Raw genomic sequence first — 72,089 nt, forward strand, 5'->3', positions numbered from 1 at the left:
CCAGCATAATCCGATCTGCTAAAAGTATAAAGGACAGATTGGCTGAGGGTACAAACGTTTTATGATATTAGCATATAACTAATTGTTTCACTATATTTGATAAGAAGGCTTATTAACAAACTATTATTTTTATTGATTTATAACCTTGATAATGTGTTTACTGACTGATAACTTGTTGTCTGATTACATAAATGAAAACTAATTAGTCGAAAACAATGTGGTTTCAGATATATCTTACCAAAGTTTTATCATTTACATGTATCAAATGCCATGAATCATTATCAAAATATAAAACAAACACGTGGTATGCTCATGGGTAAAATACTTCAATTTAACAACCTGTAGTTAAAAAACTACACATACATCAACATCAAACTGTGCTTGAGACTCTACAGTTATCTGATACATGTATAAATGACTGGCTCCTCATATAAGGGAAATTCATGTTGATAAGAAATAAGAGGAAATTTTATTTTACTTTTTAAAGATTTTAATCGTAAGTATATTTCCTACCTTTGATTATGCAAAAAATTGTATTTGGAAATGACAATATAGTTAAGGACAAAATGATCCGATAATACAGCTTGTATTATAGCAAATAATAAAGTGCTCTTACAAGGAAACGAAAATATTTATCTCGCGAAATCATGTGACATTGAGTTATATCGGTCAAACATTACAATGATCAGTTAACTGTCGAATCCATGCATACATGCGGTAAATAAGCATTTAAAAACAATATACATGTATAATATTTGCCTTCCTTTTTCTTTTTGTTTTGAATATACAATTTTGCCTGTCAACCAGTCCTTTTTGTCCGCCAATACAGTTGAATTTCAAATCCGATAAGTCGCCAATTCGAATTTACTAAATTATTTACCACTGTTTATGAAGCCCACATAAACTACTTAGACTTATTCGAGGAGATAAGTCATCATTAAAAACAAAATAGGGCAAATATATTTTATACCGATCTGCTACTATCCGTTTGCTGAGAGCCACCTATCAAATATCGTATGGTAGCCACCCACGTGACACTGTTGTTGTTTTGATGGGGCCAATAAATGTATAATTTTCCCTTTCGAAACAAACTTGAAATTCTCGCGGTTTATGCTTTCATTTATATATATTGGTTTTATTAGTTAAATTTACCTAATGTCAGATTACCGACCAAATCCCGACGTCGAGTCGACGACGTCACAATGAAACGTCTTTTACAAGTCGGGGTTTCAACATCGGTTTGACGTTGAATGAAGGTCCCCGACGTCATGACCAATAATCAACGTTGATCAAACGTTGTATCGACGTCGGGTGTTTGCTTGGTACAGCTTCATCAACTTAATTTTGACACATAACAATACATAGGAAAATATAGAACAAGCCTATTTCAGAGTGAATTGTTACATACTTGTGATACTGCAGCTTTGTTTACTGATATTCACACACTGGATTTAAGATTTTATCATAGATATCAAAAAATTTCGAGAAGAACAGTTTCTAACAAAGTGAATTGTTCTATTAATGTGATAACACCTTTATTCAAAAATCTTAAATTAGATAAAAATTTAAATAAAAAAAAACATTGTTTCACAGAATTTGATTGAAAAAGATAAGATGTTTGAAAACATACTTTTGGACGAATATAGCTTAGACAGTTTGGGAGTTTGGGGATGATTTTTGTTTTATTTATGAGACATATATCAGTGTATTAAAACTATTTACGTTCTTCTATGAATCAACGTTCATGTGTATGGCCTTACATTATAATATGCATAATTTAATTTTGTTCCTCATAGCACTAATCCTAGTCATGTTCACACTCCTATATTATTGTTTAAAAAGTCATACTCTCTTTACTAACGATTTAAATACCACATATCATACCTTAAATCTATTTATTTAGTCTTGATTCTTATATTACAAATAATGCTTCTTCGTTTCTTAACATTTTAGAATTCAAAACATCATTCTCAGACTAGCATAATTTGTACTCATTAGTACACTCCTGAATTCTGTACTCCATACGCACATGCAATACCTTTTACAACCTCCAACCCTTGAAGTATTTATTGGATATGTCTGAGTTGTTGTTACCATTTTGAAGTCTAGCCTACATATCATATTTCTTACAATTTTAAAGTTTGTACTCCAAGCATACTAATACTTGTTAAGGCATTTAAACTGAATGTTTTATATATAAAATATCTTTGAGATATGATAACACACTTGTATTAAGTTCTTTATTGCAAAATATTGTCGTTGTTCATGAATTCGTGTAGTACGAGTATATCCTAAGTAGATTATATTCTCTTACACTAATTATATGTATCTACTCAACAAGTTAATAGAAAAAATGTTCCACAATATTTTATTATATTCTATTATATTTTGTCTAAACGTTTTTTAACATTTTTTTTCCTAAGTATAACATGTATTTTCTTACACTTTTAATATGTAACAACTCAACATTTATGTGTTATAATAGAAGTAATGTTCTATAATATTTTATTTTGTTCTATTAAATTTTGTGTAAACATTAATCTTCAAACATTCAACGGATTATTGATCTCCATTTGTAGATAAATATTGTGGTAACAGAATTATAACGCGCCTAATATTCGTAGTTCGTTCCTTTCATATTTTCTTTGTAATAAATTTCTCAACTGATGCAGGGATGTTTTGTTTATTTGCTTAAATTCTGATAAGATGCATGGAGACACTTAATTGGATTTTGGTAACTTTGTGTTCAAAACACATTTATAACATCTGTAATACATGTAAATATTGAAGAAACAATGCCTATTATTGTCATGTCACAATAATATAACCAATGACGGTACTAAGATTTTAAATATCGTAGATTTATTGATACTTCATGACATTTGAACAGATCTATACTTAAGAATATAGCAATATAAAAATGCTGTTATAGTAATGAAAAATACTTCAATATATAAATAATAAGATTCCAGCACTACTCAAATAAACAGCCTTTCTCGAACTTAAAGAGGTTACAAATGATTCTTACAATTAAAGTTCATGTTACCATCTTCTAATTAAATTGCAACGGATAATAAGTATAAATATATATATATAGATGGTGAAAAATTTAGGTTAAAAAATGTATGCTTTTGTTAGATGAATTGACACCCCTATTTGTCTATATTGGTGTAAACAGATAATGGAAAGAATAGCGAATTTTAGCTGTAAGAATTTTAGTTTCAACGACTTGTTTTTGTAACAGTGACGGTTGTTATATTACACTTGACACAGATACAGACACCCATTTCATCACACTCGTTTACATGTAGCGAGCTGGACTGCTTAATGTAGGTGCAACAAGGTATATAAATGTCACTTTCTAACCGGGTTAAGAGATATGTTCTACTTTTTTATTTTTTTATATAACTTTTTTGTGATATATACGTATTATGCAGCACTCGATCGCAGAGTAAACAAATACAAAACAATAGCGCACAACTGTTATCTGCAACTATCAGACCTGCATCGAAACAGTTAAAGTTTGTGTCAAAAATTTAAATCAATATTTACAAAATAAAAAGTTTCAACCCTTCAAATTAAATCAAGGTCGGTAGACTATCCCAAAAATATCCAAAAAGTATATTCTTCCATTTTATCATTCTATCATGTTACTTCCCTTTAAGAAATAAACATATGGTTTATTAGTGAAATTTAAAAGATTCTAATAATTGAATAAATAAAAGTAAAAGTCTTGTTTATTATAGTGTCACCCCTACTGAAAGGGTCAGCCATTTCTGACTTATGAGACACCTTTTGCTTGCATACCATGTACCTCCCAACTACTACAACTATGCCAGGCACCAGGCGGATAGAAATCGGTAACCTTTCATTTTAACTACCTCGCGGCTCACGAAGCGGCCATTTCGGAATGAGTCCCACGAGAAACATTCATCGCTCGAACCTTTGACCTCCCCATCCGAAGGCGGACGCCTTAACCACTAGGCGAACGGTACCGGTACTTAATATGTTTAAGTATTTTAGTTGATAAACAAACAAGCGACACATATTTTGTCACATTTACGCAAACTGGCAACCATTAACATATGAAATAGATATATTTAAAAATCAAGGTTTGAAATACAATCTGCTTGTTTATTAAGCGTAGGAAATTCCCTCTGATATCCATCACGCCATGCCTACATGTAAACATAAAATATATTGTCTTATGACCTCTGCAGATAGTTTTGCACAAATTGTAATTCTAAATCTCATTAAACGTATTTATGCAAACTATGATACGATACGGTGGTTTTCGCTTGCTATTAAGATACCTTTTCTTTGTTATAACTGCATAAACAACATTCCAATGACATTGATAAAAATATATTTCAGGAAAAGAAGTTGATATCAGAGCATTATCAGTAATGTTAATTTGACAATAGTTAAGAAGTACATGGCTCTCTCATGCCAAAATTTCATATGAAGCAGTTTCGGATATACGCCAATTAATACCTATTATTACATACATTTATGACCTAAAAATTTGACATGTGAATAGGTTTTTCAGTTCCATGTGATTATCATCTTATATGATATGTTTACAGTTGCATTTCTTACAACGAAACGATCGACAATTAAACATGCTTTTTAATGTGTCCAAGAATGTACAAATTGACAATTATATATTTCTTAAGAAATCACTTTATATGTTAGTTGTCCCGGTTTATTGTGGACTTATTATTTCACTTCATTTGAGTTCCGGTCGATATGATGCTCTAAAATACCAAACTCACAAAAAAATGTAAAAATTGTATAATGGAATTGTGAATTGTGCATAAATCGTTATAAATGTCAAAATATGCGTATCTGGTGTGACCCAAATAAAAACACTGAAATTATTATCTGCGTGTTCAATAAAGCGATGTTGGTGTTTTCGCCAAAATTACCGGCTGTGATACAGGACGTTACTTTATGTAATCAGTTTATATTTTTTTGTGGACTTATGTACGAAGAATTATCCAAACATTAATGGTCTTTTTAGATATCTCTTTTACGTCAACGTGTATTGTAGTGAAATATGAATAACATACATTGTAGAATATTATCAACAAATTTTAAAAGAAACAGTTAACTGCGTCAATAAATAATTTTATATTGCTTTTTAATATGCACATTTACGGCACCCGGCGCACTGTAGGAAAACGCAATTATTCATCGTATATTTTTTGCTAAAAACTAATAATTAACGAAAAAAAAACAGCTAAACATCGCATGTTTCTTCCATGACGTCGTTAAAGTAATTCTTTAAAATTATGGAGGTCATTTTTGTTTATTTTTGTTGATATCGCAAGACACCGATATTGTTTACAACGGGAAAATGACGGACATAATGAAATTTGAAAATCGCGCCATCATACAATTTTGTTAGGAATGACACCTGTAAAAATATTTGAAAAAATCAGCAGTTTAACAGAGAAACTAAATTTCACGATTATTATTGTTAAAGTGGCATAAAAGATTTAGTGTTATACAGAAAAACGGACATTTCTTTGAAAATAAGTAACGGTCAATCACTGTGCAACGCTGAAGCACAAGTTGTACGTTATCATGACATTGACGTAAATAACTGTTTTGGAGTGTGCCGCTGTCGCCGATATGTGTTTATGTAAAAATTTAATATTGCTGTAATATTAGAAGCTACTGACATGATTTTTTTGTGTTTAATTGCTATTTATTCTTCTAAGCAGTGTAAGAATTTGAAATCAATATCTCAAATATATTTTACGCAACAAAGAATGTCCACGAATTTTTGGATACATCCTCGAATATTGGCCGTTGAAATAACATCATATTAAAAATAATTATGTTATTATGTGAAAAGGCGCAAGGAACGGCAATTAAGTGCTGAATGTATCCCGGCTTAAACTTAAAAAGTTTAAAGTACAACAAACAGATAAAGTAGTGTCTTGTTTATATACGGAATAGTCGATGGATATATTGGTTGTTAGACAGCCATTGTTATAGTTGATCTGGACAGCCATGATATAACTACTTCCCGGAACAAATGGCATAATCAGCATCTCACAGAATGTGTGCTTAATAAATTTGAATGATAAAAAAGTGCAAAACAAAATGCGTTTGAACAAGAAAGATAAAACAACAAAACATTCAAGCACAGCAATAACAAAAAATAACATAAAATTAGATTTAGCAACAACTCACACACACCAAACAACTCAAAAGAGCCAAAATATTTTGATGTCTGCATGGAGAACCTATTTATCGTTCATGCCAATGTGTTGTTCTTCGCAGATTGCAGATGCAATTGCAAATTTCAGCTTACCTCGAGTACCAATCGTTTCTGGAGAAATTTGAAATTGAAATGTTAATATTATGCACCTATTATTCATTGTTATATCTTCTCACTTATGGTCACAGTTGAAATGTTTAAGACTCGGGGTCTGGGTCAACTCAAAATTTGGTAAATATTTTCGACAACTTTGCAACGCAATTGACGCCAATACAGGTAAATTGTATCGTAATTGATAAAACTAAAAACGATACCATTCAAAAATCTTATTTTTAACAAGTGAATCCATTATCAAAAAAGAAAGAAAAAACTGTTTGAATCCAAGTATTTATTGTTTTACTGCTTTATACTTAAGAATTACAGGTTTGTTTGGAAAATAGCAGACATAAAAGTAAAATATAGTCACTAAAATTTTCTCTTCAGTTGCAGGTTTGCACTGGTGTAGTAATGCCTTGTTTAAGTCAGAAACATTTTACTACCTTAGAGCTTGAGAAAGTATTTGTTTAAACCCGTGCACAACTTTTACACATTAATCCTAGAATGCCTTTTATACTTTACATTTTGTCACTAATAGTGTAACAAGTACGTACTTTCTTAAACATCACTAATTACTAGCCTCGTATAGTGACATAAGATATTGTGCTGCGTTAAATAACATTTTTGATTTTACATGTTTATGCAAGGAAACAAACATTTAGTGTATTACATGATCTGAAAGTGAATTTGCTAAAATGTGTGATCTTATAATTGACTTAAATTTGTTAAGGAAAACAATTGTGAATGTCTTATTGCATAAGACAAACAATTTCTATGTACAGATGCATGTATGAATGCGGCAATAAATGAAAAAAAAAGATTTGATACGCCCCCAACAAATAGGTTGTAATTTTTCTAATTTCATTTTAAATATTATTTGAATAAAGACAGCAGCATGTAATTTTGTTAATTTTGTCAAATATAGTCCTACCCGAATTGTGTCACTAGATCCATATCAAATTATTGAATCTAATCTCAATTGTGTTATGTTCCTATAATTCACCAGCTACCAAGGAAAAAATTGGTGTAATTCGGTGATGTTGTTATAAAACGTATTTTATTTGCTTGTCTCATTCTGTCTTATTTTCAATATGCACCCAAAGTGTTCTGCGTGTTCTGAACGTCAATATTTGTGTTAATCCTATGACAATATCAAAACACACAGGAGAGTTTTATTCGTATGTGAATTGAACCGATGTGGCACATTATATTCTTCCTTATTCTTCCTTATTTGTTCCAAAATTATTATAATTTACAATGTCTCCAACTTTGTTTGGTGACTGAACTATATTATCATACTAGGACAAAATAATAAGAAATATGTAGTACAAAATAAAAACATCAACAACGTGTGTTGTGTACACATTAATTATGAGCTAATTAAAGCTTAATTTATATGATAAAAGAATACTGCTCAACGATTATATTAAAATAACAGGGTATTGACGTTTTGCTGTTGTCAAATTTATTTGATGAAGTAAAATATTCAAACTGTCATCCATTGTTTATCAATTATACATCAATAAAATACATAGACCTTGAACAGATTGACCCGAAACTCACAAAGTAAGAGAAACCGCAAAAATATTAAATACAAAAGTTTGCACATATAGTCTTCATGAGCAACAGTGAAAATATCTATTTCATGTACCAGTTCATTTGACGTTTAGACACCCCTAAAACTTAGTCAAAACGGTAGAAGCTAATATTTTAGGCATTTGCATACATTATATACATTTTTCAAGAAATAGATTGAAGGCTGTATGGACAAATGGAAGCAATGTAATTTAAGCACAATTTATTTTAAGAGGGAGGGCTAATAGCCACAATGGTGGTCGTACAACATCTTTCTATCTTTATAAATGGAAATACACCTGAATGCATTATTACAGACATAATCGATCGGCTCCCGAGTAAGCTAATTTGACAGCTTTCTGACATGGAACACTTCACAATCGAGTCGAACACACAGCGCTGCAGTGAACGACTTTAACCACCCAGTCAAAGGCGGTTTAGAAAGCATCTTTGACCTTGAACCCAGTGGCCAAACAATCAAACAAAACTTCGAAAAAAATCCTACTCTTGTGTGAAAGATATAATTTAATACAGTATATCGGATGAATAAACGGTTCAATGCTTTATTTATTATTTATAACAAGGGACTAAAACGTCATGTCACTTCTCATTTCAAACGGGAAAACACAAACTCAATTCGCGAACACAGTTATAATAACGCGTATGTAAATAAATTTAAACCTTGAAGAACAACAAGAAAAAGGGTAAAATGAATTAGCAGCAACAGGGGCACCAAGGTCAAGAAGAACAAAATATTTTTATACGATTATTTCAAGACGATTATGAAAAGTTTCTTTGATTCCGGTGTTTCACGTTTCGCAATTTGTCTGTGTCTGTTCTCGTGTTTGGCGGTGGGGGGAGGGTAAAAGCACGAAACAGGAGTAACTACAAAAAGGACGAAACCATCTGATTTAATTTTTGGTCATTTGCTGCAAGTTATCTTACTAAAAGATAATTATAAAGGATGTGCAGAATGAAATTAAATATAAGAAAAAATGGAAAAAAACAAACCATCTACATTTAAATGTTCATATTATTAAGTTTGTGGTGTTAAACTTTATCAAAATTACGAAAATAATCTTCTGCAGATGTGTTCATTGTACATTCATACATTCCATTTTCAGTATCAAAAGCAATGTCGATAATCTTAACCAGTGCACTATCGTGAAAGATACTGTCAGCAGCTAGTTTATCCTCTGTAGGCAATTTCGGCTCATTTCCTTTTGTTATCACATGCAGCGCTATCAAAATTGTGTCGTTTACAACGGCTTCTGAAAGAGTCATAGAATATGTTTAACTTGTCTTAAAAGGTAAATTCACAAGTACCCACACGTTTGTACAGTGTACGTATGTCAAAACTGTAAATTAGTCTTTAAATGGAATAGTATATAAGCATATAATTACCGCAGAAATTATATTACGCGAAAAAAACTAGTAGAACTCTAAAATATCGATATATAAGATTGAATATTATTCATAGGAAATGAAACCACGATCTATAACTTTTACTTGTTTATCAATTTCATAATAAAAAAGGTTTTACATACGCAAGTCTTTATCATAGCAACTCTTGATGTCAGATTCAATGCGCGATGCAGCATTGCAAACTACTATCAACAACAGATCAGGGTCGAGGTTTCTAGCTTCACTTGGCTCCTTTTCATCAATATCAAATCCAAAACTCCTAATTTTGGTTTTAAATATCTTAATAAACTCTGTCAGGGCTTTGGTATTAGACGGAGTCATCAGATATATCTTTTTGCTCGAATATCCTAAAAATAGACAAGCTTTGGCAAAATGACTTAAGTATTTTGAAGCACAACTTTTATCTCCAATATAATTGACACATGAACAGAAATAAAGACAAAAAACAGTGTTTGTTGCATTACAAATAATAGATTATGAATAAGTGTATACCATTTATGCTCAAATTTCATCAGTGAAAATTTGACTGGAATAAGTTAAATAAAAATATTTTTAAATACTTTTAAAATACTTAAGTCAAAACTATCAAACATGTTAATGACAAAGCTCATTTGTTTCTTGAACAAAAAAAAAACACTTTTAAGATATATATAATCAATCTATCTAAAACAAGAGCGATTAGTCATCACATGTGTCGCCTTATAATGGCCAATTTCATGTTGGAACAAGTTTTGTGACAGACGGACAGACAGACGGACAGTGTACAAAAAGACTTGGTACTGATCATTCCTGTAAAGTTTGGATTAAATTGCAACAGTAGTTTATAAGGAGTAGTGGGGACAAGCTTTTGTGTATCTGGCAACACACAGAAAAAACACCTTTTTATCAAAGGGCCATAACTCGGCCAAAAATCATTCAACCGAAAACCCGTGCATTATGCGCAAGGACTTTAGCTACAGATCAATCCTGTAAAGTTTCATTGAAATTGCATTAGTGGTATAAGAGAAGTAGTCCGGAGGAACTTTAAAAATAAAAATTATTAAAGGGCCATAACTCTGACAAAAATCATTGAACCGAAACAATCTGACAATATGCACAACTAGACTTGGTACTGATCATTCATGTAAAGTTTGGATGAAATTGCACCAGTAGTTCATGAGGAGTAGTCCGGACAAGCTTTTGTGTATCTGGCAACACACAGAAAAAACACCTTTTTATCAAAGGGTCATAACTCGGCCAAAAATCATTCAACCGGAAAACCCGTGCAATATGCACAAGGACTTGAGCCAAAGATCAATCCTGTTAAGTTTCATTGAAATTGCATTAGTGGTATAAGAGAAGTAGTCCGGACAAACTTTAAAAATAAAAATTATTAAAGGGCCATAACTCTGACAAAAATCATTGAACCGGAAAATGCTGACAATATGCACAACTAGACTTGGTATTGAACATTCCTGTAAAGTTTGGATGAAATTGCACCAGTAGTTTATGAGGAGTAGTTCGGACAAGTTTTGTGACGGACAGACAGACAGACGACGGAGAAGTGATCCCTATATGTCGCCACTACTCCGTAGAGGCGACACAATAAATCTTATGAGCTACTTTTGCGATTAAGGTAAATCATGTTTTCTTGCACACTCTCAATTTGTTCGTGTCGGTGTTGATTTGTCTCCCGATCAGAGGAAGGATCCATTGAATCTTTCGGTTGATTAGAGGGAGAAATCATTGTATCCGTTGTTTGTTTTGTGAGAGAATTCATTGAATGATTTGTTGGCTTTGGGGGAGAAACTATTGAATCTGTCTGCTTATTAGAAGCAGATACTATTGTATTATCGTCTTGACTTTCCTTATTGTCTGAATAACGAAATGCTTTACAGAACTGCAAAATGTGTTCAATGGCTTTTGTATTCATATCCCACTGATATATTTTACCGTCATCGAAACCCATATCAACAATCTCTCCAATTTTCTTCAAACTTTCTTCGCCTCTTACTTCACCACTAGAGGGTAGCTTTGGAAGTGTTTCTTCTCTCATAACGTGTACCATTACCAGAATAACTCTTTTGTAGTGAATCTCTGAAACAAAATGTCATTGTTTCTTTGTTCTCATAGCATCAAATGAATTTTTGAACCGTTGCGGCACAATAATACAATTAATCACATTTTTACAAATATGTAATTAATATTTCAATACAGGCGGACGTTTTAAAATACCATTTTTATAATACCGGTGTAAATTGTTATTACATTAAATAGATATATAGCAAGTATAAGGAACGTTTTTCAGGAGTAGGCTTTATAAAAAATTTTGGCACGTCTTAACCGTAAAATATGGTTACAATTTAAGAGCATATATGTTACAATATCAAAAAAGGAATTATTAAAAACAAGATTTTATCTTAAGTCGTTACGAGTCATCGTTATCAATATGAAAATGTAACGATTGTTAAGATGTATTTTTTTATATATATTTTTCAAAAGTTAGTTACTTATAAGAAAATGATAATCACGTTCAACATCTTTCAGACATTTCTCAACTAAGGCTTTAGTGGATCCGCCTTGGCCTATGTTGCACACGAGAATCAAAACTGTTTCAGGAAGAACATCTGTAAATATTTCAATAACTGCAGGATCAATGCGATTTCGATGCATTATCTCATACTGTAACTGTTTTATAAATGTTGAAACTGCTTTGCTGCTTCTGGTGTCTAGTATTTGAACTCGCACTCTTGGCGCACTGAAGTATTGACCTAGTAAATAGTAAAACAAGAAGTTTTATAACACATCTGAGCGTTTCTTCTACATATGATAAATTAAGTTAGTTCAAAAGGAACTATATATATTCTTCTTTCCCTGTCAGAATAAGATCGAGAAAGAAAGAAAATTGTTTGACTCAATGCCATGTTAAATGTAAGATGCAATTCAATTATGATGCGACAATATTCCTTACTCAAAATTATTTGCGTATTTGACACAAATTGAAAACGTGTATACATTGTTCGGTTACAATTTCAGTTAAGTTGGACAATGTCCCATGCATATAATCAACTTAAATAAAAATAATAATGATTAACTTTTTTAGGGAATTCCACTAGTTGCAGCTAATGTGCAGTTATCTTATATAAAAATGATTTATTATAAACAAGTAATTCGCTGAAAAGTTTTAAACATAATCGAACAATATAATTCCGATATATGATAAGACCCCTCCTATTATATATTATGCAAAAAAGACATTCAACATGGGCTAAAATTAAACAATATTTCATCAAATGAATGTTTTTCACACCAGTTAAATCATTTTCAAGCTACAAGTTCATACCATCTTTGTATTCATCTTTATTTACCATCCCCTGAAAGAAAGAAACACAGTAGTTTGAGTAGAAAAAAAATCTCACATAGTAGAAAATTTGAATGGGTAGTTCTCCTCATCAATTGTTGTGCTTTTTGTTAGGATTAACTTGTTAAATTGACACCTAGAAATTTAGAATCATTCATAGCACATCTCCTGCAGTAATATTTTAATACTGATATTTTAAAATGCATTAATTGTGTTTATACTAAAGTGATCACATTACCAAGACCAATTTGTTAATTTGTGTGATAAATTGATACTTTGTATTTCAAAATTCTTGCATATTGAGAAAGAAATGGATGAATCAACTGTTTTGTTTGATACACAAAATATGACTTTTTTATGGCAGAGATGATGCTCCACACTAGTTTATTCTCACAAGTTCGATTCAATAGTTTGTGTTCGATGAAAAAAATAAAGGATGTACAAAGGAACTGTGTCAACTTACTTTTTTTCTGTATTATATGTTTTGAAATGATGCGCTCATAGAAAGTTTTTTTCTTAACAAAAGTATTCTTAAAACAGGGATCTAAACATACAATATGAATCTTTAAAAGCCGCATTGGTATAACAGCGACGATAAAACAGCAGAAACAACAATACTTGTTTGTAGTGTATGTAGGTTTGCCTGTTATTTATTTTTATTTGATTTCTCTCCTGAACAATACTGTAAGTAAATCTACAAAAGCGTTATTGCTACTGTACATAAGTTTACTTGTAGATTTGAGTGAGTTCATACTATGATGCAAGACATATTATTAAAAAATAAACCATCCTATGGGGATTGTTTAGTTTTTTTCTAGTACGCCATCAACAAGAATGCATGAATATTGCAAATACTTTGATATATACAACTGTATATGAAGCAAAACATATTTTATTCGAGCCAATCTATTAAAATAGCATTTCAACTGTTCATTATGTTTTTTCAATTGCTTATTTGTTTAGTCTGATAAGAACTAAAGCATTAAATGAATAAACGATTAAATGAAAACATAAAATAATAATAAAAATAATGTGTGAAAGATTTATGTTTATGTAATCTGTACTTAAATGAAATGGCAGAAAAAACTCAAATCTTCTAATGAGAAGTGATTCGAGAGAGGTTGAAGCATCCATTATTTTTCTAGTTCAAAGTGTTTCTTATCACATTGCAACGTTTTATTCCGCTGTGTGTTTAGTATATGTAAGTGTATGCCTTAATGAAGAAGCTGCCGACATAGTTAATCTGCTGAATGTTTTTAATGGACTTGTCCTCCTTCCATTGTTGGAACTACCACTACCAATTTTAGGGATATTCAGATGAAAATTTGAATTTGGTCAGCCAACAGTCAAGGGCCTGATCAGACCGCATGGATGTGCAGGGTCGCCTGGCTCTATACTAGTGGCAAAGGCTAAACATTTCAGTTCCAGTAGGGAAAGGGCTTTTGAAATTACAGGTATTTGTATTGCGATTCAAGCTCTTGCAAAAATGTTTGCATAAAAGAGTGGTCACATCAGATTTGTCTACAAAAAAAGATGGAACTTTTCAGATATGGTTTACAAAAGAAGGTAAAACAAAATGGAGTATTTATTTATTTTGTCGTTAAAGCTGCACGCCTCCAGATGATCCAAAATTCTCAAGACAAAAAATATTGACAAAAATGTACTAGAATTGTAAGAAAGGTAATTACATTCAAGATCCAAGTACTACTTTTTATGTTATGTGTGGTTTAGGACTGATTTTGCAGTACGTTATTACCATATTTCTTCAACGTTACTTACACAGTAAAGGCTAATTGTGCATATGTTGAGACGACATTTTGGTAATTTTCTAGAACCGTAAGTGCCGATGGCAATATGTAAATTACTTTATTTGTTCACCGCATAATATTTCACTTTTAAATACATTTCCAAAATTTTCATGAAAATCACATAAAATCTGGAGGCGTGCTGATTTAACAGTAAGAAGCACATAAGAACTTTGTTCGAAAAAAAAAAGTTAATTGACATTTAAATTATATAACTGAAATAATAACGAAAGCTTACACATGAAAATGTTTCTCCCATTTCACCTTCGGAATTCAACAGAAAAATAATTTAAACGTTCAATCAATAATTCCTTAATTTAAAAAGAACAACTAAATATCCTTTATCTAACAGGATGGGGCATGCCTGAATATTGGTATGCAACTTGTGAGGGCAGGGATGAATATTCGATAATCTACTCGGTATCCTAGCGTGTATGTTTTTATCAAATAAAATATTTCTTATGATAAGTAACTCCTTAAAAGTTTTTTACCCATTTTATACTCTTCACGTCACAATTTTCAATCAAAATAACCGTAATCTCTATAAAGTCAACATAGAAGGATTATCTATTTTATCTACTTTGTCATTCAGGAAAGCAATTCCACAAGGTATACATCCAGATCATCAGAGCGTGATCATAAAAATATCGGATATGATAATAATTAAAGGCTCGAAGTTAAGAAAGTGACTATTGTGTACGTATTTCAATACTTGTCTTTAAATTTTGCAATATTGATCACGCTTTCTTGTCATTGTTCTTTGCGAACCAAAACATTAAAAATTGCTATGGGTTTTGTACAAAGCCCTTGCATCATGGTGGGTTGAACATTTCGACCCATCGTTCAAAAACACATAAATTTTTTTATTTTCTCTTTGGATTTTTTTTTAAAAACAAAAATTCAAACTTTGTTAAAGGGTTAATTTTTTAAAATTACAATAAATATAATCCGAAAATAATAAAAAACTAACTTTTTATTTTCATACCCCAATAAAGGGAAAATTAAACTTAATTTATCAAATTTTTAAAGGGGTTTTTTTTTTAAAATTACTAACTTCGATTTTTCTTTTTTTAATTTATCAATATTTGGGGGTCTAATAAAAAAACGTATTTAATAAAAGTAAAAAAATTATTTAAAATTTTTCATTAATTTTTCCACAGTTATTGATTTTCAACGTTCTTCAAAAATGAAATAATGGGTTTTGAATTGGCATAATTAAAATACATTATAATGCTTTTTTTCATTTGGTTTTCACCAAACCCCATTTGAGTGGATCAACCTGCTAAAATGAAATTTAAAAATGTTTTAAAAAATAACATTTTCTTTTGTTTTTTTGTAAAAAGGTAAACAAAAAAAATAATTCCGTGGGGCATTCTTAGTTAAATATTTTTTGATTTACCAAAAAAAGACAAGAATTTTGTTTCATAATTTAGCTTAAACCTAAAAATCCGAAAAAAATTTTTACAGTAATTGTTTTTGACTGCTTGATCATGGACAATTTTTATTTGTTTCATTAATTTTGAAAAATACCAAAACCACACACTTTTATTAATTATTTTAAAATTTACAAAATTATTACTGTGAAAAGGGAATTTTTTTTATGAACGTATTATCGGTTTAACCTTCGAATAATATTTATCATAAGTACTCAAACATTTCACAAATTTTAGATTGACAACCCTTGTCTGATATCGATTATCATTTAAGAGCTTTAAAACATAATTGCAGGTTTTCTGATTTGCATCAAGTACAGGATTTTTAAAGATATTGAGGTACAAAGAGGCACACATGGATAAAATTAAGGTATATTGTTTGCAAATAAAGCCATATTTTGCATACTTAGATTAAAACTGTTATGATATTACATTTTAAGTTTGTTTTCTTTCCTCTTTTTTTTAAAACAAAATTTAGAAAAAAAACAAAAGAAAAAATAGAAAAAATAAATAGATAAAGAAAAGTATAGTAAACGATTGCAATAATTGAAAATATCACTACGATTTTATAATTTGTATTTATTAATTGTTGTTTTGTTGTTGTTAATGATGTTGTTGTTGTTGTTATTATTAAAATGATTTACTTGGCTTACTTGTAGCATATTTTGACAGTCTAAATAATAAATAAATATCATAATAATGCACGATACATTAACATACACTGTAAATGTCTTCTTTTATATTTCATTTCAGAAATTGTTCAAAAAGAATAAGCAACATAACAAAGAACGACATGAGAGTATTGTCCCTGAAATTGAAGAGCAAGGTAATGTTGAATTGACTTAAGGCTTTAGTTGCTAATATACTTAACAAACGTAAAACCGGTAAAAATTATTTTATCATATATATTTGAGTTTAATAAATAGTTTAACATTTTGAAATGGTAAATGCTCACATTAACCGCACTGAATAGATTTGCCTGAATAATTAGAGTATAATATAAACTTCAAATGGTCATCTTATTTACTGAATACAATCGCTTGCTCAGTTGATTTAGTCATTAGGTAAAATATTTATGAGGAAAACAAAAGTATCCTTAATTTATAAATGCACATGAAATTGTATTTATAAAATCTCATTTTTGTTTTAGTTGTTGAACCTTGGAGGAAGTTCGAACCTGGAGGAAGCTGGTCTAAAGGGGGTATTTTGATTTTCTTTTCAAAAGGGATAAAAACTTTTGTCTTCATACGCCATTTGATCGTGGAACAGGAAATGTTTTGGCGCGAGGTGTGTTATGTGTCCCCTTGCGGCGTATTTGTTGCGTGTTTATTTGTTTTGGGTTGGTGCTGCGTGTTTGTCCCGTGTTTCTGCAATTTTATGCTTGTCTTTCTTCGGAAAAAAAGAAAAAAAACAGGAAAATAAAAAATGTCAAAAATTTTTCAAAATATCCCCAAAAAATAAAATATTTTCTTGTGCTTTACTTGGTTTATTTATATGTCTTTTAGGTAATAGAATGGGTTTTTATTGTAACCTGTGCCGACTCGGGGTGATTTTAAAAGCTTCTTTGAGTGTCGCCGCCGCCACATTTAGCCCTTAAACATGACAAAAGCGAAAAGTCGAACTACTTTGGGGTCATTTTGTTTAAAAACAAAGTCAAAAGCTGAAAATGAAAAAATCTTGAAAAACGCTCTGTGACTATTCTTGAAATAAGCAGAAATGTTTATAGATAAATTTTTGCTCAAGTTTGAATATTTTTAAAAAAGGGTAGGTCAAAAACCCTGAATAGGGGAAAACTTAACGCTAAGGGCTAGTTTTGCTAAAGCTGCCCGAAAGTCTTTTAAAAAATGTTTAAAAGATTCTAGCTAGTTAAAAAAGGTCACTAAAAGTAAAAAATTCACAAGCCAAAATTGAAAAAAATTTTTTTTTTCTAGGTTTTTTTTTAAAATATGGGTTCAGAAACAAGGTCATGCTACTGTTTTAAAATGACCTGAAAATTGGTCATACAAGATTATTTTTTTGCTCAATTTCAGATATAGGTAATATTGATCAGAAACACACATCCATGTCACAGCCGAAATATAAACCAACCTTGTTTACACTCTAGAGACTCTAGAAATAGGTCAGAAAGGTTGATGAAGACATTTTATCTCAAGTTTGAATATGGGTCATCTGGGGTAAAGAGACTAGGTTAACTCAAGAGGGATCATTTTGAAATTTGTCAAAAATGATGATAAGACGACTTGTAGGTTAAGTTGATTAAAGCTTAGTATCAGAACATAAATATTGAAAAACTTACTTAACACACTTGGGGCTTCTTTTTTTGCCCAATGTTTTGAATATTGGTCAGAAAGATTGTTTAGAGGATGTCTAGCTTAAGTTCTAAAAGGGTCAACTGAGGTCCAAAAACGGTCATATAGCCAAAATATGGAAAGAAAACACAAAAAAAAATCTTGTTATCGCTCTAGAGGTAATATGTTTGACCATTCGGTCAGAAAGGTTGTTTGTATCCATGTTTGAATATGGGTCATCTGGTGCCAAAAACTAGGTCACATAGCCCACATATGAAAAAAAAACACTAAGTCTTGTTAACACTGCAGAGGCTATTGTTTCTATCCGAACGTCCTGGAAAATGGCCGAAAAGGTTGTTTGGATAATTTCAAGCTCAATTTTGAATATAGGTCATATGTTGTCAAAAGCTAGGTATCGCAGCTAAAAAATGGATCAACCAATACCCTGGATATTAGTCAGAAATGTTGGAATGTAGATTTCTAACTCATATTTTGAAATGGACTATCAAGGCTCAAAAACTAGGCCACATAGCCAAAATATAGAGAAAAAAACATTGTTTGCAGTGTAAATGTGATATTTACATTCTTAGATATTTGCCAGCAAAGTTGTTTAAATGATTTATATGTCAAATTCGAATACGGATAATCTTGGGTCAACAATTAGGTTACATCCATATATATGAATTGCCTTAATTACATTTATAATAATAAATTTTATGAAATTCTATCTGTTTTTCAATTTTTGCTTACAATATTAATCAAAAGCCTTTAGTTAAGCAGGGGAAGCGGTATAATGGTCATTATGACCCTCTTGTTGGGAAAAACAGAAATGTGTACAAGTGTGTACATTCATACCATGTTCTCTGTCTTTACTTTTTTACATTATTGTCAAGTTACTTGCTTCATAACTTCAAGCAAATATATATCATGTTTTGAATAAATGTATCATACAATTGAAAATGATAGTATACAAGAACATGCAAACACTGCAGTTTTCTCTTTTTTCAATTCCATAAATATAAACTAATTGCACGAGTGAATGACATAGAAACCTAAAGAGAAGTAGCATGTAGCATCATTATATAAAGGATAACTCAATGCAAACGTTTGACAATGTAACAATGCAAAAACAGATGAAAAGGGAAAAATACAACAGTTAGAATAAGCGAAATAAAACAAAATTGGGCATATTGCATCATCTGTTTGCAAGTGTGGAAATGTGTGTAAAAACGCCAGGGGACTGAAGATCCACCAAGCGAGATCAAAGTGCGGTCAGCATCTACAGCATGAGCAGTGCAAAGGGTCACACCTAAGTGAGACGCAGGAAGACTCCAGCCAGGATAGTCACCATAGTGCTGAAGAAATCCAATCTCATGATGAAGGGGCTGACAGCCAGTATCCCAGTTAGATGGAGAAGCAAGCAATACAGACAGCAACACCCAGTCACGTGATGAACCTAGTCAGCGACAACAACCCACTACAGAACGGAAGCCGCAAGTCAAGTGGCCTACACAGGGAGACAAGAAATAATGGCAGCTGTTTGATGGTGACCTTGATACTATACTCAGTGTAGCTATCCAAGGCGAAGTAGACAGGAAAATACGCACACTCTAAGCTATCACGTATGCAGTTGGGAAGGAGAGGTTTGGCATTTAAGAGAGGAAAGCCCCAAAGCCCTTCAAACCAAATCGCAGGGACATGGAGATAAAACGCCTAAGAAGGGAACTGCGTTCATTTAGAAAGCAGTATAAAAGAGCGACTGAACAAGAGAAGATTAGTCTCAGCGAGTGAAGGGACATCATCAGAAAGAAGCTAAAGAGCCTGACCACAGCTGAGAGGCTGAGGAAAGGCAGGCAGAAAAGAGAGAGACAGAGAGCAGCGTTAATCTCCAACCCGCACAAGTTCTCCAAAACCCTGCTCAGTGATGAGAAGTCAGGAAGACTGACAAGCAGCAAAGAGGAAACGGAGGAGTACCTGAAAACAGCACACGCTGACTCCCAGAGAGAAGATCCATTAGGGGAATGCTCGCAGATACGCCCAGTGGACCCACCTACACATCCATTTACGTTGACTGAACCAACACTGAGAGACGTTCGTGAGGTGGTGAGGAAGGCCCGATCAATGTCAGCCCCAGAACCAATTGGGATCCCTTATAAGGTCTACAAGAACTGCCCGAAGCTGTTGAAGAAACTGTGGTACCTCATCAAGATTGTCTGGTGTAAAGGAACAGTACCTGATTTCTGGAAGGAAGCATAAGGATGCCTAACACCTAAGGAGAAGAAGTCGGAAAACATCAGCCAGTTCCGAACAATATCCTTGCTGAGTGTAGAGGGCAAGATATTCTTCTCAATTGTCGCCAAGAGGATATCTGCCTTCATGACAGAAAATGATTATGTCAACACCGCAGTCCAGAAGGGTGGCATTCCAGGCTTTTCAGGATGTCTTGAACATACTGCAGCAATAACACAGCTCATCAGAGAAGCAGGCTTCAACAACAGTGACCTCACAGTAGTTTGGTTAGACCTTGCCAACGCCTATGGATCTATTCCACACAAGGTGATTGAACATGCCATAGACCACTGTCATATCCCAGAGAAGATAAAGATGCTGATACGAAGCTACTACAGCAATGTTCGTCTTAGATTCAGCACTCCAGACTTTACCACTGACTGGATCAAGGTAGAAAGGGGTATAGTTACAGGATGCACAGTCTCAGTCATCTTGTTTGTCTTTGGCATGAATCTTATCTTGAAGGCAGCAGAACAGGAGACAAGGGGTCCCAAGATGACATCTGGCATAAGGATGCCTCAAACCAGAGGGTTTATGGACGATATAACCATAACAACAGAATCCTACATACAAGCAAGATGGATTCTTGGTGTTCTGGAAAAAACAGCATCCTGGGCAAGAATGAAGTTCAAGTCAAGAAAGTCAAGGTACCTTGTACTCAGGAAGGGGAAGATACTGCCTCATGTGGACCGGAAGATTCAAGGCAAAGACATCCCGAGGATCATAGACAATCCTATCAAGTGCCTTGGGAAGTGATTTGATACTACCCTAATATACAAGGAAGCTATCGATCAGCTCCAGGTTAGTCTGAGCCAGAATCTGAAGACTAAAGACAAGACAGGACTCCCAGGAAAGTTTAAGGTGTGGATCGACCAACACTCACTACTACCAAGGCTTAGCTGGCCCTTGATGCTGTATGAGATCCCAACATCAACAGCAAAATCCCTAGAGCGTAATATAAAAAAGCACATTCGGAAGTGGTTTGGCTTCCCGCAATGTTTTACAAGCCTAGGTCTGTACACTGCAACAGGGGAACTGCAGCTACCAGTCTCTTCATTGGTCGAATAGTTCAAGGTCTCCAAGGCTCGCTTACTTATGACACTTAAGGACTCTCCTGATAAATGCATTCGAGGAGCCGGTATCGAGCTAAGGATTGGTAGAAAGTAGCCAGTCAGCCAAGCAGTGGAGTCAGCAGAGTCACGCCTCAGACATGCTGACATTGTTGGTACCACAACTGTAGGGCACCTTGGCCTTGGATTGGTTGAACGTCAGAGGTACTCAACAACATCCAGACAAGACAGAAGATCTACGATTCAGGCCGACATTAGGAAGGGTGAAGAGGAGCGAAGAATGGCACAACTGGTACAGATGGGGAGTCAAGGAGCATCTACCATGTGGAATCTACCAGAGAGAAAACTCAACTGGTCAGATATCTGGCAGATGAAGCCAATTCGTATAAGCTTCCTTCTCCGCAGCGTGTATGATGTTCTACCGACACCAGTTAATCTCCATCGCTGGAAACTAATCGATGATCCATCGTGTTCTCTATGTGGCAAGAGAGGAACACTGGAGCATGTTCTTAGTTCTTGCTCAACAACGCTGTCACAAGGCCGTTACAGGTGGAGGCACGATGGAGTCTTAAGGCAATTAGCAGACATCCTCGAGAGGGAAAGACAGAAGAGTGGGGTCCTGCAGTCATCAAAGACCTGGGGGATGAGAGTAGACCTGGAAAAGCGACTTTTTTCCAAGAGATGGTCCAGACAACTCTGTGACATAGTATTGTGGGCCCCCCAGGACAAGAAGATTGTGCTCATTGAACTGACGGTACCTTGGGAAGAGAGGTGTGACGAGGCTTACGAACGTAAATCAGCCAAGTACACCCCGTTAACTGAAGACTGTAGAAAGAAAGGATGGAAAGCCTGGCTTTTCTCCGTAGAAGTCGGGACCAGGGGCTTCCAAGCTAAGTCATTTTGGAAGATGCTGACCGAGATAGGAATAACTGGCCATCAGAGAAAGCAAGCAATCCGCTCAATCAGTAGTGCAGCTGAAAAGGCATCTTGTTGGTTATGGCTTAGGAGAGATGAAAAGAGCTGGTGCTAACTGTCAACACACAGTGGTTTGATCCCCACTGTGGCCCCACTATATTAGAGTGTCCTAGGTATAACGGGGCGAAACACTCGATTATGTATGGCACCTACGCTGACGATGTTGACAGTTCATTTTGCAGTACATTACTGTATGAAAAACATATGTTAAAACACCTTTTCTTTTTATACTGAGAAATGTCAAAATGCAAATTATTTAAACATTCTGATATCAATTTGATCTCCTAGTGATTTATGTCGGCAATGTAAAATTACGAATTGTTTCTCTGTGATTTCTATAATACTCCGATTCCTCGGCAAATTAATTGAATAATATGCTGATTTTAAAATTGTTATTCTTGTTAATACGTTGTACTAAACTGAGGGTTTCTGCTGACATCTGTACAATAAACAAAACTATTTGAAGTCACCCAACACAATTAAAATAGATTCAATGTCCTTAAGCATTCGAATATATTAGTTGTAAAGTTATAAAGTTTGTACCCGTAACATGTGATGATATTGTTTCCTTTGCATTGAAAGTACCACGAGCGTCTTTTAGAAACTATACAGCAGCATGAAACCGAAGAAGAAGGAATTGAAAGGATCCGAATTATGCTGTTGGGTCAAGTCAAAGCAGGGAAGTCCTCATTTATAAACACTGTAGCTACAATAGACAGGAATCGAATGGCACAGGTCACACGCGCTGGAGCAGCTGACGGAAGCTTGACAAATGAGGTATTAATGTTCATCGTTCGTTGATAAATTGGTTATAATAAATTATCTTTTTATAAGGTCTACAATATAAAATATCTTTGATAAACGACTACATCTGTGTCTAGCTTTACGTGATAATTGTACGCAATGTATGTAGCTAATTGCTTATGTTAAACATTATTTCTTCTACCAAACTTGTACGTGCATTGAACTTGCCGGGAAGGGCTCTTGAGATCTTCTGCCACCAAGATATTCACAAACAAAGTGCCCAAGAACCAATTGAAATATTTTAATATTTAGGAAATAATGACCAACACAAAGTAATGAGATATATCAAAGGAAAATCAAACATTCAAACTTAAAAATAAATAGATGACTCAAAATTTGATAAGAATCACTTATGGTTAAACATTTGATTAAGGTCTAGAATTGTTTCATTTAACATCAGCTTTGTGACAAATTAAAAGGAATGAGCCGACCACTGTTCTATATTCCCTAATTAATTTATGTGGCGCAGCCATATTTGTAAGCCAAACCAAATGCTAGCTTTGAAATAAACTTTACCCTTGCCAAGACTGGGTTTTAACGAATGTTCCATGAATGCACAGCAGCTTTGGAACACGGTTTAAAGGGTATCACTTTTCCTGTGGGAGATACTGATCTTGTTATCCACAGACTTTGTCATCTTCGGATTTTTCATGTTTCATAAATATATTTTCAGTACTTTTTGTATGTCACAGGATCAAATATCATGGACGGACTGTGGACGAACATATGGACGAAGGGTAAATTCGGTTTAACCGGAAGTGGACTTATAATCGACCTGCATGAAAAAACACCCATCTTGGGTTTACCCCTTTCAAACTTATTGTAGTAGATATTACTTTGCTAATTTTTCTGTACCTCATGTAACTCAAATATCTTTAGCTGAAGGAATATAGACCAAGGGACGCATTAAAGAAGATCTGCATATTGGATACGATGGGTTTAGAGACCAACATGAGTGGTTTGAATGTGAAAGATATCCCATATCTTGTGCATGGAAATATTTGCCCTGGTTACAAGGTATGACAAAGGGAAACAATCTCATTAATGATAATTTGATTTGATTTCTCTATAAATGTATATAGTTAAATGTCACACTGAACGATTATGTCTTTATTCAACACTACATTAAATTAATTTGATAAATTAGTATTTAATTGATTGAAATTAAACGATACAAAAGGTTTTTCAAAATTCTCAGTGTCTTTGTTACTTGGTCCTAACTTTCAATGGTACTTTGAAATAAAATATCGCAGTCGACTGTGAGTTTTTCCAACAGTGGTAAGTATTATCGCCAACATTTGTTAGTCAAAGATTATCAGAAAGTCAATGTGCAAATTTTCTTGCACGAACAACACAGCAACGAAAAGTTAATTAAACAGGTCTATTTTACAATTTGCAAAAACTTAAACAAAATACTTACACATATAAACAGTTTTGTAGATTATTAGACACAGAAAAGCGTTGTTTCAGAATCTTGATAAACGCAACTAAAAACAAAACAGCAAAATTATATTAAAGCAAACATGATATAAAAGTAACATGTATATTTAATTTTGTTTTTATTTTACATTAAGTTTAATCCTGCATCACCCATTTCACCAAAGAGCGACTATTATAGGTCTGATCCTAAAATGTGCGATAAAGTGAACTGCGTTGTGTATGTAGTGGACGCTAATATTCTCGGACAAGATAATGTTTCAGGTGAAACCAAACAGATAGTTAAGGATGTTCACGCTGAATTAAGCCCAGAAGGTATATAACAAGAATCAATTTATTCAGTCAGTGTACAATGATTTGATTAATTTCATACGACAGAGTCCACGTAGGGATATATATCAATTGTGAATGATTCTTCTTCCTATTTTTTCTTTGTATTATCATTATTATTACAATTATCATTATCATAAAATCATCATTATTCTAATCATTATTATTATTATTATTATTATTATTATTATTATTATTATTGTTGTTGTTGTTGTTGTTTTGTTTCTTTTCTATAATTTTGAGTTATTGTATGTTTCATTATTACTTATTTTGTTATTTTTGTCGTGATAAATATAGAAAAGATATTTCAAGTATAAACATCATATAAAGAAAAGGGCCATTGAATAAAAAATGCAATGCACAGGAATAATAACTTGATCCATCTAGGCATTGTCTTTGTTATTGTTATGCTTAATTTACATCCTGAACATGTCTCGCACATCACAGTGCTCAGAATATCTACTCGAAACTTAATGTGTTGATGGATCTCATAGAGGACCAGTGACCAGCAGACTAGCAGATTTATAAAATCTTTATATTTCACTCTTTTAAGTTTGTACTTTTAGTTTATTTACATACATACCATTTGTCAAGACATTAACTCATAAAACTTTAGAGATATTGATAAGAAACTTCATTGGATGAAAAGACTAGAACGACAACTATCAACATCATTATTGTTGGAGTAATTGCTATTTCTGTCCCCCGCCTTTTCGAAGAAAAAAGGGGATTTTAGAAATAGGCTCCATCCGTCTGTCTGTCCGTCCTTCCATCAGTCCGTCCGTCCGGTCTATAACTTTGTCATTTATGAAAGAATCTAAAATAACTTGGCATAAATGTTTGTTATAATAAGACGATGTGTCATGCGCAATAAGCAGATCCCTACCTCAAGGGTCAAGATCGCACTTGCTCAAGGTCAACATTGTCTATTTGAGGGTAAATGTCGTGTCCGGTCCATAACTTTCTTATATTTGAAGGGATTTTGTAAATACTTGCCAGAATTTTTCACAATAATAAGATGATGTGTCATGCGCAACAACTGGTCACCTACCTCCAGGGTCAATGTCACACTTGGAAATCAAATATTAACACAGTCTGTTACAGGGTAAATTTTGTGTCCGGTCCATAACTTTTTCATATATCAAAGGATTTTGTAAATACTTGCGTGAAAAGTCACTATAATAAGACGATGTGTCATGCGCAACACCTGCATCCCTACCGCCAAGTTCAAGGTCACACTTAGAGGTCAAAATTTAACACAGTCTGTTACAGGGTAAATTTTGTGTCCGTTCCATAGCTTTTCCATATATCAAAGGATTTTGTAAATACTTGCGTGAATAGTCACTATAATAAGACGATGTGTCATGCACAACACCTGCACCCATACTTCCATTGTCAAGGTCACACTTTGTCAAAGCTTATCATGATGAATTTTTAAATTCCATGTTTAATTTTATTTCTTAAAATAAAATAAATTTATTGTTGCATTTGTAGATGTAGCATTGATCATAATTTTGGACTGAAAGTCCTGACATCCATACATCATTTTTTTTTTTGGAATAGCGAAATTTTATGCTTTATAAAAAATTCCCAGAGGCGGGGGACGTTGGTAACTCTGTTAATTTGCATCATTTCATGCTATAACTATATATTTGTGAGAGATTTTAGCTTAATATCTGCTAAATTTTAAGTTAAAAAGATCTCAGAATTTCATGGTTGATTATAAATGGCTAAAATTGTTTATCGATTTTATGAAACAAAGACACAAACTCATCGGCATGTGTAGTGTTTGTAACTTAAAAATGATTATGTTAAAACGATGAAGCAAGATGATTGCATTTTTTTCTATTTACAGATATTGCAACTTTTGTAGTGTTAACCAAAATTGATGTACTGTGTCAATCGGTTGCAACAAATGTAACAAATATATATACGAGTGAAAAAGTCAAGCAAGCTGTTAATCTGGCCGTGGAGTTATATAAGGTTCCGGTAAATACATGCTTTATATTTAAAAGTACTTTACTGAGGAATTTTGACATAACGGCACTTGAAATTTTTTTTGCTTTAAATGTTCCATTTGATGTAGGTCCAGACCAATAACTTGCGTGCTAAATTACATGTTTTTGCTTACTGTTTTTATTTCAGAATATTTATTTCAATTGCGGGAAATAACCAAAATATTAAACTACTGAAAAAAAAAACATTATTATTTAGTCAAATTAGACAATACTCATTTTGGATTTTAGTAAACTATTCTACGGTCATCTTAGAATAAAACAAATAAAACTGTTTTCTCTATTCAGAATGACAATAATTTTGTTATTCAGTTCCATATAACTATACCTGTGTTTAATGAGCCGTTGAGTTGTAAAAACACGTGTAAATGATTATGTCACAACACCTATTTTATGTCAGATACATTGACACTCTCCTGTTTGACCTTGCTATTTCTATCATTTCTAACATGTAATAAATCTGGTTTTCAGCAAAGAATAAAAATAATACTGATTTCAAAATATTTCTTTTGAAATAAGAATATTTATTTATATCGTTTTTAATCTACATGTACAGTGAATCGTGCATTTAGCAACCGCGCAAAGGAAACACCCCCAAACGGTCGCTTAATGAAACGGTCTCTTAACCCTTTTCCCCATGAGCATATTGTGAAAAATGGCCGTTTTCAATGAAATGCCTCCTGTTACAAGTTCAAACTGCTAAGAAACTATGAAAAATGCTTCAATACTAATCAAACTTGGCACAAATGTTGACTGGACCATTGCCTTTGTAACGACATGCTCAGTCTTAAATTTCCTGTTACCATGGCAACGAGGGGGCATCTCAAAATTGCCAAAAATCAATATTTTGCCTCGATTTTTTCCATCAAAATTTATTTCAAAGTGCTGCAACTTCTCAAGGGATTGAGATAGAGTCAAAGGCTTTTCAGCGTTGGTTACACGTTACAATATGATCGACCTGGGATCATTTTTAGCCTCTCAAAAGTCCAAAATTTTCTTGAATTTTTCATCCCCTTCTGGCAACCCCCTGATGTATCTTTTAGATGGGGGGCGGCGTCGAAAAATTGCTCATTTTTTTAGCAACATTTCTCAAACGAAAACATCTGTTTGGGGAACAAATAGGACATTTTTTGAGGCCTAAAAAAGGGGGGGGTCGAAAGTACGTTGTTTCGCGAATATATGAGGTAAAGGGTTAAGAGAAAGTATGATAATGAACATTATACCATACGTCGAGCTTCAGTGAGGACGATTATCTTGCATACAATAGTACATGTCGTATATACGTTGTCAATTTGTATTGTCTATGTCAGACATTTTTATAAAGTTTATGTATCTTGTACCATGAGTCAGACATCATCTCCGTACAGGAAACACATAATTTCTAATGCTCATAATTATAGAGTTCATGAATGAGCAAAAAATCCTTATTCAACGATTTCCTTTCATATATCGCTTTAGCACTTTATCTATATTCAAGACTGTCCCCATATTTAACCTGTAAACGAAATATTTTTTATGGTATATAACAATAATTGTATCAGGGGTAATAAACACATGTTAATTGGGGGAACTGATTATTTGAAGTGTGATATGTTCGTGAATATTATAACATCAGATAAAAGAAACGTTTTTTTGTGTAAATATTGACTATAATTTTTCATTCCTTACAAACGGGTATGCAAAATTATTTATTTGACTTAAGATAGATCATTCTAAATGCATTACCTCCACTTTGAATACCGGTAGTATTCATACAGGCTAAAATCATTGTCAACTGCATTGATTCTGAGGAGCGTGGGTACAGACCCCAGAAGGGGCAACTATATGTTTTCTTTTTTTACTTTTTTATCATTATCTACATACATGTATCTCTTAAATCTCTTATGGAAAGACAAAAGTCTTTGATTTTAATTTAATAATTCTTGTAGGTTTTTGTTTGCTAAATAATGCCAAATGTTATAGCAAATATGATACGACATATATTCATATATATCTAAAAAGAAATAAAACTACACGGTAAAAGTATTTTATATTTTGAAACATCAACCAATATACTTAAAAAAGGCAAATTTTGGAAACAGCTTCTCATTGTAGTAAAATGTTAGGGATATTTTGAATAAGGTTTTTACAAAGGAAAATGGTCAAATAAATGCTTAAAGTGGATGGGGTAGGGTAACATTTTTCTACATATTTTTAATATTTCGTTTCGAAGCAATCAGTTTGCTTGTGTAATTTGTTACCTGCAAAAGGTTGTTATCTGTTTTTTACCAATGGGCAATGGAAGAAAAACATTTTTCATAATGATGATACTATAAATTATTTGGAGTTTCGTTTCCTCATTTCTGAAAAAAGAGCTCATCTTATAGCAAAAGTTTAGTTAAAAAAACCTCCAACACTCATTTTGTTTAAATTTGCATGCAGTTGATCTTTAGGCATATAACTGTCTTATCTTGTCAATTTCACAGTTCTATATAGTACCCATTAGGGGTTATCTACCTAATTTTTAATCAGTGCAGACATTTCAATAGTAAAAAAACTTTGTGTATAATTAAATGTCAAACGATCTTATCTTTTACTTTTTTCTTTAGAAGCAGAATATTTTCCCTGTAAAGAATTACGAACACGAATCGGCGAAAAACATTAATGCTGAAATTCTGATACTATTGGCTCTGAGACAAATGGTGAACTTTGGAACAGATTTCCTCAACCATGGAACTGGATTTTCATCCAGATTTTAGTAAACTACAAGTTCTTGTGCACGAAAATAAGTAACATTTAACTGCAAAATATATCCGTAGGAAATCAAAGAAATCAACTGAGGTCAAAAAGCCTATAAAATAATATATGTGTTTCTCTTGTAGATATAATTGTACCTTTGTAAAAAAATCAAATAAAACTGTTTTCTCTTTTCAGAATGACATTAATTTTATACTTTCGTCCCATCTAACGATACCTTTGTTTAATGGCTCGTTGAATTGTCAAAACATGTGTACAATGATTAGGCCGTAACACTTATTATATGTGAGATTTATTGTAGCAAATCTGGTTTTCAGCAAAGAATAAAAAATGATACTGATTTCAAAATATCCTTTTTGAAATAAGAATATTTATTGATATCCGTTTTTTAATCAGCATGTACGTTGAATCGTGTATTTAGCGACCGCGCATAGGAAAACACCCAAACGGTCGCTTTATGAAACGGTCTCTTAAGACAAAGTATGATAATGATCATTATACCATACGTCGAGCTTCCGTAAGGGCGATTATCTTGCATACACTAGTACATGCTGATAAAGGCATTTTGTCAAATTACATGTTCTTCTTTGGAGGCTGAAGTTACTTAACAGTATGTAGTACTCGCTCGATTTAACAATAACCCGATATTTTAAAACTCTTTTTTTTTGTCAAGATTCCATACCCCCTTCTCCTTTAATTTCCTAAAAATATTAATTATATAAATTTAAGATTTTTTCACAATCTTTTTTTTAAACCCGCACATTGTTGGTTCCAAGAAAAACAAATGGACATTTGTACTAAAACGGGGGCAACGCTTAATCAACCCCCTTAAAACTTAGTCTTAGCACCCCCCTTTTTTGTTAAAATAAAACGCATTGTTTTCCCCGCCCATAATTTTGACGGTGGCATTTTTGTTTAAAATTTTTGGGCCATGTACCCGATTTTAAAATTAAACCCCCCCGGGTTACGGCTAAAAATAAAATCGAAATAAAAACTTCCGTCCCATTTCTATAATGTAAAGTATCCCCCTTCGGTGACTCGCAGCATGTCATATGAATGAATGAAAACCGGTACAAATTTTACGCTGGGAAGGCGTTAAAAATACAAAACAAAAACATATACTTAAATTCGTTAATTTATTTCTTACGTTTGTATCTTCTACAGAAAATTACTAATTATTTTAGTAGACAGTGCGTTATGTATGTATTTGTTTGCTGAGCAAGACTGGTTATTTCAATTCGAAAGCTATAAAAAGGTGACCTTAACATTGTGAAAATCCAAAAAATCTATTTATAGAAGAAATTTTTGTTTTGAGTCTGAAACTGTTTTAGAAAATATATTTTAAAAATAACAAGTCGGGCAAAATGGACTTAAAAATATTTAAACGGATTAGAGACAGAACAAATACAGCTAGGTGTGAACTTTTGTAAGGAAAACGAATTGAGTGTATTCGATTGTCTGCATTTCTTATAGCATGATATACCATTTGCAACGAAACATGTAATGGACATTTTGAAAAATACAGTTGATGAAACTTTTGTCAAGGGTATATTTACATATGTATTTTTATATTTATTACCATGATTAGTTGTTAATATTTGTAGAAACTTAATATAGATTATCATCGTATATTATTAACTACATACAAAACAATGTTGCACTACTGGCATGCCACATTACACTAATTGAAAGTCTTTTTTGTAAAGGAATAAGTTTAAGAAATTTCGTAAATAACATCCATATTCTTCAGAGTTTAAACACATTGCCTGCTTCTGTTGACAATTCCTTTCTGTACAACCTACCTTGAAGGGTCCTCTTTGCACAAAATGAGAAGCAGTCTTTGCACAAATTGAGAAGCAAAGATATGTCCGTGAGAATTCCGCACTGCATAGTCAATTATTGGACCGGCGTTTTGTTCTTTCTCTATATAAAGTGAATGATTTTTGGTAAAAAAACATATTCTAATGCATACCGTTCAAGCACAAATAGTCTGTTTTCGTTTCAAATTCATGTTGTACAAAGCCCTAACCCAAACAATATGTCCTGGAGATTTCAGCGTGGCATGGTAATTTTTGTTAACGACGATTTGTTCTTTGTCTTTAAAAAGTGTATTGAAAACACCACATTCTAGAGTCAGTCGTTAAAATACAAGTTGTCTAATTCCGCTGCAAAATCGTTTTGTACAACTTTTGAGGGACCCAAACAATATTTCCTTGAGATTTCCGGTTGGTATGGCCATTTATAAGTAAAAACGTCTTAGAAATATCGTAAACACATCCATATTATACAGCCAACAGTTAAAACATAATTTGTTAAATTCCAAGATGTTGATATTGCCGTCGAATTAAAAAATGTTCCGGTAAGAACATGCCTTATACATTTTTACCCTTATGAATCGTTCATATCAAAAGTTGAATATAGAACATGCATGTCATAAAATCGGATGGAAATTTGACATCTTTCATCTAAACAACTTTTCGCTTTTCAATACCACTAGCCTATGATAATCCTAACTGCGATCTATGCAAACTTATATAAAATTGTAAAATGAAATAATACAATACACATTTATCCCAAAATTGAATACAATACATTTATTTCAAAAATTGAAGAAAAGAATTTCAAAAAGTCGTCGAAAATTATTTTTTAAAGTCATCAGAGCAATACATGTATATTTAAATTTGAAACAATTATATTTTAGTTGCTTTTAATTTCTCATTTTAACCAAAACATGGACCACTATATAATACTTTCCGGTGTTTACATGAGAAACTTGAAGTTTATTAATTTGTCATAATTTAAATAAACGTTTCAATTTGATCAGGTAATTAGACAACATTACCTTTGTTCATTGGCTAATGTCTTAACGTGGTCGTTTTATTATTGTTTTAGGAACAAAATATTTTCCCGATAAAGAATTATCATAGCGAAACGGAACGGGACACCAATAAAGAGATTCTGATACTATTAGCACTGAGACAGATGCTGTACTTTGGAACAGATTTCCTCAATGCTACGACCAGCGAAGAAGAGATATTGTACCAACGTTGTACTGACGTTAGACCCTGACGTTTGGTAAACGTTGGCAGACAGTTGTATTTGAAAGTATTTTAGACGTCAGAAAACGACGTCTATTCAATGTCATAACATGACTATCATCCAACCTTTTCTGACCATAATCCAACACTTTCTGATCATTTTCTGACCATAATCCAACCTTTTTCTGACCATTATTTCGATATATTCTAACCCTTTCTGACCATTATCATATATAATCCAACCTAATCTAACCAACCTTTTCTGACCATGATTTAACCTTATTCCAAACTTTTTGGAATATGACTTTTTTATTTTAAAGCTCTTTAACAGGGTAAACAAATAAGCTTATTTTAGCAAGTTTTATTCAACACGGAATCACATGTACAAAGCAATAAATGTGGTACTTTAACAAATGCAAGATATAAACAACTTTTTTTGAAACTATTAAACTTGACATTATGTACTACAACAACGCTTCACGTATTCGTAAAGCATGTTTTAGATAGACAAAAATATTCATAAACTTTAACACTGACATTTGGATGGTAAACATCCATGCACGTTTCATTCTTATATCACCAAGGCTTATTCCCGACTGAACCGATCTCCCTGAGGTTGACATTTTCCAATCAACCATCCAAATCACTGATTGTATATTTGTCTTTGTATTTTATAACTGAATCAAGATCTCAATGTTAAATGGAACAATATTGTGAATATATACAATACTGTTCATGATTCTTAATTAACATTCTTCATTCGTCCACCTCTTCTATGGCGATATGGGGAATACTTTAAGGATGTCATGGTCTGAACTTTTACTGTCTCAACCTGAGATTTCATCACACTAAATTAAAAAAATCAGTTAAAATTGCAAGAAATAAATCCCTTTTACATATTACAATAAAATGAAATTATGACAAACCCTTACAACTACTTAAACAAGAAGATGTTTTTTTTTTAAATTAGATTTAAACCATGCAGTTTATTGTACCTATATATCTATGATTTTGATAAAAATGGTTTCGTGAATTTCAATAAAAAGATCAGAGTTAATAAGGTCACTGTTATAACTGTAATTTTCATCTTCCTCCTCTGAACTGTCGAAAGATGTTGAATTTTCATAATTTTCACAATTTCTGATATTTACGGAAAGACGAAACAATATTATTATTATTTTCAAAGCACGTTTACGAATACAACCTTATATAATGTTTAATCAATTATTTTCATTCAGTATGTGATAAAGTTTTTTTTCTTCAGAAATTGAAGTCAGAAATTACGATTTTTAAAATTGAACATTGACCTTGCTAACTATAGCATTTTCAGAATGTTTATAGCACTCGACCGTTTCGTTAAAAAATTGTTTTAATTATGAGTATTTAGTGTCTACTGTATATAATGATTTCACAAATAAATCAGGTTTATTTAAGTAGAATAGACTTAACATTTTGCGGCCATAAACGTTTTAAAATCTAACCATTTGATGCAGGGATGTTTGTATAATATTTTAGGCAAAATCAAATTACTATTTACTTCAATTTTCATCATGTCTTAAACAACAGATAAAGCCTAATGTTTCTAAGAGCTCTGCTTATAAACTTTTAATTTTCGGTTAATATATGCAATTGAGCATATTTTCCTAGCGTTGTTGTACCTTTCAGAATATTTTTTTTTCTTAACTTGTAACATAAGTTTTGATTTTCTCTTTTATGAAGCTGTGATTAAATTAATGAACAATTATTTGTGTGAAATGTACGATGCCATGAAATACTCTACAATGATATTGATAATGAAACAAAAAATGTGGTTCAAAAATGTTTTTTCCAGGATTTGAACCAGGGTCTTTACACTCGCGAAACGAACACTTTAACACTACGCTATTGCGCTGAACGGATAATATGTTTATATATAAAGGTGGTGAAAGATTATGTTACGAAATGTATGCTTTTGTTAGATAAATTGACACCCCTTTTTGTCTAAATTGATGTAAACAAATAATGAAAGGTAAAGCGAATTTGAGCAGTAAATTTTTTAGTTTCAACTAGTTGTTTTTGTAACAGTGACGGTTGTTATATTATACTAGACACAGATACAAACACTTAAACTTAATGCAGGTGGAACTTGGTATATAGATGTCAATTTTTAGCCGGGTTAAGGGATGTGTTCTACTATTTTATGTCCATTTATATACATAATTTTCTGTGATATATATCGTGCAGCACTCGATCGCAGAGTAAAATTAAACAAGAGCACATCTGTCTTACCTGCAACTAACAGATATGCGTGCAAAGAAATAACGTTTGTGTCTGAAAATTAAATTAGTATTTACAAAATGGAACGTTGCAACCATTCTAAACTAAATCTAGGTCAGTACACAGTACCGAAACTATCAAAAAAGTATATTCTTTCATTTTATCTTTCTATCATTGTACTTCCCTTTAATATATAAATATATAGTTTACTTGTGAAATTTGAAACAATTTCATGATTGTTTGTTTTGTTTGTTTGGATTTTACGTCACATCGACACAGTATAGGTCATAGCGCGACGTTCCAGCTTTACTGGTGGCGGAAGATATCAGGTGCCTTTCCGTGCATTACGAACGCCCACCTGTGTAGAACCACCGATGCTAGCTGGATAGCTTCCTCACATGAAAGAATCCAAAGCCCATATCGGGATTCGAACCCACAGCGGTGAGGGGCAAGTTAATTCATATGTAGGAACGTAGTTGATAGAAAAACCAGCGACAAATATCTTGTCTCGTTTACGCACATTCGCAATCATTTACATACGCAATAAATATATTTACAAATCATGGCTTGATACAATCTGCTTGTTTATTTTACGTGGGATATTCCCTTTGATACCCGCTGAATCATTCACATTAGGCCATGTTTTCATGTGCAAATAAAAGATATTGTCGTATGGCCTCTGCAGATAGTTTTGAACAAATTGTTATTCAAAACCTCATAATATTTTTGCAAACTATGATTCGATACGAAGGTTTTTGCTTGATATTAAAATACCATTTTGGGACATAACTGAATAAACAACATTCCAATGACATTGATAAAATATTTTTCAGGTTAAGTAGTTGATATAAGAGCATTATCAGTAACTTGAATTCCAGTATAATAAAGAATTTTCTAAGTATTGTCATGCCAAAATTTCATATATAGCAGTTTAGGAAATACGCCAATTAATTGCTATTATTGCATTTTTTTAACAAAAAATATGGGGCATGTGAATAAGTTATTCAGTTCCTTGTAATCCTTATCGTATATGATATGAGACGCGCCATGACAAAACCAACATAATGGGTTGGCGACCAGCATGGATCCGGACAGCCTGCGCATGTGTTCGCTATCAGTTTCTCTACTTGTAATAGGGTTTTTAAGCAAACAGCATGTATCCAGATTAGAATGCGCGGATGCCTGGAGCCAAGCTGGTTGCAAACGCGCTATGTTGGTTTTGTCATGGCGCGGCTCATATGTTTAAAGTTGCGTTTCTTACAGCGAAACGATTGATAATTGAATGCAATATATATTTTAAAAGTGTCCAAGAATTTACAAATTTACAATATCTTTCTTAAGAAATCACGATATGTGTTGGTTGTCCCAGCTTATCGTGGATTTTGCTTCGTTTGAGTTCCAGTCGATATCATGCTGCTCTCATATATCAAACTCACTAAAAAGATGTAGGAATTGATTTATGGAAATATAAATTGGGCGCGGTTCCTTACAAATGTTAAAATATGCGTATCTGCTGTGACCCAAATAAACGTTTTAGAATCAGTATATGCGTGTTCAATAAAGTCATGTTGGCATTATGTGCCAATATCACCAATTGTTTTACAGAATATAACTTTAAGTCACCAGTTTAAAAGTTTTTGCGGACTTTTGAATAGTGGCCCTTGAAATAACAGCATATTAAAATGACAATGTTATAGTACATAGTATATAATCTTTAAACCATTAAAGATGATCAAAGCTTTAGAAGGTGGAGCAACAAAAGTGGTAAGTAGCATTTATTGTAATATGTTGGGAAATATGCAAGGAAATTATACATTTATCGGAAACTTCAAAATTGAGAACCCATTTCATATGTGGAGAAATGTATTTCCTTTGGCATTCTATAGTCTTCTCTGGGACATTCGATGGCTACAGAATCATAGGAGCTGTGGACTTAATGGCTTAACTCATGTCCATTTATCGGAAGCAGACATTAATTGAAAAAGATAACGAACAAACATAGCAGTAAACTAAAATACAAAGTAAATGAGCGCATTCGCATGGTATATAGTCTTATCGGTTTGCAAGGACATCAACATTAGTTGATTATAAAATCTATATCAAGCCAGTATAAGTTATCACAGCATTAAACAAACATGAGAAACAAATTGTACAATAATACGGTAATGTAAATTCAAACAGATGAGAAAAAAAGAGAAAATTAGAAACATATTAAAGAACAAAGAGGAAATTAAAATAAATCAAATAACAAAGATGAAATTAAAACAGATGAAAACATAAAAAAGAACACAGAGAAAATTAAAACAGATATTAGAACAAAGAGAAAATAAGAACAGTGACAGAACAAAGAGAAATTTGTAAAAAATAGAACATTAAAACATATGTTAGGACATAGATAGTAACTAAAAGGGATACAAGAATTAAGTGTTTTGGTTGCATGAAAAGTATTGAACTGATAAATATACTACTTCACTAAACATGCCAACCATTTTCAAGGTAAAAATGGTCAAAAACAACAAACAGATAGGGAATAAAAAAGAAAATACTAGATTATTCTCAATGTAGGAATACGAGGAAATGAAAAAGTAGATGCTTTAGCTAAACAATCATTAAATTTTCAAAAAACTGACTTATTGTTACCTGCCTGTGATTTAAGACCGGCTTTAAATAAACTCGTATCATTTGAATGGAAAGCAAATTGGGACAATGCCGTTTTCAATAAACTTCGCGATATAAACCCATCTCTTGATGTGTCACCATCTCAATCTCTTTCAAACCGCCGAAATCAAACAGTTCTTCTTCGATGCCGAATTGGACACACTAAAATTACCCACTCTTATCTCCTTACAAATGACAATGCCCCTTTCTGTGTAGGCTGTAATGAAAATTTTACTGTCAAGCATTTTCTTTTTGAATGTCATGATTTTTCACAGGCCCGTAATAGATTTTATTCTGTAAATTCACTCAAAGAACTTTTTAATACAATTCCATCAAAAAACATAATTGATCATTTGAAATAGATAAACTTGTATTCTAGGATCTAATTGGTTCATTTCTATTGTCATTTACAAAGTTTTACATAACATTTTAAGCCTATAATAGCATTCGGCACGATATGGCCAGTTATGTGTTTACGTGCCGTAAAAATCAAAACAAACAAACAAACTCAATGTTATAAGGTGCACTGACAAATGAGGGGAGATAATAAATATTGTTTTACTTGACATATTTATTTGCATTTACTTCCCTTTAATTGAAAAAAGGTAATGAAAGACAATCTTTTTATATCGTTTTATTATGCAAGTCAATTGAAGGCAGTTATCGAAAAGTCTTAAGATTGGAGGATACTGGTTATCTTCTGTACCTGGACACAAACAAAGCACGACCCGGGGCTCAGAAGCTCATTTAAGGACTTTCTGTGATGACACGCGCCCGGGGTCTGCCAGGTGCAGTCTCGACTCTCGATTTCCAATTGGCGGTCGTGAGTAAGGAGTACCCTCGACATCAAGATGCGCCCTAGTTCCTACCATCTTTTATAAATGTAGTAGCGAATGAGCGGTATTGGAGACATATTGATCGGCCTTTACAATTTTACAAGGTGTTTTCCTAAATCTTTCGGATATACATGTAAAACTATATGCCTTGGGAAGTATTCAATAATATGTTTAAGTAGCCTAGCTTTTTCTCTTGAAACAGTAAACAACTCCTTTAATTCGATCATCTTTGGGCGATTCGAGATTTTACCTGGGATATATGTTTGCCTTTATAACAGAAAAAGGGACATTCCAATAAGTAGTGATACTCATTACTTAATGTATTTATTGTACATATTCAACATTTGCATTCTACACGAGGGACGAAAGATTTCGCCCATCTTCCGGTTTCAATCGGAAACTTTGATAACCCGTACAAAAATGCATTTTAATATTCTTAATGTACTGAGGAAAGTATATTATTGTTTACTTCTTTTGGGAATCTTTTTTATACTGATTGAGTAAAGATATCAGATAACAGCTTAGTTGTACGATTTAGGAAAGGTTTTAGATCTGTTGCAGGCTGACAGTGTAGAATAGATGGAAGTTCATGTAATATATCTAAGCTTAGATTGCTACTGAACGAGTTTTTACTTTTTCTGGCACCATTTTGGGGGTCTTGAGATTTCTTGCTGACATAATAGTATTATTATATAACGTTTTTTATTTGCCTTATCTTCAATATGTCGAGGCGCAAAAAGGTCGCTGCATTTGTTCTGAACGTCAATATTTATTCCGATGCAAATTAGCAAGACACCCAATGGTATTATTTGTATGAGAAATATTATCATGCGGTACATCATGTTCTTTGTCATATTTTCCATGGATTGTTTTTACAAAGTCCAAAGACTATAAACACTAATAAACTTCCTTTAGGGCTAGAGCAATATTATCACACAAGAATGAAATAATGAGTAATATATATAACAAATATAAAAACAACAATAACTAAAACGTGTGTTTGGTACGCACAAATGCACCCGGCTGTAAATTATTTGCTAATTAAATTATAAACAATTATTTCCGATAATATGACAATAAAACACTTACAAATTTTCTGAAGAGCTAGAACTATATTATCACACAAGAATAAAATAATTAGAAATATATAGTACAAAGATAAAAACAACAAATGTCAAAAAATGTTTTTAAGCACTGAAACCCTGCCTTTTATTTAAAAGCATGCGGGTGGGTTAACGTTGTTAAGTACTTGATGTCATACAGCGACATTCTAACTTCATAAGTGGCGTAATACATCAGATGTCTTTCCTTAAGATATTTCAGGCGCCAAATAGAACCACTGTTAATCTGTAAGCTTGTTTGACAGCTTTCTGACATAGAACACTCCATAGTCCCTGGTGGGACCCACCTCAGTAAGGTAGTTTGTAGTAAACGACATTAAATACTCAGCCAAAGGCAGCAAAGGTGTCCAGCAATACAAACAAACTTTGAAGAATATTTTATTCTTACATGTGTTAAACGAGTATTTTACTCATAGCGTCTGACTGATAGATAGATATATAGACGGGTAAATTGCTATTTGCACAGGACTTACAATGTCACGTCATTTTTCCATTCAAACAGGAAAACTCACGAATACAATGCTTGAAAACAATTTTAGATAACGCATGTGATATAAATAAACAATAAATAAACAATACGAAAGAAGAACTACGAAAGGATGAAAGAAATCAGCAACATAAGCTGCACAAAGAATAAGAAGAAGATCACCAACTCAATTTTGATATTAAAATTCCAAAATGTTTATCAAAAGTCAACAGGTCAACGTTCATTCCTTTTTAAATTTTTTTTCGGGGGACGGGGGAGGAGCGGCCGGGCAGTAGCTTGGCTGAAACGCAAAGCAGGTGTGACTACATTAAAACACAACCCTCCGATTTAATTGTTCATTTTTCTGCAAGTAGAACTTATTATAAAGTTAATTACAATGAAAGCATAGAACGAAGTTACATTCAAAAGGACGGGAGAAATAATCTATATTTTAAGGTTCATTTTGGTTCGTTTGTGGTGGATTTTAAAACTGCATCAAGATCACGAAAACAATCTTCTGCAATCCTGTTCATTGTACATTCATACATTCCATCTTCAGTATCAAAAGCAATGTCGATAATCTTTTTCAATGAACTGTTCTGAAACATACTGTCAGCAGCTAGTTTCGTCTCTGTAAGCAATTTTGGCTCTTTTCCTTTCTTTATTACATGCAGTGCTATCAAAATTGTTTTGTTTCGAACTTTTCCTGTAAGAGTGAGAAAATAATTTTTACTTGTCTTAAAGAAAATACGCAACCACGTTTGTCAGAGCGTACGTGTGGCAATCTTTTACATAAATCTTAATGTGCAGTGGTCCAAATTGGGCATATTTTCCATAAGTATTTAAAAACACTATAAATAAACTGTTTGGGTATTCTAATTAGATATTCCTTAACAATTAAATGTTGATAGAGTACTTAGTGTGATTCAGAATGAGCATTTATTTGGCAAAAAATAATAATCTGTTCTATAACAGTTATCTACTATTAAAGATATGTAATTTCGGATCATGTATCTCAACCTTTTATTGCATTTTTTATTATTCATATTATTCTATTCCAGACCAATTCATCTTAAAAGGTAAATGACGAAATTCTACTGCATTAATTAAAAGGTATTTAGAAGTAACATTAAGCGATAAATAATATGGTATATAAACCTCGCCAATGGATATAATTCGTAAGGAATAAATATCCCTATTCATAACTGTTTAATCATTTTTTTTAAAAGTTTACATACGTAAGTTGTCATCATAGCAACTGTTGATGTTAGATTCAATGCGCGTTGTAGCATTACACACTATTATCAACAACGGTTCAGGGTCGAGGTTTCTAGCTTCACTGGGCTCCTTTTCATCAATCTCGAATCCAAAATCCCTCATTCTGGCTTGAAATAACTTAATAAACGCTGACATAGCATTCGTTTCAAACGGCGTCACTAAATATACCATATTGCGGGGATTTCCTAAAAAAATAAATGCTTTTAGCATAATGACGAACACACTTTGAATCACGTCTTTTCTTTTCAATATTTTAAACAAAAAGTTCAGTTTTTGTTTGTTTCATTTTACGCCTTTTTCCAACAGTATTTCAATCATATAGACGGGTAGTTTCCTAACCATCGCTCCTGGAGAGTTACACCAGTACTAGACTATCTTCCTCCGCGCTAAACTACCAAAGCATCTCCCGGGGATCGCACCCAAGCCAGAGAGGTAACTGGATTAAAAGTCATCGACTCTAACCCCTCGACCACGGAGGCGGTTTAAAAAAAGTTCAGTGTTCGTTGAATTAAAAATAATAAATTATAAATAAATATCATTTTTGTTTGCAAATTGTTTTCAAGTTTTGTCTGTGGAAACGTGACTTGAGTAAATTAAAGCAAAAAACTCTAAATGTTGTCTAAAATACTTAAGTCAAAGCTATCCGAAATGTTATTACTAGAGCTCATTTGTAATATTTAAAAAATAAAAAAGAAATAAAACAACACTATTTTATATAAACAATCTATCTGAAATAAAGATTATGAGCTACTTTTGTCATTAATGCCAATGACGTTTTCTTGCACACTCCCAAATTCCATTGAACCCGTTGGTTGCTTTTGGGCAGAAACAATTGGATCTGTTGTTTGCTTTAAAGGAGGAACAGTTGAATCGTGTGGCTGATTAGGGGCAGATGCTTTTGTAGGGTCTGAACAACGAAATCGTTTACAGAACTGCAACATTTCTCCAATGGCTTTCGTATTCATATCACACTGATATATAGTATTGTCGTAGAAACCCATATCAACCATCATTCCGATTTTTCTGAAACTTTCTTCGCCTATTACTTTGCCGCTAGAGGGGAGCTTTGGAAGTTTGTCCTCTCTCAAAATATGCATAATAACAAGGATAATTCTGTTGTAGTGACAAGCTGAAAAATAATGTAACTGTTATTTTATAGCCACAGCCTCAAACGTTTTTTCTGTACCTCGATCGTAGCGGCACAGTGTTAATAATCATTTGGATTACAGGGAAGCAATTGAAATCACATTTTTAATTACGACACATGTTTTGAAATACCATTACTATAGTATCGATGCATATTAATATTAAAAATAACGTCATAAAGTATGCAAGAGGGAGATCTATTAAAATCTTGGACGAATTGAATATTATTTACACTTTTAGAAAAAGAAAAGTTTCAATAAAGAAAAAATATTCTTAAAATGAAATATACTTGTCGTAATGTTAGTAACTAATTGAAAAAAGATAATCACGTTCAACATCTTTCACACATTGCTCAACTAAGACTTCAGTGGATCCGCCTTGGCCTTTGTTGCACACGAGAATTAAAACTGTTTCAGGAAGTGCATTTGTTAATGTTCCAATTACGGCAGTATCAATGCGGTTCTGTTTCATCGCAAACTTCAACTTTTGTATAAACATTGAAACGGCCGTTGTGCTTCTGGTGTCTAGTATTTGAACTCTTGGTACACTGAAGTATTGACCTGGTAAATAGGGGGAAAACACTATTCATATTTGCAAACCTTTTCTTGGACAAATGATAACTTAATTTAGTTATAATTAAGGAGTTAAATATATTATTTGTTCCAAGGTAAGATCAGTCCAAAATGTTTTAGGTTTAGGCCGCTTAAAATGTAAGATGTTATACACTTATTATGCCACAGTATTCACTACTTAAAGTTGATTAAATATTTTGCACATATTAAAAGATTCAAATTTTCCATATTCAGCCAACTTCTGAAAAACTTTGAATGAAATTAAACAATGTTTTCTCATATTAGGTAAAACATCTCTTAAACATAATGCGAATACTATTCTACAGTCGACTCCACTTATAACGAACTCGCTTATAACGAATTAGAGTTAATAGCGAACTAAATCTTTCATCCCCGACCGATTCCTTCTTTATTTTCTATTAGATCACATCGCCTAATACGTACTCGCTTATAATGAATGTTCGGCTGTAACGAACCATTTTTTCAAGCCCTAAATGACAGAAAACATGTAAATCTCCTCGATCATAACAAAATGTTATGATTGATATATCGGGATGCGGTCGATTAGGATCAGTACATGCATGACGCTATCCGATATTTATACAATCGAATGATTGCAAAGGTTAGTTATGGCTTCAGTGAATAAAGATTTCACAACATAATGTCCTACTTGTTGCGGAAAAAATTGTATTTCGCATCTTAAGCTGATTGCTGTAAATGCCCGATAATTACCAAAAAATTGATTGTTTTTGTTTCCAATATTAACAATACGATAATAAACATAAAGCAATATAATACTTTATAGACAAGTAATAAATACATGTACATAATAGATTGTTAAATGAAATGTCCTGCATTAAATTACCATTAAATAACTGCTGCCATAAAATACCGGTTACACCGGTAACCAGTGAAAAGTATGGATTTTTCACGGCAAATTTCCCCATCCAAACAAAGTCAGCAAGTTGTTGCTTCTTCACTTTTAGCGAACTTCGAATATAAGAAACGTTATTTTTATGTCTCATTGAGTCCGATATAACCGGAATCGACTGTATTTGAGTTTTAAATTTGAACAAGATGTTCAGAAGTACAATAATGTTCGTCATTTCAGTTATAATAATAAATTAGTTTTAATCTATATAATTTGAATTATATGTTCATACCAGTTTTGTGTTCATCTTTATTTATCATCTCCTGAAAGAAAGACAGAGAAGGTTGAGTAGAACAAACCTTAGATAATAGTTTTGCTGTGCATTTGGAATGTTCACAGGCCACATCCAAAGAGATTGTAACCTTGAAATTTAAAGTTTTACACGGTATGCACTGTGCAATAATGTTTCAATACTGCTTTTAAAATACACAAATCATATATTGTATTGTATAGTGGTCACAAGGCTAAAGCCAATTGTCTAATGTGCGTGATAAATCAACATTCTGTATTTCTGAATTCTTTCATAATATAACATTACGAAAATCAACTGCTTGTTCGAGAAACAACAAAAGTTGACGGTATTTTTGAAAATACAGGGATGATGCTTCACACTTATTCATTCTCACCTATTCGGCTGACTATTTTTGTCGATGGCAATAAATAATGGACATTCAAAATAAAAGTATAAAATAACTTGTTTTTATTGAAAATTTTGAAATGATGCACTAATATATAATTGATTTTTTCTCAACAAAAGTACTCTTACTAATAATAGGGGCCTAAACGTACAAGACACAAATCAAAGCATCATTGGTATACAAGAGACAATACAATGGTAAAAACACACACTTGTTATGTGTGGGGACAAGGGGTGATCATTCATTGTTTGATTGTGTTTTTCTGCGTTGCCTGTGCGTGTTTGTTTGTTAAATTCAGTTTTATTTGTTTTCTTTCCTGAATAATATTGATCTATTTGTAACAAAAACGTTATTCCATTCGAGCTAAAAAAATAAATCACCAGTGTTACTGTTTTTATTTTTAGACATACTCCTTTCATTTACCTATTTGATTAGTAAGATAGAAACGTTACCTTCAAACGTTCATAGTATTGGTTGAACATTTCTTTGCGTATAACTATGTCTCCACTACCACTTTGTTGGTCTAATTGCTGAAACTGAAATAATAAGATAAGTGAGACTTGTACATTCCTTGTACAGTTACACAAAAAGAAGACACCAAATCATGAAATTAATTAGTTTTCTGTTTCATTTATTTTTAAACATGTATGTATGTTTTGTTGTTTTGTTAAGTTGTCATTTTAAAATTATTATGAAGAGTAACATACACGCTTGTCTATGACGATATTTTGAATTTTAAGATTTAATCGGAAAAACTTTACCGTTGTTGAAACATGACATAAAACAGAAACGAAACTAATAACACAAAACTAATATGTTTCATGATTCATCCCGTCAAGTCTGAATAAAACGTACCAAATTGTGTTCTTATCATATGCTTTAGCGCAAGAAAAGTATATGGCCGTATTTTAAAGGTTTAATGTGATAGGTTCATATTATCTTTTATGTTATATTACATTTATTTACCTTAAATGTTAGCTTAAAGATGTACGGAAAAAGATACATAACTTTAAGACAGCAACATTTAAAGTACAGATATCTAAACGACACAATGCATTAAACTGATATTTCATCTTTTTTGTCACAAGTATGTTACTGAAACTAGATGTTACCCTCTGCCGTAGTTATACAACTTACCCATTCAAAAACTTCTTCAATACATTCCCTTTTAGATGACTTGTCACTAACCTATGACAAAAATATAAAGATAAGTTTCTAAAATGCTTCTGATTAGGAGGCTTCGTCGACCAAAATATTAGTTTGCTTACTGCAAATCACCTTACGTGTGTGTGTTAAAAAATGAAATATGACATTTTCTAAAAATAGCTTTACAGCTATAGCGTTCACTCTAGTCTTTAAATATGGAAACAGAAACTTTTCAAGCCATAGAAATTGTAGTCACCATCTTAGTTTTCGGGTAAACTTCGCTTGCATTATTGTCCCATTATTTCAATGACTTATTGTTCAAGGTAAGCCATGCCTTATTTGTATTTATTCATTTATTTATTTTGCTTTTATGTAGCAAATTTCTATTCAAACGATTATGCTAATGTTACAGAAACACATAAATGACTATTACATATATATCTTCTTTCTTAAACATATGTCGATTTAAAATAGCTTAATATATTGTTTCAAGGATATTCAGTTTGGGCACTTGACCTTTAAAGGAAACACATGATGTATGGCATTCCATAAAACGTTGTATTGTGACAAAAAATAAAAATATTTAGAAAAGTAGATGAAAAAAAATAAAAAAAATGATTAGAATAAGGTGAGAGAGAATAATGTAGAAGTTATCTGCCTTTTAAAAAAAAGCTGAAAAAAAACCGATTTAAAGGTACGCTATTCGACAGGGTCATAAAACCGCCATTTCTTTCGCTTCAAAAGTTTCGGTTTCTGTTGATCTTGCAAGTTGGAATTAAATCAAATCATAAAGTTCGATTCTATAGTATGTCTATATGCAACAGTTTGAAAAAGCTACCCTGCTAATTTACTGATTTTTACTGTATTCATATAACAGCTCTTGAAATAAATGTATTAATAAAAAGAGTGTGCACATAAGATTTTTCCGCACCTAGATGGACAGTGTATTTAAGAGTCAAAGAAAACGGAATACTAATTCATATTGTCGTTACATTAGCATGCACCTAAAACACACATTTAGAAATCAAAAACTCTTATATTCAAATATTCAGTCTAATTGCATGTAACACAACTGAAATAATGACGACTACTTACACATGAATTTAGTCCTCCCATTTTACACGAGGAATTCAACTTAAAACGATAAACAAGTTAAATCAATAATTTTTAAATTTAAGACTTTACCGTTATCAAACGACATAACGCAAAAACTTAATATTGGTATCAAATAAATAGTTTCTTATAATCAATGTCGGCTAAAAGAGTTGTGTCCGTTGAATACTTGTTGTGTCATACTTTACAATAAATAATTCACCGTTATCTCTATAAAGTAAACAAAGGAGAATTTTCAATTATGACATCTATTTTGTCATTCAGAAAAGCTATTCCAGAAGGTGTATATTCAGATAATCCGGGCTTGGTGAATATTTCTTGGTTTGGTGATAATAAAAGGATCACTGTTCAGAAAAAAAAAAGAGTACGTTTTTCATTATTTATCTTTAGATTAAGTAAGCCATTTTAATCACGCGTTTTATAAACATTGTTCTGTGCAAACTCAAACAATATATGATTGCTATGGATTTGTTTCACAAAGACCCTGCATCAAACAAAGTTGAAGATCGTTCACATAACTTTTGTAGTTGTACACATATCTAATCCTTTATTGTTTCTCTGTTTTTATAAATGACGTTAACTCAAACTCTATCTGAAGATACCCACGAAAAAAATGGATAATAGCTGACTCAACGAATATAATAGCTAAGGATAATGGCAAGACAAGCATTGCAATTATATTGTTTTCTTATTTAAGTGAAAGCTTTTATCTTCTTTGAAGTATCCATCTATGACACGCGTTTTTTTCAGGGTCTCACGTCAAGACAGAGAATAAAATGTCAACTGTAACTACATTGAATCAAATATTAGCATTGATCTAAATTTATAATAAGAATATCCCTGATGATCTGGATACAAACATTGATTTATATTTATTGTCACCAGATCACTCATGATCTGGATACATACATTGATTTACAATTATGTTAGAAATTGATTTGTTAATTTCTTTTAAAACTAAAACATCGATCTTTTGAAGCGTAGCGTAAAACCGTGTAACGGATTGTAACGATTCGACGGTCGAAACAGATTCGAAGTTCAACATGACTTTTGTGTTTACTAGAAACCTTGTTATTCATAGTTTTACGCATTCAATTAATCTTAAAAGCATTGCTTTCAATATTTTAGATAAAGTATATCTGTTGATTATTTATTAGCTACTTGTAATCTTAACTACTAGTTCAACGCAACAAAGTAAAAAGTGTTTGTGTATGACTATCTTTTGTAATACTGCACGTTTGTAATGATTTTTATCGTTGTATTATGAATTAGTTATAAATGTTTTTGGTTACATTATCGTACATAAACGAGCCAAGCGACTCGTACTAAATATGTAAACAAAGACAAAACTCTTCACAGTAATGTCAGTGATTGACTGCGTTGCTTTAAGACTTGAGCATGCATAAAAAATTATTTGTTTTCATTAATTTTGTAAATACGAAACTTTGTAAGACATATTTAATGTTTATTAAATCAAACTATTCAAAGTTTGTGAATTGTAAGTGTTAGATCGACGGAATGGCTTTGACGAACAGTATGTATCGTTATATTTTACGAGTAATGAAACCTATTTTATCATAAGTATCATAAGATTTTACGAATTCTTAATTGAGAACCAGTGGTTGAGATTGATTATGATAAGAAAAGTTCAAAAACTAAAGGTTTTCTTATTCTTATCAGGTACAGGACTTTTTTAAAGATATTGCATTACAGACGATTATAAGAAGACATGTCGAATTTGAAGGTATATGCTTGCATGTTAAGCCATATTTTATATACTTATAATATATATGAACTTATATTCAGCGTGTGTTTTCGTTGCTATCTGTTAAAACAAACTTTAAAAAGGGAAAGTAAACGATCGTAATTCTTAGAATTGTGTTATTGTTCTTGTTGTTGTTGATTAACTTGACTTACATTGTTTAAATGCTTAATAACAAACACATATCAAAATAGTGCACGAAATACATCATTTTTGTGGTTTTTTTATTACTGCAGCCATTTCAAAAAAAGGAAAGCCCGAAAGTGGGGAATGGTAAGTGTTTATATAATTAATTCATTTTCGAAGTAACAATCACGATTTTTAAGTTTCGAATACATTCTTAATTATATTCCTTGCAATACAGTTCCAGCAGGAATATTTGTGATAAGAACTGTAGAATGCTTTGACAATATATTGCGCTGTAAAGCACACACAGATATGCTGACTCATTGTCCGTCATTATCAAGCCGGACATAGATTTCGCAAGCAAGTTGTTTTACTGGATGAAAGACATCTCAAAAAGCATGAAATATGCAGTCTCGGACATGAAGTACACTTAATATATTAGTAAGTTTAACGATCTTTTGTCATGCATCCAAAGCACAGGCCAAGTTCATCAAAGCCCAAAGTCGTCGTTAGTGTCAGCAATGGTGGGATTATCAGAATTTGATCAGGAAGATAGTTTACTCTTCCTCTTAATAATCCCCTTTACGTTTTTTTTCTCTTGTATTCTTTAGACGACGTAGGTTGAGCAGTTGATTCGGTGCTATTGGCAGCAAACGAAACACCCTTATATATGATATATCCATGACTAGCATATAACATAGGATAAGTAGATTATTCGGTGCTAATGAAATTGAACGGTGCTACTTTGTCGGTAGACTAGCAGGCAATCTAGAACAAAGACCTTAGTGCTTATGACAGTAGACTTACATCTTTGCCAGTAGACAATACAGAACTAGCAGAAAGTAGATGGTATTCCTTTGTCCAAAGACTAGCAGACGATGTATGACGTACAGACGGCTCGGTCATAATGAAGACGACAGTAGTCCTTTTGTTAGTAGATGAGACATGACTAGCAGGCGCAATAGGACGGGCAAACAACTTAATGCCAATGATAGTAGACGTAACGTCGTTGCTAGAAGACAATACATGCCTAGTAGACTTCAAAAGCTGAGTAAACAGCAATTGATAAACATACTTATGGAAATCTGATGAAGCCCAATCTGTATGTGAGTTACAATGCACCTTTATGCAGTCAACTTTGTAACATTAACATTACGTAAACATTCATATAAAGCCAGCTTCATAGCTTATTCTATATCTTGTACTACAAGTAATCTTTCTATGTTATTGACTTCTTGTCTAACTGCCATCACGTCTCATGTCATAAGATACTCCAAAAGAGTTTTTTATATGGGCAAACATCTTTGTTGTCTGTTAAAAATTCCAATGAAAACTTAGATAAGTTTAAATTTAAGAATTATCAAGCTTCATATGTAAGTACTTACGATTTCTTTACCATACATACAGCATTGCCACATAAACTTATAAACGATAGATTATTATCTTTATTTCAAAAAACGTGTGCAAGAGAAAAGGTGACGTAATACACAATGTGAACCTGTGAGCACTTTCACTTTTATAAGATAGCATTCCTCTTAATTACAACTGACGGACTCAGTCGGAAAAACTATGATGGACAGTTCTAAAAGCCCTTTGGGACTGAATTGCTTCGGTCTTGCTTCGTCGGGCCATTGTAGGTGATTTTCTTGTTGCTCTGTCTTCCTTTAAGGAACGTACTCTGTTAATGGTCATTAGGCTCTACTTTTTTGTACATATTTACCCAGTCATATATGTGTATTATTTATTTCGTCTTATGTAACCATGACCATTGTTAGAACTTCACTTGGCGCAGATTGATTTTATTAACACTTTAGCGTCATTAAGGAACATATTGTGGCTCTGAGCGAGGTTTGGCGCGACTACAGCAGGTTTTAATTCCCTAATGTTGTAGCCACAACTGACCGTTCCAAGGCAGTACCCCCTCTGTGTTCATTTACGTGTTTTTCTTGTTAGTATTGCTACTATTTTAAATATTTATATGTTTTTGTATGTCTGCTTTGTTGGATTGTCATTGTCACCGCTTCAGCCCCCCCCATTTCACCCTAACGGCCCTTTACCCTTTAATTAGCATATGTGCCCGTTTCAGTATTTATTATTTCACACATAATGTGTCCCTCTGCATTCGTCGCCATTATATCCACTCCTAGTTTTTGGTTTAGTGCCCTGCTTGGGTGTGTCGGGGGACCACGTCCTGTGAACGTTGCCTTTGCCTTGTTGATCTTTATTCTCGTTTTTTATGCATTCCATGCAGAAAGCTGGTTGCCATGGCAACCAACAGGATTTATAAGTATAAATTTAAAAAATCTTCTTGTTAAGACCCATAAGGCATAGAGCTTAAATATTTTGCATAAGGCATTGTCTGGTAGACCTCTACCAAGATTGTTCAAATAATAGCCCTGGGGTTAAAATCGTCCCCGGCCCGAGGGCCATTGATTTTCAGTATATGTACATATAGTAAAACTTATAATACCTTCTTGTCTGCAGGTACAAGGCTTAGAGGTTTGATATTTGGCATGTGCTATTATCTTTGGGTACTGTCAGGATGGGGAAAATAATACAATTTTTAGACAGTTTTCTAAGTTTATAACAAGTATTTCGGCAACAACAGTGTCTAGTGAGTTACTAATATTGGATTTTAATACATACAAACTTACAAATTTGGATAACATTGTCGTTTGTAAGATGTTTTCTGAATTTGAACTTTTGCGATTTTATAGCTTTATATACATTACTTGGAGGTCAAGACTGAAGTGACAACATTGGTTGGATTCTGACTTTTATAAGGTTCGATGTTAGAAATCCACCAATGAAACACCAAAAATCCGGAAATCCTCCAATATAGGCCTGATTTCTGAATCTGAAATCTTGGATTTCAATGGCACCCATATTGAAATCTCATATAAAATCTACATACGAAACTCGTTAATATACAAAATCATGTTGTGAATACTTAAGGATTTCTAACCTTAATCAATCATAAAATTTACATAAATTACGTTCTTGAATTGAATTTGACTGAAATTGATACTAACAATAAGAAATCTTCAATATAAAATATGAAGTGACAGATTTCAAAGATGTATGTCATAGGACGTCTGCTACACAGAAAATACAAAGAGAAATTCAGTTCTCTGCTATACAATAAGGTAAGTTTAACATTTCTATCAGCTTAAATTGCAAAGTCAATAAGTGTCAATACAGTGTTCTTTCAGATCAATCAGGCAAGTGAATCTTTATCTTGTAGAAATCAACAATATATGTAGAAATCAACAATATATGAAGCTATAGGATTTCACCATGTCACTTGGATTTTATTATAAGTTCTGTTGTAAGTACATTTCAGAATTATGCTAGAATGTCAGATCCTTACAGTACTCTACCAAAGTTGTTCAAATTGTGCCTATAGTGTCAAAATCAGCACCGCCCCGGGGTCATATGTCATATAAGGTTTTCCTAATATGTATATAGTAAAAACTTTAAAAAAAATCTTCTAGCAATTGACAAATGCTAGAGGTTGGATATTTTGCATGAAACGTAGTATAGTACACCTTTACCAAGATTGTTTAAATTATAGCCCTGGGGTCAAAATTGGCCCCGCCCCGGGGTTCATTGATTTTCAATATGTACATTTAGTAAATAATAAAAAAAATCTTAATGTCTGAAGGTTCAAGTCTAAGAGCTTTAATATTTCTTATATGATATCATCTATAGGTACTCTACCAAAGTTGTTCAGATTTTGCCTCTAGTGTCAAAATTAGCCCCGCCCGGGGTCATAAGTTTTCCTTATATGTATATAATAAAAACTTAAAAAATCATCTTCTCTAAATTTACAAAGGCTAGAGTTTAGATATTTTGCATGAAACATTGTGTAGTGAACCTCTAGCAAGATTGTAAAAACTATAGCTCTGGGGTTAAAATTGGTCCTATCCCGGGGGTCATTGATTTTCACTTTGTACATATAGTAAAAATTAAAAAAAAATCTTGTCTGAAGGTACAAGGCTTAGAGCTTTGATATTTGGTATATCATATCATCTATAGGTCCTCTACTAAAGTTGTTTTAATTATGCCCCCAGTGTTAAAATTGCCCAATTGAATTTACAAAGACTAGAGGTTAAATATTTGGTTTGAGACTTTGCGAAGTGAACCTCTACCAAGATTGTTCAAATTATAGCACTGGGGTTAAAATTGGCTCCGCCCTGGGTCATTTATATTCATAATGTACATAAAGTAAAAAAATATAAAAAAAATCTTTTTGTCTGAAGGGGCAAGGCATAGAGCTTTGATGTTTGCTATATAATATTATCTATAGGTGCTCTACCAAAATTGTTCAAATTTTTTTTCCCTGGTGTCAAAATTGGCCCTGCACGGGGGCATTGATTCTCATCATGTACACATTGTAAAAACAGAAAAAAAAACAAATGTTTTCTGAATAAGAGAAAGCTACAGCTTAGATATTTGAAATGAAATGTTGTTTGGTGGACCTGTATCAAGATTGTTTTGAATTAAACCCTTAGGTCAAAATTTTGCCCAAGGGGACAGTGACTTACTTTCTTGTCCTTTGATGTACAGCAATGAAATTTTGACCATGTGCACAGTCTTAGTTCTAAAAATGAACTTTGATATCAGGTGACCTAAATTTTGATGATGTGACCTACTGTCTTGTCCGTTGATGTACAGCTATGAAATTTGAACCATGTGCACAGATTAAGATGTAAAGTAAACTTTGATATCAGCTGGCCTAGATTTTGACAAAGTGTCTTACTGTGTTGTCCTTTGATGTAGTCATGAAATTTAGGCTGTTTGAAATATGACATTTTACCACCAAATTCACTAGACTCAACTGCATTGATAAATTCCTACTCTGATCTTTTATTTGAATAACAATAGATTTAACCACTAATCTGATAATAAGAATTAGATAGGTCAGAGATATATGCATTTTGACAACCTTCAAGTGTATAGAAACAAAAACAATTGTTCCTACACTTCTATTTATTCTATTAATGCGATGGCATAGCATTTTTCACAAATGCAATCTTGTTTGTAATTTCAATAATATTTTGAAATGATGGAAAGAAGCCAATGTGTTGGAAACAATGAATAGCGTTCTGAGGTTTGGCAACTTGAAGCCATCGTTTCCTTAATATTTAGGAAAGTCGCTTTTGGTGAAGAAGTGGCCTACATGATCAAAATGCCATTTTATGACTTCTTTTCTCCCACACTGGTTTCAATGGTCTAAAACAACCGACGTTACAAGTATGTAGGATACATTGTCGTTTATTTGAAGAAACTTGCAGCTTCAAGTGTGGAATGACCCTCAACGAATAAGATGACTGTTTTTTTGTTTGTTTGTTTTGTTGGTGTTGTTTTTTGTATTGTTTTTGTCTTGTCTTTTTGTCGTTTTTTATTCTGATCACTTTCAAACTCATTAAAAGATTTACATAATTTATAAAAAAGAACAGCGTTCACCCTTACATTTTATGAATGTCCATGGATTGTTTAAGGAAAGTCATGAACGCAACTGTCGCGAAATCTTCACCAAGGTATATAATGTGTGGAGAGTTAAAGTTGACAAATGCATTAAAGTACGCAATGACAGTCAGATGTTGTCCGTTTTAGAGGTCACGTGATAAATATGTCGTACTCCTTTTACAGCTAGCACCTTTCCGGGTCAATTCAGAGACAAAACACGCTATAATCGGCCTCTAAACAGCGACATGGATCTATGATCATACGCGGCCAGTCAGAAACCTCACTTAATAATCTTTGAGATATATCATTACAATTAAAATGTGTGTGCATTGATTTCCACGTTCAATTATTTGCATTATGTCAGAATACCGTTTTGAAAAGCCGTAAAACCAGCCTTTTCTAGGCATATTGTTTCTGCGAGGAGTAGAACGTCTATAAGACAGTTTGCGCAAGAAGACTATCCCACATTTTGTTATATTTTCTGTCGACTTCAAAATATGATGCATTTGTACTGGTGCATTTAGAATGCCTTTCACTGTCAAAAAGAAATACATTGTAGGTTTTAAAAGGAGGTAATGTAAAAAAGTGAATAAACTAGAAATTTTTGGCTAGCAAAATTATGAAATATAACATAACACATTTGTCATGCAAGAATAAAAAATCAAATACCCTGGAATGAATAAAACATTTAACCACTATACTCTGTCCGATTAAAAATGGAAATAAACTTTTGCCTGATATGAATTAACAAAATAACGATGATTAAAAAAGCTTTTTTGTAAACAAAAAAAGCCTAAAGATTCTTCAGGAATTCTCTCTAGAGTGTGTACTTCTAAAAGTAAAATTTAATTTCTCTACGGCAAGACTCTGTTGTTTATTTTCCGTCGCCATTACTGTTCATTTGAAAATGAATGGTGGAAAACACGTGTCATCTTTCTAAACTGTACAGTCATGATGTTCTCGGGATTGTTTCATGATTATTTTACCAAGCTGGATCTACAAGATGTAACAGTTAAGTTGTTACATACATGATTCAAAACTTTAAAAAATCAAGTACATCGAGTCACGTGGAGAAGATCTATAATTGTACTTACTTTTAAGCCCTATGCGTTTCGAAATAGACCATTATACTGTCACGGTGAATTCGCATTCTGAAGGTTCCTTCATTTCCAGTTCATATCCAGATCCGTAGATCAAATTTTTTACTTTAAAACCCCTGAATGATATGATGACTCCTACTCTAATGAGCTATGTCTATGAAAGTTTTATTCTTCTAAGATCCAGATTTATTTTAACCTGTTAATGATAATCCATCTCATTTTCAAACTAGAAATGTGTCCATAGGACATGGGTGCCCCACACTCCGCTCTTTTGTCAATTTTATAACTTAAGGTCACATAGTTTTTTGACTACATGTGCCACAAGTTGTGAACTAAAAATCTTTTATTAAGTAACACTTTACAAAAACTGAATAAATCCACAAGCAAACCCCAAGGTGCATAAGTACACATGTTTACCACCATTCTTGCAAACTTTCAGACCTACAAGTCAAATGCTTTTAAGCCATGCATGAACAAATTGAAAATTGCAAAAAACTAATGGTAGTCAGGGGCAATAACACTTACAAAACTGAAAAAATATCCACATGCAAAGTACCAGGTGCACAGTTTCACAGTGATGTTGATCATTATACCTGTAAGTAGTGATACTGATAATTATTCCTGTAAAGTTGGTTGATTCTAACTCAAACACTCAAGGAACAAATAACACAACATAATGAAACGGTTTTTACTAATTCAAAGGCAATAACTCTACAAATATTGGATAAATCCACCAGTAAAACCCAAGGTGCACAAACAACTATATATGCTGAGCAACATTCTCGTAAGGTTTCATGACTTTATGTCAAATCCTCTTTAGGTTACATGCGACACAAGTTGAAAATTGCAATTATTTACTAAATAAAGGGCAATATCTCTAAAAATACCAAATAAACCAAGACAAAAAAAATATCCGGGTGCACCACTACACATGCTGATCAACATTCTTGTAAAGTGTCATGACTCTAGGTCAAATGCATTTTGAGTTACCTGCGACAAAATTTGAAAACTGTAAATTTTATTAAGTCAAGGCAATAACTCTACAAATACTAAATAAATCCATAAGAAAATACACAGGTGCACAATTGCACATGCTGATCAACATTCCTGTTAAATTTCATGCCTCTAGGTCAAATATTTTTGAGTAATAGGCGACAGAAAAGAGAACGGACGGACGGAAGGACGGACGTGCCAATATTTGGGGTTTATGTGATTTCTCTTTGATCTTTATGTGGCATTTTCCCCCATAAACCAGTAAAATTACCATACAAACCAGTCGGTTTATGGGATTTCCTTTTTTTAACTAACATTATGGACGAAATGAAGCTCATAGACCATTTGATGTTCGCCCGGATGGATGGATGGACGAACAGACGGATGGACGGATGGACAAAGGTAAATCTAACCCCCCGCCCCCTAAAGTGTGGGCACAAAAATGTTCCATATGTTGAGTCATCTGGGTAAGCAATTCAAATATGTAAATGAAACACATCATAATTCAGAATGTTCCAAATCCATCATTCAAAAACGGCCTATCATTTTAAGTTGTCTACGTCACAATGTTTATAACTCTCGAAAAATTTATTCCTGGCGAAAAATTAAATCAAACTTTAAAATTACGTCAAAAGTTCAATTTACGAAATATATGGCTAACAAAAATGTCTTGCGCTTTTTAAAGATGATTTAAGTTGCGGCATTGACAAAGGGTTGTACGTTAGGCATATTAAACCTCATTCAGATCATTATAAGCGTTTAGATAAATTTGTCTTGATTGCCTTTAAAATATTTTTTGTCTATCCAGATTTTGCAGTTACTATTAAAAGTACCCCTTCACAAATTAACAATGAATAGTTTGATAACATTTAAATAATTTTAAACACACTTAATGATATGCATCTATGACAGTATAGTACTTCTTTCACTAATTCATATATAACCTTCGCTTTGATTTTATGTTTTATAAAGTATTTCAATATATTTCTCAGAAATGATTTCGCTACATATCATCTTGTTATTCAAGCTATTGTTGTTTTTTCAGTCTTCAATATTTTCAAATTTTAGGAAGGCTAAAATTATTAAGGACCTCACTCGGTGTTTCTCTTCGATCTTCCTTTCAAAATAACATAATATGTAACACTTTGAGCCTACAAGTGTAAAAAAAAACTTATGGTCCCTTTTTGAACGCTCCCATTCAAAATTATTCTTAAAGTAATAATATCAAATCACAGCCGGTATTTTTTGACATTTTGTTAAATTGTGAGACGGAAAGTTAAATCTTTTTTTCACGAGCTTAAAGTGGTGGCCTACGTTTGGTTGCTCAATCTAGAAAGCATGATTTACATTTTTCCTCGCACGCGAGTCTGTGTTTTCCATTAGCGAGGGAGCTAGTTAAAGTAGACACTGTGGTTACAAGAATACCAATGCTGAACATATAGTGAAACAGTTCCCCTTTTTATATATTTCATGTCAGTTTGGCATGATAATGTATAATTTGTTGGCAATTTACAACGTCAGGATTTAGAAGTGATTTTGATTGTTTTAAATAATGGTTTGCTGGTAAAATTGTCTTTTTGACAACAACTGTGTTTTCATTTTTCATTTTAATAATAACATTTTGCTATTGATCAGTAAGTAAATAAGAATAATCATTTTTTTATAATTACCGAGTATTTTTCATGCTATTTGTGAGACGAACCCTAAATGACGTCAGTTTGGGCGACGCCATTTATAAATGAATGTCACGTCAGGTTACAATAATAATAATAATAATAATAATAATATCTTTATTTAAAGAAGGTTACCCATTAAAACATAAAATAGCAGTCATATATATCTTCTTTCCAATGTGGCCTTTTGAAATAGAAAACAACAACAACAACAGAACATGCATAGGTAGAAAAATGAATGTATAATATGTATTTTTTGGATAGGACAACTTTCGACAGACACTCAACAATTTGTTAAAACATATACGTATATATTGCATCATTCGTTCATTCGTTCTTTTACTTATTCATTCATTCATTCATTCATATGAACATCAAGATATGTTCTGTATTTTTCTTTAAAACATTTAAGGTTATTAACATTACGAATATTTAAAGGTATATTGTTCCAAATGTTCATGCCATTAAAAGACAATGTGTCTTTAACATGTTTAATATAATTTGTTTTAGCTCTTGTCCATAATACAATATCTTTTCGTGACCTGGATCTTAAGTTATATATTTTGTTGTCGGATAAAGTCATCAGTTCTGTCATATAAGTCAGTGCCATGTTATTTAAAGTTTTAAAATCAAGCTAGGCCGTGTGGTATTTACATCTGTCAAGGAACGATAACCAGTTAAGAGATACGAATAGCTTCATTGACGAAGATCTTTTTGGTTGCTGTAAAATGATTCTACCAATTCGTTTTGTAATTTACAAACATTATTTATGTAGTTTGTGTTTCCTTTACCCCATATAATACAACAATAGTCCATAATGGGCAATAATTATGCATTGTAAAACAATAATTTCGTATTAAAGTTTAAAAAACACGATATTGTTTTGAACAAAGCAATTTTTCAGTTTAGTTTTTTACAAACATAGTCAATTTGCAAGTGCCATTTTAAGTTGTTGTCTAATATGCAAATACCCAGGACTTTTTGATCAGTTACATTTTCAAGAACTTTTTCATTTATCTTATTAATAAGATACAATTTTCTCATAATATTTACTTTTTGTCTTTGCCTATTACCATACGTTTTGCTTTATCTGGATTTAAGGCCATAGTATTGATTTTGTACCATTTCTCAATGTTATTTATTGAGTACATCATTACAATTAGATACATTAACCACAGTTCACATACACACACGCTCGCACGTACCATAGCCGCAAACAACTGGCAGATGGTAAAATATGTAAACGAATATGATGTTGTCTACAAATGTTACAATATGCATATAATATATACAAAGAACAGCATTGAAATACAAAGTATTCATTACATAATCGCTATGTTAGCGGCACTCCCGCCATAGAAAGAGAGCTTACAATATTATTGTATAGTAGAAAATACAATATGTATGTTTTTAAGAAAAATGATTATCTCGAGCTAATTATTAATACTTAGAAACATCTAATGACAATGCGCATTGATTAACTTAGAAGTGTCAAATAAATGCAATACATGAATATGATCTAATTTCAAATACACATAGTAAACACAATATGTAAAAAAGTGCTCAATAAATACATTTTAGTCTGTTCACAATCTCTTCCTGAGTATTTCAACACACATTGCTATAATGTCAATCAATTAAAGACTGTTTTCGTGTCTCTACTTAATACAGAATGTATTGTTTAATGTTTTAGAAACTAAACACAGATTATTTTCATGAAATATGTCTTTGATTGTATCATCTTTATTTACATCATTGTATTTTTGTCATCATTTTTATTCAAAATAGTTTTTAATGTTTTGTTTTGCAATTTCCGCAGACTTTCTGTTTGATACATTATGAGTTTTGTTTTGCATTTTTCTCACTGTTCGTAGCTCCTTTGTCATTAATAAAGGCGAGATTTTTATTTAAGAAGATAAAGTAAGTTCAACGGTCTGCCTATCAGTCATTAAGAAGGAAGCTGTACTTTAACAGATCGAATTTCTCTATCATTACTAGTCACTACAATGCGACAATTTTTCAAACTTCCTGTAGGTAAGTCTTCCTTTATTTGCACCACATCACACACACTTGGAATTGTTTTGGCAGTAATCCGTCCTGATTTTAATTGACTCTGAAGGCGCTCTCTTAGACTTACAAGGTACTGATCACGCCAAATTTTCCAGAACTCGTTCAGTAATCTTTGTCCTTTTTTCCAAATCTTTTACAGTTTTCCAGTTGAACTATCGAAAGGTTTATAGTTTTCATCACCATCGTCATCTTCTAAGTCTGGTACACCGGTGTTTGGATTTAATGTTCAGAAGTACCCAAGTGTCAATGAAATGTTAGAAGATAAATCATTTTCTTCGTAAACTAAGGGTCTCGAATTGACAATGGTTTCCTCTTCTCTGACAAGTGTTTGAAGTTAAATCATTGTAAGAAGTGTTCGTCCTAACGATTGTCCCCAACTAATCTTTCATAGAATCCCCTCATCCAGGGAGCTAACTCAAAAATGAAATTTCAACGAATGCCCTCCGAAGCTACGTATGACATTACTTCATCACTTTGCACTACGTCTTTCTATATATGATTGATTACTTTACTTGCAAGTTTAAACGATACAACGTTGTCAGAACATATCTCGATAGGAGTGTTTCTTTTGTGAAATGAAACGTTGCAAGCACATCAAGAATTCTTCTGTACTTAAATCCTGAATCACTTCAAAATGAACAGCACGCGTTGTCATACACGAAAGTAAACATATCCAGACATTTATATTACCATTTGATGTTTTAATGCTCAAAGGTCCAAGATGATCTAATTCAGTTCGTGAAAATGCACTTGACTTTTGTACTCTTGAACTGGGAATTGGGGCCATAACAGGCATTTTGTATGGGCCTCCATCGTAGCGGCGACTCACATTACACTTATTTAATACTGCTTTGACCGCTGAACGACCGCGTGTTATCCAATATGTTTGTCTTGTTTTGTTTAGCGTATGTGATATTCCATAATGCATATTCTCTTTATGTGCTCTTTGAATCACTAGCTCAGTAAACTTTTCCTTGTGAGGCAGAAGAATAGGTTGTCTTGCTCCTTCTGATAGGCAAGAGTTTCTTTAACGCCCAGTAGAGTGAAATAATCTGTTGATGTCGATAACCAGTCTGAGTTGTCTTTGTAGTCCGGACGGCTTTTTCTTTTAAATATTCTTATAGCCCTTATTATAAATGTTCCTTTGAACATAAACTATCCACAAATTTTCAGCTTCTCATTTTTGAGTTTTCTAATGAACTTTAACACAAGAGCTGTAACACGCAACGATTTTGTCAACGTTGAATATATTTGAATGTCAATTCCACAAGGTGGTACAATATATTATGTTTTGTTTTGCTTTTATTTTCTTCGACATGCAGTGAAACACTTGGTTCTTTTTCATCTTCTTGTTGCTTTAATTCCATGTCAATTATATTGTCGTGATTTGTATTCCAGTTTCGTGGACTTTCACAACACCATGAGACACCGTAAAACCAAAAAGTATTATCCTTTAAATCACTCACCGACGACCTCGAGTTGCAACGTCAGCTGGATTATCTTTTGTGTCTACATGAGCAAAAGTCGCACAATTATTATTTTGATTTCATTAACTCTATTTTTCATAAATACGGGAAGTTGCTTTTACTATTAATCCAGTCTAATGCTTCCTGAGAGTCAGCCAAAAGGTATTCATGCGATATTTCTATCATTAACTGTTTCTGCACAAATTTCAAACACATAACACCTATTAGCACTGTCATTAGCTCTAGCCTTGGTATAGTCATTTTCGTGACCGGAGCAAGTCGTGTTTTGGCAACGATCAGGTTTGATTTAACATCAGTTGCATGTTCGTGCTGTAGATAGATTGTTGTGGCATAAGCTTTTGACGAATAGTCACAAAAACAAAGCAAATTGTTTTTTATATATTTGTCTTGAGAAACGATACTCCGGCGTACTTTGATGTCAGATATCAACCTAACCTGATCGCTGATAAATGACCACTTATCGAGTCCATGTTCATGTCTGTTATCTTTGTATCCCAGTCGAAACCACTTTCCCACATTTCTTGAAGCAATTTTTTTTATTATGAAGAGTGACTGGTGACACAAGACCGATGGGGTCAAATACTGATGCTATTCCTTTCAGTATGATTCGTTTTGTCACTAATGAACAGTTTATATTCGAACTTACAGATTTCACTGACAGAATATCTGATTGCATGTCCCAAACATGTCCAGGAACCTTTGTTTCAATTTCAGTGGATCTGTAAACTTCTGGAATAAGACTGTTTACTTTTTCACTACTTGAACTCAACTCCCGAAGATTCATTGAGGCATCTTTAAACATGCTTTTTGCTTCTTTATACAAGTGTACAGTTGTTCATCGCTGGATGCTCCGGTTATAATATTGTCCACATAAATGTCATGTTTCATCTGTTCTGATAGATTAATGTCATAAGTATTCAAATGAGCCTCAATCGTTGCACTCAGAAGAAAAGGGCTTGAAATAATCCCAAACGGTACTCTACACAAACGATAAATTTTGATGTTGTTTGGAAACAGCGATGGTCTTTTTGTGTCTTTAATCCAAAAGAATCTGGTTACATCGCGTTCTGAGTCTTGCAGACCAACTTACAGAAACGCATTTTCAATGTCCGCAATTATTGCCACTCTATGTAAACGAAATCTCATAAGTAGCCAACATAAGTCTTGGAGTAAAACAGGACCTCGATAAAGACACTCATTTAAACTCTCTAATTCTGGTGATATTTTTGCCGTCGCATCATAAACAATCATAAGCGTTGTTGTTGACTTTTGTGGCGTGATAACCGCATGATGAGGAATATAGTGATGCATAAATTCCTTTCCCAGAGTCTTGAACCTTCTCAATAACTCCTTTTGACAGTTGGTCTTTTATAACAGTATTGTATTTCTCTAGCAGGTCAGGTTTGTTTTCTAGTCTTTTCAAACACGACTTAAGACGTCCAATTGCATGTTCTTTGATTTCGGGTAGATCTGGATGGCCAGGTAACACTGTATCTACCACCATAAAAGGTGAGTGTGCTTTTAAACTTTCACTTTGTCTTTGTCACAAATGCCTATAACATATATGTTCCAAGAATCCTCTAGATCTTGAATCGAGTATTCACAAGAACGGATACCTTAGAATATTCCTTTGTTTATAGTTTAATTGTTAACTCTTCCGTGTGTGAGAATTAGCATGTTTGTTTCCTCTTTCGCTTTTATTTCTGAGTGTGTTACAATCCAACCGAGTTAAGAACACATCAGATACAATCCGGGTTGAACTTCTGTCCTTTGTTGAAGTACAATGTCTAGGTAATGATCATTGCCGATCAGAAGTTCTATTTGAGATGTTTCATTTTTGTCGGTAAACGTATCAGCTAGATCCAAACTTTCCGAAATATCTCTGAATTCTTTCAGGACTTGTTTATTCAGCGGCTTGGCTTACTAAGTATGCTTCCACTTATCCCTGGAACAATGTTTGCTTTAAGAAATAGCTTTTGTCCATTTCTTTAAATTGAATTGATGGAAGTCACGTGTGTCTTAATCACTCTAGGATCTTTATCGCCAAATGCAAGCATATGTATCTCTCCGACATACTGCTTCTTGAGTTTTAATTTGTCAGCTGGTGACTGTGTGATGTATGTTCTATGAGAGCCACAGTCAAGAAGCATTCTTGTCTTGCCACTTTCGATAGATGTTGGGTTTTAAATACCAGTTAGCGCCGTCTGCATAAACACAGATTCTCCGTGAGGCAGCATAGCATTTTCTTTATTTTGCTCCATCAGTGAGGTATTATTGATTTATTTCTTTGCACTCATCTGTGATTCTTCAACGAAAACCGGGTTAATGTTATGCCAAAGTCGGCGGGCTAGGCAGGCGGGCAGGCGTCAACGTTTGGTTTCCGCTCAATTACTTTAGTTTGCTATGGCCTATTAACACCAAACATGGTGTGTAGGAAGCTTATATCATGAGGCAGCTTGGGATTGCTACCCAGGTGTCTGTGATAAAGGTCAAGGTTACTGTTACTTCAAATAGAAATTCAGTTTCAGCTCAATTATTTGAGTTTGCTTTGGCCTATTGACATCAAACTTTGTGTATGGATAGCTTATATCAAGAGGCAGCTTAGGATTGCTATCAAGGTGTATGTGATCAAGGTCAAGGTCACTGTTACTAAAAATAGAAATTCAGTTTCAGCTCAATAATTTGAGTTTGCTTTGGCCTATTGACACCAAACTTGGTGTATGGATAGCTTATATCAAGAGGCAGCTTAGGATTGCTATCAAGGTGTATGTGATCAAGGTCAAGGTCACTGTTACTAAAAATAGAAATTCAGTTTCAGCTCAATAATTTGAGTTTGCTTTGGCCTATTGACACCAAACTTGATGTATGGATAGCTTATATCAAGAGGCAGCTTGGGATTGCTGCCCAGGTGTCTGTGATCAAGTCAAGGTCACTGTTACTAAAAAAAGAAATTCAGTTTCCGCTCAATAACTTTTGTTGCTTTGGCCTATTGACACCAAACTTGGTGTATGGATAGCTTATATCAAGAGGCAGCTTGGGATTCCTACCCAGGTATATGTGATCAAGGTCAAGGTCACTGTTACTAAAACTAGAAATTCAGTTTCCGCTCAATAACTTGAGTTTGCTTTGACCTATTGACACCAAACTTGGTGTATGGATAGCTTATATCAAGAGGCAGCTTGGAATTGCTACCCAGGTGTCTGTGATTAAGGTTAGTGTATTTAGTTTTCATGTTATAACTTAAGGTCTTCTGCTTACAATAGAATTTTCAGCTTCTACTCAATAACTTCAGTGCACTTTGAACTATTGATTGCTGTCACCACAGAACTTGGTCGTTGAAAACCTGGTTTCGTCGCATTGTGGCGCTTCTTGTTTGTTTATATTTCTTAGGACACAGACTTCTATGATGTCTGTTGAATTGATTACAGAACACACACTTTTTATTTGATTTGCATTCACGAATTCCATGACCATCCTTTAGGCAACGATAGCAACTACCTCTGATTCTGTTTTTCCGTTCTTCCAACGTTGCGAATTGAGTACACATGTCAATCCCATGATTCCCTGCACACTGGCTTATTATGAACAATTGCATTGGCCACAAATGTGTCGGCACTGCTACGGAATTTCTGAAAATGATGTTGATTATGAAAATCTGTATTCCAAGTATTCGTTGGCAATGCTCCGTCTTTCTTTATTTCTCTGTTTTCATTGAATTTAATTGACATCATGCATTCTATCACGTCTATCACTCTTTCCTTTATCAGACTTTTCACAAGCTGTAATGTAATATCGTAGGTGATTACGCAAACTGTCACGGCCCACTCATTCTTTGCTCCTTTTATTATTTCCAGCTGCCGGATCACATCCTCTAGCAGCTTTGTGCGAATGTATGATGATATTTTGTTTTTAACTGAGTCAATCTACAAGTTCAGAATTAATCAAGATACTTTTCTTTGAACCAGTCAACTTAAGAATAATGATTCCGAAGATTAATCATATACACATGATATTAAGAAAAATCTGTCACTAAAGTTCTAAAGTTCCGGGAAATTAATCCAGTTATTGGCGTCCTAACAATGGAAGTCCTCTTGGAATGATAAAGCACCAATATTCTATTAGCACTGTAATCAGCAAAACTGTATATTCTTTTAAAGATTATATTTTTTAATAATCCACAATAAATCACGGTGTGAACAATCACATCTGTTTGATAGTCATTGAGATGAGGAACTATTAACTACTCTATTGTTCGTCACGGTGTTGGTTGTTGATTGAACAAAGTTTGTTGAAAATTAATTTTCCTTTGGCAGTGGTCAGGGGGACTGCTTTGTTATGCTTTGATTAAAGTTGATGTTCTCAGCATTTTACTATGATATTTCTTTCTTCAATTGTGAGATTCTGTAAAATCACTTTGATGACCGTTTTCTCAGAAATTTTGAGAATGTAGGAAAAGAAGCGAAACAAGTTAAATTTGCCTTTTTATACCCTGGGTTGCCATTTCTTTTTGTCCAGTCTTTAGGCATGGCTAACAGTTTTGTTTTAACCTTCAACCTCTACGACAATTAAAAGTACAATAACGTAATGTACAATGAAAACGATAATATTTCCTAGTTAAACCGTGTTCATATTCTTCTAATGAACAATAGCTGTACATCCATACGACATAATAATTAGTTTATATAATGTTACAGTTAAAAGTATAATTAGTTTATAAATTCCAAATAATATATAGAATGTAGCTTCTATACATTGTACACCACAATATACACACTACTCACAACATAGTTAATCATTCGAAAACGTTTATAAGCTTGTAACTTCGGTGACATTTTCTTTAGACAAACTTGGGTAGATCATTTTCACAATTGTATCTAAAGTATCTTTTGACGACACAGGAAGATTTGGATTCCTGGACGAACGTGGTGTCGCCTCGGTAGAAACCAATGTCGTCTGCATCTCGATGCTTTCTCTAGGTTGAGAGATAACTTCTTTCCTTCCCTGCATGCTGTGAGCTGAATATGGGATTTTCCGGCATTTCATATAACCCTTTTTATATAGACATAATACAATGAGGGAGAGAATAATAAGGACAATTGAGACAGCGCCTACATAAAGCCTGAAGGCTTTGCATGGAATTTAATTCATATACAAGACCTTGAAGGGATATTTCTTTAACTTCCTTTAGGGTTTTTGGGATTTTGTAGTACACCACTTAGAGTGTGAGCATTTTTCAAACTCGTCGTGATCAAGAAGAGCATACTTTGTTCTTACTTTATTAATCATCATTGCATTTCTCCCTACTTGGTATGCAACTAGGTTAAGGTCATGCATATTTCTGTCCTGTTTGTCCGGTATTATAAAGTTTGCTGTTGGAATATATGGTAAAGGTAAACTGTAAATAGCGAAAACTTCAAAAACGCTCTCGAATCGAAGTAATGGAATATAAATTGTGATAAGTGTCTGCTGATCATCTGGTATTGCTACACATTCCAGATTACGAAAAAATAAAAAGAGATCTGCCATCGGATCACCAATAAGTGACAGCATAGGAGGCAAAAGTGTCTAAATTTGCATTAATAGTGAACGTAAATCATGTGGACGTATGATTTCAGTGCTTTAATGACCGAAACTCAAGAAATTAATTTGATTTTGTACATGCAATATGTAATAGAGGGCAGATTGTAAGAGCTGCTGAATTTCCGCGATGACTAGCTGCAATTTTAGATACAAGTCAAGGAATAATTTTGTGTGATATATTTCAGTTTCCAAAGCCTTAGAAATACGTCTAAGATTAGAATCCATCTGGTGTAACCCTTTTGTAAGCTCTATTATTTTATGGCGATTTTCTTTTATCTCGACACGTGATAAATTAAGTACAGAAATAGACTGTTCTACAACGTGAATAACTCGTTGCTGGTTTTTTGAAAGTATGTTCACGTTTTCTTTAATGTTTTCTAAATCTGATTCAGTTGTTAAGCCAAAAAGCCAGCGAAATGCTTTTCCTACAATGGGAATTAAGGAACGTTTTCCTCTGTTTGCCTTGCGCAGTGATTTGAGATCAAGGAAGTTGCGTGTGATCATGTTTTGTGTTGCATTTAAATATGTAACTTTTTTTTTTAAAGCCTTGAATATATTTAAATATTCAAGATGATCATCACTTTTATACTTAGAAATAATTGCATCAGCAGTGGTTTCTGCGAGTGAAATGTCACTTGCAAGTTTTGACAGGAATCTGTCAAAAGGTCTCAGGTCAATCACAAAAGTCGCTACCCATTTTGCCCGAGATGTCGTTATGTCATTTGTTTTCTGAAATATCACATTTTCCTTTATGATAACACACTGTATCAGGCTTACAAGCAATACACTGAGAACTAGTACTCTCATTATTGTTTTGGTCACCTTTTATTCAAATACAAAGAAGTATTTTTCTTTAGCAATTGATTAAGATATAATTCTCTATATACATACTCGAAAATAACGAGTTTATACTGTTTGTAATTACTTATCTACATTTAACGCCTATTTTTCTAATATGAACTACATTAAAGTCCATATGAAGCCTTACAACAAAACGCATTAACCTAATTCTAATTAACGCGATAAAGAGAGGGATTAGAAGAGAACAATCAATCTTTCAAGGAAAACTTGGAAAGACTCCCCTGGTTTTTGTTTGACTTTCCGCAAACTACCCCTGGCCATACCCACAAACATTGCATACTTTTCAACGCTTCTAATCCAGTCCTTGAAGGCCTTGCTATCACCTTCAAAGGACGGGACCGCCTTAGCCACCCCCTGGGCTCCTATGGTAGTGGATAAACCTGAAATTTGCTGTCCCATTTGCCTAAACAGATCTGCCGTTTCTTCCCGTTCAGCCATAGCAATTCAGAAAAAGTACTCAAAGTTACTCACCACAAATATGAAGCTTCTTGGAAATTTTCAAGGTAGTGACTGGCTTCTCTTCCGCACAACTTTGCAGACGTACTGTTTATGCAAAAACACAATGTGTTTTCATTGTCACGTGTATTCAAAATTTGAAACACACTAAAAAAAGAATTTACTCCTGTCCATTTTTTTTTAATCCTGGTCACGGCACCAAAATAAACCCCCATGTAACAGCAATTACAAAGTCATTTCTAAGTTTATTTCCCTAACTACGACAACAGCCCGGGTCATTTATTTTTATGATCTGTTCTAATCCGTCTCTCTATCGCTTCTCCCCGAAAGGAGAATTGTATATCGATAATATCAACGCAGAAAATCAATTAACCAATCACTAGTAAGGAGGTGTTCCTATAGCCAAGAAATATATATTAATATATCTTCTAGAGTATCATCAGTAGAATATAAATAAACCAATAACAACAATAACAACAATATCAGTTGTAACTTTAAAGGTATATTGTTACACGAATCATTGAAACAAAAACATGTTGATTCACAGTTTTCTTTAGCATCTCAAGACTGTGTAAAGTTTTTTAACTTTATCCAAAACAATCGCAGGGTTTCAACCTTTGTAGATGGTTAATGAACATTAACCATTTCTTTGTAATGAACATCCTGATCTCTCGTCTATTACCGTACCTCCCTCGGAGAATTCCGACTGCAATGGAATAATTGTCGTTGGTGCTCTCTTCGCTTCTCCGCCTAGGTTGCTTAGTAAATAATTAAACGTTTCTATGTTGGATAGTTTTGTGTTTATTTGCACAATTGATTCGAAAATTCCCACCAGTTTATTTTGTTTCCGTAAAACATGTCCAAATAAGGTTTTGGTAATTTAACTGCACTTGTATTGTTTCTGTCAATTTGCATCTGCATCATCATTTGATGTTGCTGTTCAATTTGTGCCATCATCATCTTTTGCATATGTTCTTGATATGTCTCTTTTTCTTTATCATCATGTTTCAATGGCACAATTGACTCACAATATTGGTCTAAATAAATCATACAATTTTCCACCTCGAAATTCAAAACTGCAATCTTCATCTACAATTTTTTTGTAATTACTCCTAATAACTGTCAGTCAAACGTTCCGGTAGTTTATCCATTTGACCCATGAATTTCTCAGAATAGGATTTCAATAGACGTTTACACTTTGGAACATGTTTTAAAAACTCAATTTCTGACACTGCACTCACCTCACTTTTCAAAATGTCGTTTGCTTTTTGAAGCTCAGTTATAACCACTTTTCTGAACATCGTTCTCATTCCTTTTAATGAAGCAACAGTTGGCATTTTGAATATTAATTCAGGTTGCACAAACACAATTTGATCAGAATACTTAATCGAGCAAAGGAATAAACCACCTTTGAAATGCACTTTACACCTTTTGTCACTTCTCAATTTAATTTCTACTTCACACTTTACATCCACTTTAGTATCCGGTTCGCGGGACAATTTTTTATTATGTCGTTAATACAATCAAAGTAAGAGAAAGACTTTTTCGTTTCTCCTTTTAATATCCAATTTTAAACACTTTTTTATTTTACTTTTACAATCAACAAGCCTTTATTTTGTCTCTAACATTTTTTTACAACTAAATAGATTTCACATCAAAATCCTTTTCATATCTCAACAAAATCCCTTTCCTTCGTACAATCCTTTTTTAACACACACCACTTCTGTGACCATGCGGTCTCTATTTATACAATGCTATCATGAAAAGCACGTGAATATGGATGTGGCGGGAATTCAATGGCGGCAAAGTTATAGGGAGCAATGTTATATAATAATAACTTTGGCATGAAAACCAAAGGAGCAATTAACGGAGTATAAACATACAATCAAGTTAAAAGTAGCATATTCTTAGAACAGCATTGAAATTCAAAGTATTCATTACATAATCGTTATGTTAGCGACACCTGTAGTACACAGGAACTGCACTTGACTCCCTAAATGGGTGAACAGTGCGGGAAAAAACAATCCATGAGGCAATAAAGACAAAGCTGTATGTACATATGATCTTGGATATGTTTTGACAAGAAAAATCAAACAATAATGTAAGGCATGCAACAGTGAGTTGTCATATATGAAAACTAATGAATACAATACCGGTTCATATTTGAATATTACATTCAACAAGCACTTTAAAATCAATTGTTAGATTTTACAAGGCCTGAACTCACAAAAGGTATGATAATATTATATAAAATGGAGGGCATGTAGAAAAAAAGGAAAAAAAAAAGAAGAAAAAAAACACTAGCATACATAATTTCCTTAACAAAAATATACATAAGTTATTGACAATAACCTTTCCATTCAAAGGTCCCTGGAATGTGTCTACTTTGAGGATGTATCTCACTGCCGATTCCCCATTGTCCATCAAACCATTGTCAACATCCCGTAAAGTTAATATTATTTTGAACAGCGCAGCCTACGCTCAAAATCGAATCAATATATATGGTAAAATGCGCATGGAAACAAAAAGGTGCTAACTTGAATTAGCTTGTTTAGTCTGGTATTTGTAACACTATTTCTTTGAAAAAAATTGCGCAATTCAATTGATTATGCGAATTGTGCTAGATGTGTAATCAAATAATGGAATCACACAGTATTTCAAGCATGGTTTCGCTTATTTACTGACACAATTGCATGGTCAGTTATGTCATTTAACAGTCATAAGATTGTTGGTCAGTTAACATAAAGGTTCTTTTATGAATGATTTGTTTGAAGATTGTTTTTCTTTGTATTTACAACTTTTTTGTAGATCCTAAACCCTGGAGAAAGTTAGATGACGAAGGAAGCTGGACTAAAGAGGTATATGCATTTTCTTACAAAAAGAAATAAGAACTGTTGCACCGTTAGGACACGAATAATGTGTATGTGTGCGAGCGCGCGCGCGTTTGTGTGTGTGCATACGTGCGTGTGTGTGTGCGCTCGTGCGTGTGCGATTTCTAATGTTTGTAATCAGGATGGTAAAGCGAAAGAACAAGAAAATCAGGCACAAATGAAACACATGAAATTTGTCGTGTTTCTGCATTACAACTATTAAAACATAGATAATAGAACGCCAAACTTTCGTGTGTTTCACGCTTTTTTTAGCATATGACCTAACATATTGTGCAGTTGGGCAGGTAAAAAGGGCTTATTATAGCATTAGGCAGATAATGTTAAGTTAATTCATACAATTTTTTTCTGTATTTGCTTTTTATAAAGTTTTTACAAGTAATTTTTCTCGGCACTTTTGTTACGTATATATATTGATTTTTTTTTAATGAATCATACTTTTGAAGAATGATAGTATAAAAGATCATGAAAACACTGTATTTTTCTGTTTTAATTCAATGTAAAGGCATAATATTTTCATTTATGGTTAAGATAATGTTATTTCAGAAATTTCTTGAAATCCATGAAATTTT

At 33.0% G+C, this 72,089-nt stretch overlaps 4 protein-coding genes and 1 long non-coding RNA gene across 6 annotated transcripts in view; 3 read left to right on the forward strand and 2 right to left on the reverse strand.

The window, feature by feature from the left end:
* Positions 1–7,988: 7,988 nt before the first annotated feature.
* LOC132739786 (uncharacterized) lies at positions 7,989–14,832 on the reverse strand. Of its 2 annotated transcripts, none has more exons than XM_060727579.1 (6): positions 14,712–14,832; positions 12,651–12,681; positions 11,818–12,078; positions 10,931–11,404; positions 9,451–9,675; positions 7,989–9,174 (listed from the first exon to the last, which is right to left on the reverse strand). In XM_060727579.1, the coding sequence occupies exons 1-6, from the start codon at positions 14,730–14,732 to the stop codon at positions 8,954–8,956; spliced, it is 1,233 nt and encodes a 410-aa protein (XP_060583562.1). In that variant the 5' UTR covers positions 14,733–14,832; the 3' UTR covers positions 7,989–8,953. The 2 variants fall into 2 exon arrangements, with proteins under 2 accessions (XP_060583562.1, XP_060583563.1); XM_060727580.1 differs by having other exon boundaries at positions 11,839–12,078; positions 14,712–14,829.
* Positions 14,833–16,156: 1,324 nt separating this feature from the next.
* LOC132739787 (uncharacterized) lies at positions 16,157–17,106 on the forward strand. The gene is made up of 3 exons (XR_009627056.1): positions 16,157–16,276; positions 16,660–16,732; positions 17,057–17,106. It is a non-coding gene; the product is annotated as an uncharacterized LOC132739787 (long non-coding RNA).
* Positions 17,107–20,802: 3,696 nt separating this feature from the next.
* On the forward strand, positions 20,803–30,043 carry LOC132739789 (interferon-induced protein 44-like). The gene is made up of 5 exons (XM_060727581.1): positions 20,803–23,305; positions 24,212–24,349; positions 24,907–25,084; positions 26,955–27,088; positions 29,703–30,043. The coding sequence occupies exons 1-5, from the start codon at positions 23,183–23,185 to the stop codon at positions 29,850–29,852; spliced, it is 723 nt and encodes a 240-aa protein (XP_060583564.1). The 5' UTR covers positions 20,803–23,182; the 3' UTR covers positions 29,853–30,043.
* A 10,557-nt stretch (positions 30,044–40,600) lies between these two features.
* On the reverse strand, positions 40,601–49,843 carry LOC132739783 (uncharacterized). The gene is made up of 8 exons (XM_060727577.1): positions 49,745–49,843; positions 45,928–45,978; positions 45,243–45,326; positions 44,385–44,415; positions 42,979–43,209; positions 42,255–42,632; positions 41,464–41,688; positions 40,601–40,931 (listed from the first exon to the last, which is right to left on the reverse strand). Exons 1-8 carry the CDS (start codon positions 49,841–49,843, stop codon positions 40,684–40,686), a joined length of 1,347 nt encoding a protein of 448 aa, XP_060583560.1. The 3' UTR covers positions 40,601–40,683.
* Positions 49,844–71,021: 21,178 nt separating this feature from the next.
* LOC132739784 (interferon-induced protein 44-like) overlaps positions 71,022–72,089 on the forward strand; it is a 10,313-nt gene continuing 9,245 nt past the window's right edge. Inside the window, exons 1-2 of the mRNA XM_060727578.1 lie at positions 71,022–71,073; positions 71,438–71,487. Of these exons, the coding sequence (XP_060583561.1) occupies positions 71,022–71,073; positions 71,438–71,487 (102 nt within the window). The remainder of the gene's footprint in view (positions 71,074–71,437; positions 71,488–72,089) is intronic.

Source organism: Ruditapes philippinarum, unplaced genomic scaffold (assembly GCF_026571515.1).
Source record: "Ruditapes philippinarum isolate M1 unplaced genomic scaffold, ASM2657151v2 ctg3217_1_1_1_1, whole genome shotgun sequence".
NCBI lineage: Eukaryota > Metazoa > Mollusca > Bivalvia > Venerida > Veneridae > Ruditapes > Ruditapes philippinarum.

Excerpts from the sequence above, each read along its gene's own strand:
- LOC132739786 (XM_060727579.1), bottom strand. The coding sequence starts at position 14,732 with ATGGGAGAAACATTTTCATGT. Across the intron at positions 12,079-12,650 it reads TAAAGATGAATACAAAGATG|GTCAATACTTCAGTGCGCCA; the intron begins GTATGAACTTGT and ends ACTATTTACTAG. Across the intron at positions 11,405-11,817 it reads TGATTATCATTTTCTTATAA|AGATTCACTACAAAAGAGTT; the intron begins GTAACTAACTTT and ends ATTTTGTTTCAG.
- LOC132739789 (XM_060727581.1), top strand. The coding sequence starts at position 23,183 with ATGCTGTTGGGTCAAGTCAAAGCAGGGAAGTCCTCATTTATAAACACT. Across the intron at positions 23,306-24,211 it reads ACGGAAGCTTGACAAATGAG|CTGAAGGAATATAGACCAAG; the intron begins GTATTAATGTTC and ends AAATATCTTTAG. Across the intron at positions 27,089-29,702 it reads TGGAGTTATATAAGGTTCCG|AAGCAGAATATTTTCCCTGT; the intron begins GTAAATACATGC and ends TTTTTTCTTTAG.
- LOC132739783 (XM_060727577.1), bottom strand. The coding sequence starts at position 49,843 with ATGACCGAGCCGTCTGTACGTCATACATCGTCTGCTAGTCTTTGGACA. Across the intron at positions 45,979-49,744 it reads TATTGTCTACTGGCAAAGAT|GTTAGTGACAAGTCATCTAA; the intron begins GTAAGTCTACTG and ends TTTTTGTCATAG. Across the intron at positions 45,327-45,927 it reads TTGAAGAAGTTTTTGAATGG|TTTCAGCAATTAGACCAACA; the intron begins GTAAGTTGTATA and ends TTATTATTTCAG.